A 71,857-nucleotide genomic window follows, 5' to 3' on the forward strand; every position below is an offset into this window, starting at 1 on the left:
TATCTTTATTTCTCAATGTTTTTATTTTCTTCTTAAAATGTGAACTTTTGGGGAGTGGAGGGCAGAAATGAGCACTGGTGTGTGAGAAGGGTGTTATACGGGTAGCAAAATAGGCTGAGTGATGGCGAATTCTCTTTTTGCTCTAAGGTGAGCTCTGAAATGGGGTAGTAGCTGGGTCTGATAAAATGATGGGTACCATCCAGGGCAGGTGAAAGAAAGTCCCTTTGTAAGCTGCAATCAGAAGCTAGACTTGTATTTTGCAAGAGGCAGAAAAGGGCAAAGTGGTGTCTTGATTAGACCTGCATTATGCCTGCTGCAGCAGGAGACAGAATGGAGCGAGTGGCTTGGCATTGGCTGGTCTGGCATGTCCTGCGGCTGTAAACACCCCAGTCTCTGTCTCATGCCTTTTGTGAAAGCCCACGAACGCCCAAGTTCTGTATAAAGGACGACTGCAGCTCATTCGGTACCCTGCTAAATGAGGGCAGGTCCTCCATGTCCAGCTCTTTGAGTGGCAAAATCCATAGCCTAAGACAAGTTGGCAGCTTTAGAATTCTCCTGAAGACCATATGTTGGAGGACGTATCAATCCAGCAACCGTCTCAGACCGAAGGAAGCATGGGAGGACATTATTTGCATGGGACAGCCCTCTTTTCAATCCCACTGTTATGCTGCAGTTGCCTTGTAGCATTACTAGAGGGCAGCAGCATGAACAAAAGAGCACAGAGAGGCTTTAAACCTGCTTTCTTACATGCCTCTTGTTCGTGTTGGTCTTTGCTAGGCCTGTGGAGTGGAGCACATATCAATATTTGACCCAAAATAAGTAAAACAAAAACCCACATACACCATCTCAGAGCTTCCAGGCGCAATATGATGCTTGCAGGTGGAAGGATTTGCCATGTTTGGTGCATAAATGTGCACAGTTAATGAGGCTCTTCCCACAATATCAGTAACACTCCCTTTGGTAGTATTCTTAGGCCAGAAATGTCAGGCACTCCTTCGGGGTATGAGGCCAAGCACCACTTTGTGAAGCCTGCTCCAATCATTTGCAGGATAGAAAGTAAGTGGAGAACAATTGCAGAGGGAGCCAGGCTGCAGAAAAGATGTTCAGGGTGGTAGAGTAAACTCTAGCAGGGACTTTTGATCAAAGCACCGTGGGATGAGGACCCCAGACCTCTGTGCTTCTGCCCTCTTCTCTGACTGCTCGATGCCCCCATCTCAGTTCTTCTCAAGCGTTACTTCCTAATACCCTACCTTTAGTAGTGTACCAACCCATTTTCAAACCTTTGAGCTTCCATAAAACACCCTTCCTGTGTGCCTTCCATTCGTATTCTCTCACTGACTCAGGTGCTTCAGCCACTTTTAAGTCTCGCGTGACCAGTTGAATACACATTGCTAGGAGCTCCTGGCACTTAGCAGTCTGTACAGCTGCTCTCAAAACACCCAGCCTACACTTCTTTAAATCAGATAGTCATGATGTGCCTCGCAATAAGCCCAGGCATTCCCTCTGTGGATCATATACCCAATCGAGAGAGGACAAATCAGTTGTTGGGCAGCACAAACTCCCTGCAGCCGCTGCCAGCTCACAAATTGTTGCCTATTTGCATGCCATGATCATTCTCTATGCCCCGTCCAACTAATTGCCACAGGTGCCCTCCTCCTACCTCATTGGTCTACTTCCTAAACTCCCCACCCCACTCCTCCCTTCGCGTTACTAAATTGTAGTGCTCCCAGTTGCCATAGTGGGCCACTCCGCATGCAGTTCACAGACCTTTCTCTGTCTCTGTGAGTAGCCCACCTGCGCACAGGTGGCCGCGCACCCGAGTGTTAGAAATCACTCCCATGCACCCAATCCTTCTACACTCCTTAAGAACTTTTCCAATACTGTCATTTGCAGGGCTCCTTTTTGACTGTCCCTCTGGGGGAGGGCAGTAATCAAAGCATGGGGGGCACACTTCACAGCATGCCCCCTTCTTTCAGTGCCTGTTACCTGTTTTCAATACAACCAACCCGAGACCCTATAACAAGCCCGTGGTAGTAGCAATAAACTCTTGGGGAGCCCCCCCCCAAGAGAAATACACCACATCCTTCTTCTTGTCCTTTTCAATACCAAGGCCGCAGTAAGCCTGTGTGAGGACCCCTTGTGGTAGGTGATGGAAACTGTCACAAGCAAGTTTCTCATATCTTCCCGGTTGCTCCTAACCTTTAGGGGTACCCCCCAGCCCCATGGAGGAAGGGGAGCAGTAAAAAGAGTCTACTGCCCCCCTCCCCAAAAAAGGCAGCACATGCCCCGCTGCCCCTCCTCAACACTTTCTCAGTGCCCCAGGCTCCTCTTGACCCTTTCTCTGAAATCCAGGCACTGCCTTTCCTGAGTGACACCAGCCTCCCTTTCTCTCCCTCTCTGGCCCCTCGTCTTCACTCTTCCCTACCTCGTCACTCCTCCCCCTCTCTCAGCCCACACTCACCCCCACCCTTTTCTCTCCGCCCCCTTACCTCACTCTCCACTACCTCGTCACTCCTCCCCCTCTCTCAGCCCACACTCACCCTTCTCTCTCCGCCTCCTTACCTCACTCTCCATTTCTGCCCCCTCGTCTTCACTCCTCCCCCTCTCTCAGCCCACACTCACCCCCACCCTTCTCTCTCCGCCCCCTTACCTCACTCTCCACTACCTCGTCACTCCTCCCCCTCTCTCAGCCCACACTCAACCCCACCCTTCTCTCTCCGCCCCCTTACCTCACTCTCCACTACCTCGTCACTCCTCCCCCTCTCTCAGCCCACACTCACCCCCACCCTTCTCTCTCCGCATCCTTACCTCCCTCTCCACCTTTGGCCCCTTCTCTCAAGTCACTCTTCCCATTCTCTCACTCTGCCAGCACCCAGACTCACTTCATGCACGCACCTCTCTGCACTTCACCATTGACACCCAAGTACGCACTTCACACACACACAGAGACAGAGGTACAGACACTTTACTTACCAATTTGCCAGGCAGACACGACTTACCTCTGCTTTTCTGCCATCAGTCTCTTGGTGCCAATTCCGGGAATCGAACCCTGGTCGTCTGGTTGGAAGGCAGGAACTTACCCACTGGACCACAGGGGCTTTCATGTCTAGAGCCTTACAATTGGTCCGTATATCATGGCAATCCATGAAATGTAGAATGTATTACACAGTCCATGGCAGCAGAGCCTGAGAGAAGGTGATAGGTTCCCCGGCAGGGTAGGTATAAGGGAGGGAGAAATAGCTCATAGGTAGTGTCGCCTGCCTCCGATGAAAGGAGCCCTCCACTGCCAAGGGTTCAAATCCCGCCAATGATACATTTTTTTTTTTTTTAAGTGTGAATGTAGCAAGCAGTATGTTTTTTGTCAATTACTAATACTATTTTTTGTTTGTAAATAGGAGTGAAAAATTGTGAGCTGTTTTTCATGCTCTTTTGGGAGCACAGTCTGTATGCTAGTGATAGAGGCCCACCGCCATCCACCTTCCCCTCAAAGAGCTGTAGCGTAGTGGCACTGTCACCTGCCTCCGGTGGTTGTGGTTCTTTCTGACAAGGGTTCAAGTCCCAGCATGGGTGGCAATTTTTTGGAAAGTCTTAATTTCTCAAGTGCTATGTTTATTTTCATTTACTAATACTATTTTTACTTTGGGAGTGGGAGTGAGAAGGTGAGAGAGTGGTTTTTCACGCTCTTTTGAGAGCATGGCCTGTATGCGGCTGATAGAGTCCACTTCCGTAGCTGTTTTCCAAGAAGAAGCCGTAGCTGAGTGGTACTGTCGCCTACCTCTGGGGGCTTGGGCTTCCCCTCTCAGGCAAGGGTTCAAATCTGGCCAAAGGTGCAACTTGTTTTTATAGTAAGAAGTCATGTTTTTTTTCCTTTACCTAATGCTGTTTTTCATTTGAAAACCAGAGAATTGGTGCCTGGAAATTTCAACTTTTCTCCCTCCTGACCTCCCTCCTCTTTTCCTGAGTGAAATATGGGCTACGCCTTATCTTTATTTCTCAATGTTTTTATTTTCTTCTTAAAATGTGAACTTTTGGGGAGTGGAGGGCAGAAATGAGCACTGGTGTGTGAGAAGGGTGTTATACGGGTAGCAAAATAGGCTGAGTGATGGCGAATTCTCTTTTTGCTCTAAGGTGAGCTCTGAAATGGGGTAGTAGCTGGGTCTGATAAAATGATGGGTACCATCCAGGGCAGGTGAAAGAAAGTCCCTTTGTAAGCTGCAATCAGAAGCTAGACTTGTATTTTGCAAGAGGCAGAAAAGGGCAAAGTGGTGTCTTGATTAGACCTGCATTATGCCTGCTGCAGCAGGAGACAGAATGGAGCGAGTGGCTTGGCATTGGCTGGTCTGGCATGTCCTGCGGCTGTAAACACCCCAGTCTCTGTCTCATGCCTTTTGTGAAAGCCCACGAACGCCCAAGTTCTGTATAAAGGATGACTGCAGCTCATTCGGTACCCTGCTAAATGAGGGCAGGTCCTCCATGTCCAGCTCTTTGAGTGGCAAAATCCATAGCCTAAGACAAGTTGGCAGCTTTAGAATTCTCCTGAAGACCATATGTTGGAGGACGTATCAATCCAGCAACCGTCTCAGACCGAAGGAAGCATGGGAGGACATTATTTGCATGGGACAGCCCTCTTTTCAATCCCACTGTTATGCTGCAGTTGCCTTGTAGCATTACTAGAGGGCAGCAGCATGAACAAAAGAGCACAGAGAGGCTTTAAACCTGCTTTCTTACATGCCTCTTGTTCGTGTTGGTCTTTGCTAGGCCTGTGGAGTGGAGCACATATCAATATTTGACCCAAAATAAGTAAAACAAAAACCCACATACACCATCTCAGAGCTTCCAGGCGCAATATGATGCTTGCAGGTGGAAGGATTTGCCATGTTTGGTGCATAAATGTGCACAGTTAATGAGGCTCTTCCCACAATATCAGTAACACTCCCTTTGGTAGTATTCTTAGGCCAGAAATGTCAGGCACTCCTTCGGGGTATGAGGCCAAGCACCACTTTGTGAAGCCTGCTCCAATCATTTGCAGGATAGAAAGTAAGTGGAGAACAATTGCAGAGGGAGCCAGGCTGCAGAAAAGATGTTCAGGGTGGTAGAGTAAACTCTAGCAGGGACTTTTGATCAAAGCACCGTGGGATGAGGACCCCAGACCTCTGTGCTTCTGACCTCTTCTCTGACTGCTCGATGCCCCCATCTCAGTTCTTCTCAAGCGTTACTTCCTAATACCCTACCTTTAGTAGTGTACCAACCCATTTTCAAACCTTTGAGCTTCCATAAAACACCCTTCCTGTGTGCCTTCCATTCGTATTCTCTCACTGACTCAGGTGCTTCAGCCACTTTTAAGTCTCGCGTGACCAGTTGAATACACATTGCTAGGAGCTCCTGGCACTTAGCAGTCTGTACAGCTGCTCTCAAAACACCCAGCCTACACTTCTTTAAATCAGATAGGCATGATGTGCCTCGCAATAAGCCCAGGCATTCCCTCTGTGGATCATATACCCAATCGAGAGAGGACAAATCAGTTGTTGGGCAGCACAAACTCCCTGCAGCCGCTGCCAGCTCACAAATTGTTGCCTATTTGCATGCCATGATCATTCTCTATGCCCCGTCCAACTAATTGCCACAGGTGCCCTCCTCCTACCTCATTGGTCTACTTCCTAAACTCCCCACCCCACTCCTCCCTTCGCGTTACTAAATTGTAGTGCTCCCAGTTGCCATAGTGGGCCACTCCGCATGCAGTTCACAGACCTTTCTCTGTCTCTGTGAGTAGCCCACCTGCGCGCAGGTGGCCGCGCACCCGAGTGTTAGAAATCACTCCCATGCACCCAATACTTCTACACTCCTTAAGAACTTTTCCAATACTGTCATTTGCAGGGCTCCTTTTTGACTGTCCCTCTGGGGGAGGGCAGTAATCAAAACATGGGGGGCACACTTCACAGCATGCCCCCTTCTTTCAGTGCCTGTTACCTGTTTTCAATACAACCAACCCGAGACCCTATAACAAGCCCGTGGTAGTAGCAATAAACTCTTGGGGAGCCCCCCCCCCAAGAGAAATACACCACATCCTTCTTCTTGTCCTTTTCAATACCAAGGCCGCAGTAAGCCTGTGTGATGACCCCTTGTGGTAGGTAATGGAAACTGTCACAAGCAAGTTTCTCATATCTTCCCGGTTGCTCCTAACCTTTAGGGGTACCCCCCAGCCCCATGGAGGAAGGGGAGCAGTAAAAAGAGTCTACTGCCCCCCTCCCCAAAAAAGGCAGCACATGCCCCGCTGCCCCTCCTCAACACTTTCTCAGTGCCCCAGGCTCCTCTTGACCCTTTCTCTGAAATCCAGGCACTGCCTTTCCTGAGTGACACCAGCCTCCCTTTCTCTCCCTCTCTGGCCCCTCGTCTTCACTCTTCCCTACCTCGTCACTCCTCCCCCTCTCTCAGCCCACACTCACCCCCACCCTTTTCTCTCCGCCCCCTTACCTCACTCTCCACTACCTCGTCACTCCTCCCCCTCTCTCAGCCCACACTCACCCTTCTCTCTCCGCCTCCTTACCTCACTCTCCATTTCTGCCCCCTCGTCTTCACTCCTCCCCCTCTCTCAGCCCACACTCACCCCCACCCTTCTCTCTCCGCCCCCTTACCTCACTCTCCACTACCTCGTCACTCCTCCCCCTCTCTTCTCTCTCCGCCTCCTTACCTCACTCTCCACCTCCTCGTCTTCACTCTTTCCTACCTCGTCACTCCTCCCCCTCATCCCCACCCTTCTCTCTCCGCCCCTTACCTCACTCTCTACCTCTGCCCCCTCATCTTCACTACCTCTTCACTCCTCCCCCTCTCTCAGCCCACACTCACCCCCACCCTTTTCTCTCCGCCCCCTTACCTCACTCTCCACTACCTCATCACTCCTCCCCCTCTCTCAGCCCACACTCACCCTTCTCTCTCCGCCTCCTTACCTCACTCTCCATTTCTGCCCCCTCGTCTTCACTCCTCCCCCTCTCTCAGCCCACACTCACCCCCACCCTTCTCTCTCCGCCCCCTTACCTCACTCTCCACTACCTCGTCACTCCTCCCCCTCTCTCAGCACACACTCAACCCCACCCTTCTCTCTCCGCCCCCTTACCTCACTCTCCACTACCTCGTCACTCCTCCCCCTCTCTCAGCCCACACTCACCCCCACCCTTCTCTCTCCGCATCCTTACCTCCCTCTCCACCTTTGGCCCCTTCTCTCAAGTCACTCTTCCCATTCTCTCACTCTGCCAGCACCCAGACTCACTTCATGCACGCTCCTCTCTGCACTTCACCATTGACACCCAAGTACGCACTTCACACACACACAGAGACAGAGGTACAGACACTTTACTTACCAATTTGCCAGGCAGACACGACTTACCTCTGCTTTTCTGCCATCAGTCTCTTGGTGCCAATTCCGGGAATCGAACCCTGGTCGTCTGGTTGGAAGGCAGGAACTTACCCACTGGACCACAGGGGCTTCCATGTCTAGAGCCTTACAATTAGTCCGTATATCATGGCAATCCATGAAATGTAGAATGTATTACACAGTCCATGGCAGCAGAGCCTGAGAGAAGGTGATAGGTTCCCCGGCAGGGTAGCTATAAGGGAGGAAGAAATAGCTCATGGGTAGTGTCGCCTGCCTCTGATGAAAGGAGCCCTCCACTGCCAAGGGTTCAAATCCCGCCAGTGATACTTTTTTTTTTTTTTTAAGTGTGAATGTAGCAAGCAGTATGTTTTTTTTCAATTACTAATACTATTTTTTGTTTGTAAATAGGAGTGAAAAATTGTGAGCTGTTTTTCATGCTCTTTTGGGAGCACAGTCTGTATGCTAGTGATAGAGGCCCACCGCCATCCACCTTCCCCTCAAAGAGCTGTAGCGTAGTGGCACTGTCACCTGCCTCCGGTGGTTGTGGTTCTTTCTGACAAGGGTTCAAGTCCCAGCATGGGTGGCAATTTTTTGGAAAGTCTTAATTTCTCAAGTGCTATGTTTATTTTCATTTACTAATACTATTTTTACTTTGGGAGTGGGAGTGGGAGTGAGAAGGTGAGAGAGTGGTTTTTCACGCTCTTTTGAGAGCATGGCCTGTATGCGGCTGATAGAGTCCACTTCCGTAGCTGTTTTCCAAGAAGAAGCCGTAGCTGAGTGGTACTGTCGCCTACCTCTGGGGGCTTGGGCTTCCCCTCTCAGGCAAGGGTTCAAATCTGGCCAAAGGTGCAACTTGTTTTTATAGTAAGAAGTCATGTTTTTTTTCCTTTACCTAATGCTGTTTTTCATTTGAAAACCAGAGAATTGGTGCCTGGAAATTTCAACTTTTCTCCCTCCTGACCTCCCTCCTCTTTTCCTGAGTGAAATATGGGCTACGCCTTATCTTTATTTCTCAATGTTTTTATTTTCTTCTTAAAATGTGAACTTTTGGGGAGTGGAGGGCAGAAATGAGCACTGGTGTGTGAGAAGGGTGTTATACGGGTAGCAAAATAGGCTGAGTGATGGCGAATTCTCTTTTTGCTCTAAGGTGAGCTCTGAAATGGGGTAGTAGCTGGGTCTGATAAAATGATGGGTACCATCCAGGGCAGGTGAAAGAAAGTACCTTTGTAAGCTGCAATCAGAAGCTAGACTTGTATTTTGCAAGAGGCAGAAAAGGGCAAAGTGGTGTCTTGATTAGACCTGCATTATGCCTGCTGCAGCAGGAGACAGAATGGAGCGAGTGGCTTGGCATTGGCTGGTCTGGCATGTCCTGCGGCTGTAAACACCCCAGTCTCTGTCTCATGCCTTTTGTGAAAGCTCACGAACGCCCAAGTTCTGTATAAAGGACGACTGCAGCTCATTCGGTACCCTGCTAAATGAGGGCAGGTCCTCCATGTCCAGCTCTTTGAGTGGCAAAATCCATAGCCTAAGACAACTTGGCAGCTTTAGAATTCTCCTGAAGACCATATGTTGGAGGACGTATCAATCCAGCAACCGTCTCAGACCGAAGGAAGCATGGGAGGACATTATTTGCATCGGACAGCCCTCTTTTCAATCCCACTGTTATGCTGCAGTTGCCTTGTAGCATTACTAGAGGGCAGCAGCATGAACAAAAGAGCACAGAGAGGCTTTAAACCTGCTTTCTTACATGCCTCTTGTTCGTGTTGGTCTTTGCTAGGCCTGTGGAGTGGAGCACATATCAATATTTGACCCAAAATAAGTAAAACAAAAACCCACATACACCATCTCAGAGCTTCCAGGCGCAATATGATGCTTGCAGGTGGAAGGATTTGCCATGTTTGGTGCATAAATGTGCACAGTTAATGAGGCTCTTCCCACAATATCAGTAACACTCCCTTTGGTAGTATTCTTAGGCCAGAAATGTCAGGCACTCCTTCGGGGTATGAGGCCAAGCACCACTTTGTGAAGCCTGCTCCAATCATTTGCAGGATAGAAAGTAAGTGGAGAACAATTGCAGAGGGAGCCAGGCTGCAGAAAAGATGTTCAGGGTGGTAGAGTAAACTCTAGCAGGGACTTTTGATCAAAGCACCGTGGGATGAGGACCCCAGACCTCTGTGCTTCTGCCCTCTTCTCTGACTGCTCGATGCCCCCATCTCAGTTCTTCTCAAGCGTTACTTCCTAATACCCTACCTTTAGTAGTGTACCAACCCATTTTCAAACCTTTGAGCTTCCATAAAACACCCTTCCTGTGTGCCTTCCATTCGTATTCTCTCACTGACTCAGGTGCTTCAGCCACTTTTAAGTCTCGCGTGACCAGTTGAATACACATTGCTAGGAGCTCCTGGCACTTAGCAGTCTGTACAGCTGCTCTCAAAACACCCAGCCTACACTTCTTTAAATCAGATAGGCATGATGTGCCTCGCAATAAGCCCAGGCATTCCCTCTGTGGATCATATACCCAATCGAGAGAGGACAAATCAGTTGTTGGGCAGCACAAACTCCCTGCAGCCGCTGCCAGCTCACAAATTGTTGCCTATTTGCATGCCATGATCATTCTCTATGCCCCGTCCAACTAATTGCCACAGGTGCCCTCCTCCTACCTCATTGGTCTACTTCCTAAACTCCCCACCCCACTCCTCCCTTCGCGTTACTAAATTGTAGTGCTCCCAGTTGCCATAGTGGGCCACTCCGCATGCAGTTCACAGACCTTTCTCTGTCTCTGTGAGTAGCCCACCTGCGCGCAGGTGGCCGCGCACCCGAGTGTTAGAAATCACTCCCATGCACCCAATCCTTCTACACTCCTTAAGAACTTTTCCAATACTGTCATTTGCAGGGCTCCTTTTTGACTGTCCCTCTGGGGGAGGGCAGTAATCAAAACATGGGGGGCACACTTCACAGCATGCCCCCTTCTTTCAGTGCCTGTTACCTGTTTTCAATACAACCAACCCGAGACCCTATAACAAGCCCGTGGTAGTAGCAATAAACTCTTGGGGAGCCCCCCCCCAAGAGAAATACACCACATCCTTCTTCTTGTCCTTTTCAATACCAAGGCCGCAGTAAGCCTGTGTGATGACCCCTTGTGGTAGGTAATGGAAACTGTCACAAGCAAGTTTCTCATATCTTCCCGGTTGCTCCTAACCTTTAGGGGTACCCCCCAGCCCCATGGAGGAAGGGGAGCAGTAAAAAGAGTCTACTGCCCCCCTCCCCAAAAAAGGCAGCACATGCCCCGCTGCCCCTCCTCAACACTTTCTCAGTGCCCCAGGCTCCTCTTGACCCTTTCTCTGAAATCCAGGCACTGCCTTTCCTGAGTGACACCAGCCTCCCTTTCTCTCCCTCTCTGGCCCCTCGTCTTCACTCTTCCCTACCTCGTCACTCCTCCCCCTCTCTCAGCCCACACTCACCCCCACCCTTTTCTCTCCGCCCCCTTACCTCACTCTCCACTACCTCGTCACTCCTCCCCCTCTCTCAGCCCACACTCACCCTTCTCTCTCCGCCTCCTTACCTCACTCTCCACCTCCTCGTCTTCACTCTTTCCTACCTCGTCACTCCTCCCCCTCATCCCCACCCTTCTCTCTCCGCCCCTTACCTCACTCTCCACCTCTGCCCCCTCATCTTCACTACCTCTTCACTCCTCCCCCTCTCTCAGCCCACACTCACCCCCACCCTTCTCTCTCCGCCCCTTACCTCACTCTCCACTACCTCGTCACTCCTCCCCCTCTCTCAGCACACACTCAACCCCACCCTTCTCTCTCCGCCCCCTTACCTCACTCTCCACTACCTCGTCACTCCTCCCCCTCTCTCAGCCCACACTCACCCCCACCCTTCTCTCTCCGCATCCTTACCTCCCTCTCCACCTTTGGCCCCTTCTCTCAAGTCACTCTTCCCATTCTCTCACTCTGCCAGCACCCAGACTCACTTCATGCACGCTCCTCTCTGCACTTCACCATTGACACCCAAGTACGCACTTCACACACACACAGAGACAGAGGTACAGACACTTTACTTACCAATTTGCCAGGCAGACACGACTTACCTCTGCTTTTCTGCCATCAGTCTCTTGGTGCCAATTCCGGGAATCGAACCCTGGTCGTCTGGTTGGAAGGCAGGAACTTACCCACTGGACCACAGGGGCTTCCATGTCTAGAGCCTTACAATTGGTCCGTATATCATGGCAATCCATGAAATGTAGAATGTATTACACAGTCCATGGCAGCAGAGCCTGAGAGAAGGTGATAGGTTCCCCGGCAGGGTACCTATAAGGGAGGGAGAAATAGCTCATGGGTAGTGTCGCCTGCCTCTGATGAAAGGAGCCCTCCACTGCCAAGGGTTCAAATCCCGCCAGTGATACTTTTTTTTTTTTTTTAAGTGTGAATGTAGCAAGCAGTATGTTTTTTTTCAATTACTAATACTATTTTTTGTTTGTAAATAGGAGTGAAAAATTGTGAGCTGTTTTTCATGCTCTTTTGGGAGCACAGTCTGTATGCTAGTGATAGAGGCCCACCGCCATCCACCTTCCCCTCAAAGAGCTGTAGCGTAGTGGCACTGTCACCTGCCTCCGGTGGTTGTGGTTCTTTCTGACAAGGGTTCAAGTCCCAGCATGGGTGGCAATTTTTTTGAAAGTCTTAATTTCTCAAGTGCTATGTTTATTTTCATTTACTAATACTATTTTTAGTTTGGGAGTGGGAGTGGGAGTGAGAAGGTGAGAGAGTGGTTTTTCACGCTCTTTTGAGAGCATGGCCTGTATGCGGCTGATAGAGTCCACTTCCGTAGCTGTTTTCCAAGAAGAAGCCGTAGCTGAGTGGTACTGTCGCCTACCTCTGGGGGCTTGGGCTTCCCCTCTCAGGCAAGGGTTCAAATCTGGCCAAAGGTGCAAATTGTTTTTATAGTAAGAAGTCATGTTTTTTTTCCTTTACCTAATGCTGTTTTTCATTTGAAAACCAGAGAATTGGTGCCTGGAAATTTCAACTTTTCTCCCTCCTGACCTCCCTCCTCTTTTCCTGAGTGAAATATGGGCTACGCCTTATCTTTATTTCTCAATGTTTTTATTTTCTTCTTAAAATGTGAACTTTTGGGGAGTGGAGGGCAGAAATGAGCACTGGTGTGTGAGAAGGGTGTTATACGGGTAGCAAAATAGGCTGAGTGATGGCGAATTCTCTTTTTGCTCTAAGGTGAGCTCTGAAATGGGGTAGTAGCTGGGTCTGATAAAATGATGGGTACCATCCAGGGCAGGTGAAAGAAAGTACCTTTGTAAGCTGCAATCAGAAGCTAGACTTGTATTTTGCAAGAGGCAGAAAAGGGCAAAGTGGTGTCTTGATTAGACCTGCATTATGCCTGCTGCAGCAGGAGACAGAATGGAGCGAGTGGCTTGGCATTGGCTGGTCTGGCATGTCCTGCGGCTGTAAACACCCCAGTCTCTGTCTCATGCCTTTTGTGAAAGCCCACGAACGCCCAAGTTCTGTATAAAGGACGACTGCAGCTCATTCGGTACCCTGCTAAATGAGGGCAGGTCCTCCATGTCCAGCTCTTTGAGTGGCAAAATCCATAGCCTAAGACAACTTGGCAGCTTTAGAATTCTCCTGAAGACCATATGTTGGAGGACGTATCAATCCAGCAACCGTCTCAGACCGAAGGAAGCATGGGAGGACATTATTTGCATGGGACAGCCCTCTTTTCAATCCCACTGTTATGCTGCAGTTGCCTTGTAGCATTACTAGAGGGCAGCAGCATGAACAAAAGAGCACAGAGAGGCTTTAAACCTGCTTTCTTACATGCCTCTTGTTCGTGTTGGTCTTTGCTAGGCCTGTGGAGTGGAGCACATATCAATATTTGACCCAAAATAAGTAAAACAAAAACCCACATACACCATCTCAGAGCTTCCAGGCGCAATATGATGCTTGCAGGTGGAAGGATTTGCCATGTTTGGTGCATAAATGTGCACAGTTAATGAGGCTCTTCCCACAATATCAGTAACACTCCCTTTGGTAGTATTCTTAGGCCAGAAATGTCAGGCACTCCTTCGGGGTATGAGGCCAAGCACCACTTTGTGAAGCCTGCTCCAATCATTTGCAGGATAGAAAGTAAGTGGAGAACAATTGCAGAGGGAGCCAGGCTGCAGAAAAGATGTTCAGGGTGGTAGAGTAAACTCTAGCAGGGACTTTTGATCAAAGCACCGTGGGATGAGGACCCCAGACCTCTGTGCTTCTGACCTCTTCTCTGACTGCTCGATGCCCCCATCTCAGTTCTTCTCAAGCGTTACTTACTAATACCCTACCTTTAGTAGTGTACCAACCCATTTTCAAACCTTTGAGCTTCCATAAAAGACCCTTCCTGTGTGCCTTCCATTCGTATTCTCTCACTGACTCAGGTGCTTCAGCCACTTTTAAGTCTCGCGTGACCAGTTGAATACACATTGCTAGGAGCTCCTGGCACTTAGCAGTCTGTACAGCTGCTCTCAAAACACCCAGCCTACACTTCTTTAAATCAGATAGGCATGATGTGCCTCGCAATAAGCCCAGGCATTCCCTCTGTGGATCATATACCCAATCGAGAGAGGACAAATCAGTTGTTGGGCAGCACAAACTCCCTGCAGCCGCTGCCAGCTCACAAATTGTTGCCTATTTGCATGCCATGATCATTCTCTATGCCCCGTCCAACTAATTGCCACAGGTGCCCTCCTCCTACCTCATTGGTCTACTTCCTAAACTCCCCACTGCACTCCTCCCTTCGCGTTACTAAATTGTAGTGCTCCCAGTTGCCATAGTGGGCCACTCCGCATGCAGTTCACAGACCTTTCTCTGTCTCTGTGAGTAGCCCACCTGCGCGCAGGTGGCCGCGCACCCGAGTGTTAGAAATCACTCCCATGCACCCAATCCTTCTACACTCCTTAAGAACTTTTCCAATACTGTCATTTGCAGGGCTCCTTTTTGACTGTCCCTCTGGGGGAGGGCAGTAATCAAAACATGGGGGGCACACTTCACAGCATGCCCCCTTCTTTCAGTGCCTGTTACCTGTTTTCAATACAACCAACCCGAGACCCTATAACAAGCCCGTGGTAGTAGCAATAAACTCTTGGGGAGCCCCCCCCCCAAGAGAAATACACCACATCCTTCTTCTTGTCCTTTTCAATACCAAGGCCGCAGTAAGGCTGTGTGATGACCCCTTGTGGTAGGTAATGGAAACTGTCACAAGCAAGTTTCTCATATCTTCCCGGTTGCTCCTAACCTTTAGGGGTACCCCCCAGCCCCATGGAGGAAGGGGAGCAGTAAAAAGAGTCTACTGCCCCCCTCCCCAAAAAAGGCAGCACATGCCCCGCTGCCCCTCCTCAACACTTTCTCAGTGCCCCAGGCTCCTCTTGACCCTTTCTCTGAAATCCAGGCACTGCCTTTCCTGAGTGACACCAGCCTCCCTTTCTCTCCCTCTCTGGCCCCTCGTCTTCACTCTTCCCTACCTCGTCACTCCTCCCCCTCTCTCAGCCCACACTCACCCCCACCCTTTTCTCTCCGCCCCCTTACCTCACTCTCCACTACCTCGTCACTCCTCCCCCTCTCTCAGCCCACACTCACCCTTCTCTCTCCGCCTCCTTACCTCACTCTCCATTTCTGCCCCCTCGTCTTCACTCCTCCCCCTCTCTCAGCCCACACTCACCCCCACCCTTCTCTCTCCGCCCCCTTACCTCACTCTCCACTACCTCGTCACTCCTCCCCCAGCCCACCCTTCTCTCTCCGCCTCCTTACCTCACTCTCCACCTCCTCGTCTTCACTCTTTCCTACCTCGTCACTCCTCCCCCTCATCCCCACCCTTCTCTCTCCGCCCCTTACCTCACTCTCCACCTCTGCCCCCTCATCTTCACTACCTCTTCACTCCTCCCCCTCTCTCAGCCCACACTCACCCCCACCCTTTTCTCTCCGCCCCCTTACCTCACTCTCCACTACCTCATCACTCCTCCCCCTCTCTCAGCCCACACTCACCCTTCTCTCTCCGCCTCCTTACCTCACTCTCCATTTCTGCCCCCTCGTCTTCACTCCTCCCCCTCTCTCAGCCCACACTCACCCCCACCCTTCTCTCTCCGCCCCCTTACCTCACTCTCCACTACCTCGTCACTCCTCCCCCTCTCTCAGCACACACTCAACCCCACCCTTCTCTCTCCGCCCCCTTACCTCACTCTCCACTACCTCGTCACTCCTCCCCCTCTCTCAGCCCACACTCACCCCCACCCTTCTCTCTCCGCATCCTTACCTCCCTCTCCACCTTTGGCCCCTTCTCTCAAGTCACTCTTCCCATTCTCTCACTCTGCCAGCACCCAGACTCACTTCATGCACGCTCCTCTCTGCACTTCACCATTGACACCCAAGTACGCACTTCACACACACACAGAGACAGAGGTACAGACACTTTACTTACCAATTTGCCAGGCAGACACGACTTACCTCTGCTTTTCTGCCATCAGTCTCTTGGTGCCAATTCCGGGAATCGAACCCTGGTCGTCTGGTTGGAAGGCAGGAACTTACCCACTGGACCACAGGGGCTTCCATGTCTAGAGCCTTACAATTGGTCCGTATATCATGGCAATCCATGAAATGTAGAATGTATTACACAGTCCATGGCAGCAGAGCCTGAGAGAAGGTGATAGGTTCCCCGGCAGGGTAGCTATAAGGGAGGGAGAAATAGCTCATGGGTAGTGTCGCCTGCCTCTGATGAAAGGAGCCCTCCACTGCCAAGGGTTCAAATCCCGCCAGTGATACTTTTTTTTTTTTTTTAAGTGTGAATGTAGCAAGCAGTATGTTTTTTTTCAATTACTAATACTATTTTTTGTTTGTAAATAGGAGTGAAAAATTGTGAGCTGTTTTTCATGCTCTTTTGGGAGCACAGTCTGTATGCTAGTGATAGAGGCCCACCGCCATCCACCTTCCCCTCAAAGAGCTGTAGCGTAGTGGCACTGTCACCTGCCTCCGGTGGTTGTGGTTCTTTCTGACAAGGGTTCAAGTCCCAGCATGGGTGGCAATTTTTTGGAAAGTCTTAATTTCTCAAGTGCTATGTTTATTTTCATTTACTAATACTATTTTTAGTTTGGGAGTGGGAGTGGGAGTGAGAAGGTGAGAGAGTGGTTTTTCACGCTCTTTTGAGAGCATGGCCTGTATGCGGCTGATAGAGTCCACTTCCGTAGCTGTTTTCCAAGAAGAAGCCGTAGCTGAGTGGTACTGTCGCCTACCTCTGGGGGCTTGGGCTTCCCCTCTCAGGCAAGGGTTCAAATCTGGCCAAAGGTGCAACTTGTTTTTATAGTAAGAAGTCATGTTTTTTTTCCTTTACCTAATGCTGTTTTTCATTTGAAAACCAGAGAATTGGTGCCTGGAAATTTCAACTTTTCTCCCTCCTGACCTCCCTCCTCTTTTCCTGAGTGAAATATGGGCTACGCCTTATCTTTATTTCTCAATGTTTTTATTTTCTTCTTAAAATGTGAACTTTTGGGGAGTGGAGGGCAGAAATGAGCACTGGTGTGTGAGAAGGGTGTTATACGGGTAGCAAAATAGGCTGAGTGATGGCGAATTCTCTTTTTGCTCTAAGGTGAGCTCTGAAATGGGGTAGTAGCTGGGTCTGATAAAATGATGGGTACCATCCAGGGCAGGTGAAAGAAAGTACCTTTGTAAGCTGCAATCAGAAGCTAGACTTGTATTTTGCAAGAGGCAGAAAAGGGCAAAGTGGTGTCTTGATTAGACCTGCATTATGCCTGCTGCAGCAGGAGACAGAATGGAGCGAGTGGCTTGGCATTGGCTGGTCTGGCATGTCCTGCGGCTGTAAACACCCCAGTCTCTGTCTCATGCCTTTTGTGAAAGCCCACGAACGCCCAAGTTCTGTATAAAGGACGACTGCAGCTCATTCGGTACCCTGCTAAATGAGGGCATGTCCTCCATGTCCAGCTCTTTGAGTGGCAAAATCCATAGCCTAAAACAACTTGGCAGCTTTAGAATTCTCCTGAAGACCATATGTTGGAGGACGTATCAATCCAGCAACCGTCTCAGACCGAAGGAAGCATGGGAGGACATTATTTGCATGGGACAGCCCTCTTTTCAATCCCACTGTTATGCTGCAGTTGCCTTGTAGCATTACTAGAGGGCAGCAGCATGAACAAAAGAGCACAGAGAGGCTTTAAACCTGCTTTCTTACATGCCTCTTGTTCGTGTTGGTCTTTGCTAGGCCTGTGGAGTGGAGCACATATCAATATTTGACCCAAAATAAGTAAAACAAAAACCCACATACACCATCTCAGAGCTTCCAGGCGCAATATGATGCTTGCAGGTGGAAGGATTTGCCATGTTTGGTGCATAAATGTGCACAGTTAATGAGGCTCTTCCCACAATATCAGTAACACTCCCTTTGGTAGTATTCTTAGGCCAGAAATGTCAGGCACTCCTTCGGGGTATGAGGCCAAGCACCACTTTGTGAAGCCTGCTCCAATCATTTGCAGGATAGAAAGTAAGTGGAGAACAATTGCAGAGGGAGCCAGGCTGCAGAAAAGATGTTCAGGGTGGTAGAGTAAACTCTAGCAGGGACTTTTGATCAAAGCACCGTGGGATGAGGACCCCAGACCTCTGTGCTTCTGACCTCTTCTCTGACTGCTCGATGCCCCCATCTCAGTTCTTCTCAAGCGTTACTTCCTAATACCCTACCTTTAGTAGTGTACCAACCCATTTTCAAACCTTTGAGCTTCCATAAAACACCCTTCCTGTGTGCCTTCCATTCGTATTCTCTCACTGACTCAGGTGCTTCAGCCACTTTTAAGTCTCGCGTGACCAGTTGAATACACATTGCTAGGAGCTCCTGGCACTTAGCAGTCTGTACAGCTGCTCTCAAAACACCCAGCCTACACTTCTTTAAATCAGATAGGCATGATGTGCCTCGCAATAAGCCCAGGCATTCCCTCTGTGGATCATATACCCAATCGAGAGAGGACAAATCAGTTGTTGGGCAGCACAAACTCCCTGCAGCCGCTGCCAGCTCACAAATTGTTGCCTATTTGCATGCCATGATCATTCTCTATGCCCCGTCCAACTAATTGCCACAGGTGCCCTCCTCCTACCTCATTGGTCTACTTCCTAAACTCCCCACCCCACTCCTCCCTTCGCGTTACTAAATTGTAGTGCTCCCAGTTGCCATAGTGGGCCACTCCGCATGCAGTTCACAGACCTTTCTCTGTCTCTGTGAGTAGCCCATCTGCGCACAGGTGGCCGCGCACCCGAGTGTTAGAAATCACTCCCATGCACCCAATCCTTCTACACTCCTTAAGAACTTTTCCAATACTGTCATTTGCAGGGCTCCTTTTTGACTGTCCCTCTGGGGGAGGGCAGTAATCAAAGCATGGGGGGCACACTTCACAGCATGCCCCCTTCTTTCAGTGCCTGTTACCTGTTTTCAATACAACCAACCCGAGACCCTATAACAAGCCCGTGGTAGTAGCAATAAACTCTTGGGGAGCCCCCCCCCAAGAGAAATACACCACATCCTTCTTCTTGTCCTTTTCAATACCAAGGCCGCAGTAAGCCTGTGTGATGACCCCTTGTGGTAGGTGATGGAAACTGTCACAAGCAAGTTTCTCATATCTTCCCGGTTGCTCCTAACCTTTAGGGGTACCCCCCAGCCCCATGGAGGAAGGGGAGCAGTAAAAAGAGTCTACTGCCCCCCTCCCCAAAAAAGGCAGCACATGCCCCGCTGCCCCTCCTCAACACTTTCTCAGTGCCCCAGGCTCCTCTTGACCCTTTCTCTGAAATCCAGGCACTGCCTTTCCTGAGTGACACCAGCCTCCCTTTCTCTCCCTCTCTGGCCCCTCGTCTTCACTCTTCCCTACCTCGTCACTCCTCCCCCTCTCTCAGCCCACACTCACCCTTCTCTCTCCGCCTCCTTACCTCACTCTCCATTTCTGCCCCCTCGTCTTCACTCCTCCCCCTCTCTCAGCCCACACTCACCCCCACCCTTCTCTCTCCGCCCCCTTACCTCACTCTCCACTACCTCGTCACTCCTCCCCCTCTCTCAGCCCACACTCAACCCCACCCTTCTCTCTCCGCCCCCTTACCTCACTCTCCACTACCTCGTCACTCCTCCCCCTCTCTCAGCCCACACTCACCCCCACCCTTCTCTCTCCGCATCCTTACCTCCCTCTCCACCTTTGGCCCCTTCTCTCAAGTCACTCTTCCCATTCTCTCACTCTGCCAGCACCCAGACTCACTTCATGCACGCACCTCTCTGCACTTCACCATTGACACCCAAGTACGCACTTCACACACACACAGAGACAGAGGTACAGACACTTTACTTACCAATTTGCCAGGCAGACACGACTTACCTCTGCTTTTCTGCCATCAGTCTCTTGGTGCCAATTCCGGGAATCGAACCCTGGTCGTCTGGTTGGAAGGCAGGAACTTACCCACTGGACCACAGGGGCTTTCATGTCTAGAGCCTTACAATTGGTCCGTATATCATGGCAATCCATGAAATGTAGAATGTATTACACAGTCCATGGCAGCAGAGCCTGAGAGAAGGTGATAGGTTCCCCGGCAGGGTAGGTACAAGGGAGGGAGAAATAGCTCATAGGTAGTGTCGCCTGCCTCCGATGAAAGGAGACCTCCACTGCCAAGGGTTCAAATCCCGCCAGTGATACATTTTTTTTTTTTTTAAGTGTGAATGTAGCAAGCAGTATGTTTTTTGTCAATTACTAATACTATTTTTTGTTTGTAAATAGGAGTGAAAAATTGTGAGCTGTTTTTCATGCTCTTTTGGGAGCACAGTCTGTATGCTAGTGATAGAGGCCCACCGCCATCCACCTTCCCCTCAAAGAGCTGTAGCGTAGTGGCACTGTCACCTGCCTCCGGTGGTTGTGGTTCTTTCTGACAAGGGTTCAAGTCCCAGCATGGGTGGCAATTTTTTGGAAAGTCTTAATTTCTCAAGTGCTATGTTTATTTTCATTTACTAATACTATTTTTACTTTGGGAGTGGGAGTGAGAAGGTGAGAGAGTGGTTTTTCACGCTCTTTTGAGAGCATGGCCTGTATGCGGCTGATAGAGTCCACTTCCGTAGCTGTTTTCCAAGAAGAAGCCGTAGCTGAGTGGTACTGTCGCCTACCTCTGGGGGCTTGGGCTGCCCCTCTCAGGCAAGGGTTCAAATCTGGCCAAAGGTGCAACTTGTTTTTATAGTAAGAAGTCATGTTTTTTTTCCTTTACCTAATGCTGTTTTTCATTTGAAAACCAGAGAATTGGTGCCTGGAAATTTCAACTTTTCTCCCTCCTGACCTCCCTCCTCTTTTCCTGAGTGAAATATGGGCTACGCCTTATCTTTATTTCTCAATGTTTTTATTTTCTTCTTAAAATGTGAACTTTTGGGGAGTGGAGGGCAGAAATGAGCACTGGTGTGTGAGAAGGGTGTTATACGGGTAGCAAAATAGGCTGAGTGATGGCGAATTCTCTTTTTGCTCTAAGGTGAGCTCTGAAATGGGGTAGTAGCTGGGTCTGATAAAATGATGGGTACCATCCAGGGCAGGTGAAAGAAAGTACCTTTGTAAGCTGCGATCAGAAGCTAGACTTGTATTTTGCAAGAGGCAGAAAAGGGCAAAGTGGTGTCTTGATTAGACCTGCATTATGCCTGCTGCAGCAGGAGACAGAATGGAGCGAGTGGCTTGGCATTGGCTGGTCTGGCATGTCCTGCGGCTGTAAACACCCCAGTCTCTGTCTCATGCCTTTTGTGAAAGCCCACGAACGCCCAAGTTCTGTATAAAGGACGACTGCAGCTCATTCGGTACCCTGCTAAATGAGGGCAGGTCCTCCATGTCCAGCTCTTTGAGTGGCAAAATCCATAGCCTAAGACAACTTGGCAGCTTTAGAATTCTCCTGAAGACCATATGTTGGAGGACGTATCAATCCAGCAACCGTCTCAGACCGAAGGAAGCATGGGAGGACATTATTTGCATGGGACAGCCCTCTTTTCAATCCCACTGTTATGCTGCAGTTGCCTTGTAGCATTACTAGAGGGCAGCAGCATGAACAAAAGAGCACAGAGAGGCTTTAAACCTGCTTTCTTACATGCCTCTTGTTCGTGTTGGTCTTTGCTAGGCCTGTGGAGTGGAGCACATATCAATATTTGACCCAAAATAAGTAAAACAAAAACCCACATACACCATCTCAGAGCTTCCAGGCGCAATATGATGCTTGCAGGTGGAAGGATTTGCCATGTTTGGTGCATAAATGTGCACAGTTAATGAGGCTCTTCCCACAATATCAGTAACACTCCCTTTGGTAGTATTCTTAGGCCAGAAATGTCAGGCACTCCTTCGGGGTATGAGGCCAAGCACCACTTTGTGAAGCCTGCTCCAATCATTTGCAGGATAGAAAGTAAGTGGAGAACAATTGCAGAGGGAGCCAGGCTGCAGAAAAGATGTTCAGGGTGGTAGAGTAAACTCTAGCAGGGACTTTTGATCAAAGCACCGTGGGATGAGGACCCCAGACCTCTGTGCTTCTGACCTCTTCTCTGACTGCTCGATGCCCCCATCTCAGTTCTTCTCAAGCGTTACTTCCTAATACCCTACCTTTAGTAGTGTACCAACCCATTTTCAAACCTTTGAGCTTCCATAAAACACCCTTCCTGTGTGCCTTCCATTCGTATTCTCTCACTGACTCAGGTGCTTCAGCCACTTTTAAGTCTCGCGTGACCAGTTGAATACACATTGCTAGGAGCTCCTGGCACTTAGCAGTCTGTACAGCTGCTCTCAAAACACCCAGCCTACACTTCTTTAAATCAGATAGGCATGATGTGCCTCGCAATAAGCCCAGGCATTCCCTCTGTGGATCATATACCCAATCGAGAGAGGACAAATCAGTTGTTGGGCAGCACAAACTCCCTGCAGCCGCTGCCAGCTCACAAATTGTTGCCTATTTGCATGCCATGATCATTCTCTATGCCCCGTCCAACTAATTGCCACAGGTGCCCTCCTCCTACCTCATTGGTCTACTTCCTAAACTCCCCACCCCACTCCTCCCTTCGCGTTACTAAATTGTAGTGCTCCCAGTTGCCATAGTGGGCCACTCCGCATGCAGTTCACAGACCTTTCTCTGTCTCTGTGAGTAGCCCATCTGCGCACAGGTGGCCGCGCACCCGAGTGTTAGAAATCACTCCCATGCACCCAATCCTTCTACACTCCTTAAGAACTTTTCCAATACTGTCATTTGCAGGGCTCCTTTTTGACTGTCCCTCTGGGGGAGGGCAGTAATCAAAGCATGGGGGGCACACTTCACAGCATGCCCCCTTCTTTCAGTGCCTGTTACCTGTTTTCAATACAACCAACCCGAGACCCTATAACAAGCCCGTGGTAGTAGCAATAAACTCTTGGGGAGCCCCCCCCCAAGAGAAATACACCACATCCTTCTTCTTGTCCTTTTCAATACCAAGGCCGCAGTAAGCCTGTGTGATGACCCCTTGTGGTAGGTGATGGAAACTGTCACAAGCAAGTTTCTCATATCTTCCCGGTTGCTCCTAACCTTTAGGGGTACCCCCCAGCCCCATGGAGGAAGGGGAGCAGTAAAAAGAGTCTACTGCCCCCCTCCCCAAAAAAGGCAGCACATGCCCCGCTGCCCCTCCTCAACACTTTCTCAGTGCCCCAGGCTCCTCTTGACCCTTTCTCTGAAATCCAGGCACTGCCTTTCCTGAGTGACACCAGCCTCCCTTTCTCTCCCTCTCTGGCCCCTCGTCTTCACTCTTCCCTACCTCGTCACTCCTCCCCCTCTCTCAGCCCACACTCACCCCCACCCTTTTCTCTCCGCCCCCTTACCTCACTCTCCACTACCTCGTCACTCCTCCCCCTCTCTCAGCCCACACTCACCCTTCTCTCTCCGCCTCCTTACCTCACTCTCCATTTCTGCCCCCTCGTCTTCACTCCTCCCCCTCTCTCAGCCCACACTCACCCCCACCCTTCTCTCTCCGCCCCCTTACCTCACTCTCCACTACCTCGTCACTCCTCCCCCTCTCTGAGCCCACACTCAACCCCACCCTTCTCTCTCCGCCCCCTTACCTCACTCTCCACTACCTCGTCACTCCTCCCCCTCTCTCAGCCCACACTCACCCCCACCCTTCTCTCTCCGCATCCTTACCTCCCTCTCCACCTTTGGCCCCTTCTCTCAAGTCACTCTTCCCATTCTCTCACTCTGCCAGCACCCAGACTCACTTCATGCACGCACCTCTCTGCACTTCACCATTGACACCCAAGTACGCACTTCACACACACACAGAGACAGAGGTACAGACACTTTACTTACCAATTTGCCAGGCAGACACGACTTACCTCTGCTTTTCTGCCATCAGTCTCTTGGTGCCAATTCCGGGAATCGAACCCTGGTCGTCTGGTTGGAAGGCAGGAACTTACCCACTGGACCACAGGGGCTTCCATGTCTAGAGCCTTACAATTGGTCCGTATATCATGGCAATCCATGAAATGTAGAATGTATTACACAGTCCATGGCAGCAGAGCCTGAGAGAAGGTGATAGGTTCCCCGGCAGGGTAGGTATAAGGGAGGGAGAAATAGCTCATAGGTAGTGTCGCCTGCCTCCGATGAAAGGAGCCCTCCACTGCCAAGGGTTCAAATCCCGCCAGTGATACATTTTTTTTTTTTTTAAGTGTGAATGTAGCAAGCAGTATGTTTTTTGTCAATTACTAATACTATTTTTTGTTTGTAAATAGGAGTGAAAAATTGTGAGCTGTTTTTCATGCTCTTTTGGGAGCACAGTCTGTATGCTAGTGATAGAGGCCCACCGCCATCCACCTTCCCCTCAAAGAGCTGTAGCGTAGTGGCACTGTCACCTGCCTCCGGTGGTTGTGGTTCTTTCTGACAAGGGTTCAAGTCCCAGCATGGGTGGCAATTTTTTGGAAAGTCTTAATTTCTCAAGTGCTATGTTTATTTTCATTTACTAATACTATTTTTACTTTGGGAGTGGGAGTGAGAAGGTGAGAGAGTGGTTTTTCACGCTCTTTTGAGAGCATGGCCTGTATGCGGCTGATAGAGTCCACTTCCGTAGCTGTTTTCCAAGAAGAAGCCGTAGCTGAGTGGTACTGTCGCCTACCTCTGGGGGCTTGGGCTGCCCCTCTCAGGCAAGGGTTCAAATCTGGCCAAAGGTGCAACTTGTTTTTATAGTAAGAAGTCATGTTTTTTTTCCTTTACCTAATGCTGTTTTTCATTTGAAAACCAGAGAATTGGTGCCTGGAAATTTCAACTTTTCTCCCTCCTGACCTCCCTCCTCTTTTCCTGAGTGAAATATGGGCTACGCCTTATCTTTATTTCTCAATGTTTTTATTTTCTTCTTAAAATGTGAACTTTTGGGGAGTGGAGGGCAGAAATGAGCACTGGTGTGTGAGAAGGGTGTTATACGGGTAGCAAAATAGGCTGAGTGATGGCGAATTCTCTTTTTGCTCTAAGGTGAGCTCTGAAATGGGGTAGTAGCTGGGTCTGATAAAATGATGGGTACCATCCAGGGCAGGTGAAAGAAAGTACCTTTGTAAGCTGCGATCAGAAGCTAGACTTGTATTTTGCAAGAGGCAGAAAAGGGCAAAGTGGTGTCTTGATTAGACCTGCATTATGCCTGCTGCAGCAGGAGACAGAATGGAGCGAGTGGCTTGGCATTGGCTGGTCTGGCATGTCCTGCGGCTGTAAACACCCCAGTCTCTGTCTCATGCCTTTTGTGAAAGCCCACGAACGCCCAAGTTCTGTATAAAGGACGACTGCAGCTCATTCGGTACCCTGCTAAATGAGGGCAGGTCCTCCATGTCCAGCTCTTTGAGTGGCAAAATCCATAGCCTAAGACAACTTGGCAGCTTTAGAATTCTCCTGAAGACCATATGTTGGAGGACGTATCAATCCAGCAACCGTCTCAGACCGAAGGAAGCATGGGAGGACATTATTTGCATGGGACAGCCCTCTTTTCAATCCCACTGTTATGCTGCAGTTGCCTTGTAGCATTACTAGAGGGCAGCAGCATGAACAAAAGAGCACAGAGAGGCTTTAAACCTGCTTTCTTACATGCCTCTTGTTCGTGTTGGTCTTTGCTAGGCCTGTGGAGTGGAGCACATATCAATATTTGACCCAAAATAAGTAAAACAAAAACCCACATACACCATCTCAGAGCTTCCAGGCGCAATATGATGCTTGCAGGTGGAAGGATTTGCCATGTTTGGTGCATAAATGTGCACAGTTAATGAGGCTCTTCCCACAATATCAGTAACACTCCCTTTGGTAGTATTCTTAGGCCAGAAATGTCAGGCACTCCTTCGGGGTATGAGGCCAAGCACCACTTTGTGAAGCCTGCTCCAATCATTTGCAGGATAGAAAGTAAGTGGAGAACAATTGCAGAGGGAGCCAGGCTGCAGAAAAGATGTTCAGGGTGGTAGAGTAAACTCTAGCAGGGACTTTTGATCAAAGCACCGTGGGATGAGGACCCCAGACCTCTGTGCTTCTGACCTCTTCTCTGACTGCTCGATGCCCCCATCTCAGTTCTTCTCAAGCGTTACTTCCTAATACCCTACCTTTAGTAGTGTACCAACCCATTTTCAAACCTTTGAGCTTCCATAAAACACCCTTCCTGTGTGCCTTCCATTCGTATTCTCTCACTGACTCAGGTGCTTCAGCCACTTTTAAGTCTCGCGTGACCAGTTGAATACACATTGCTAGGAGCTCCTGGCACTTAGCAGTCTGTACAGCTGCTCTCAAAACACCCAGCCTACACTTCTTTAAATCAGATAGGCATGATGTGCCTCGCAATAAGCCCAGGCATTCCCTCTGTGGATCATATACCCAATCGAGAGAGGACAAATCAGTTGTTGGGCAGCACAAACTCCCTGCAGCCGCTGCCAGCTCACAAATTGTTGCCTATTTGCATGCCATGATCATTCTCTATGCCCCGTCCAACTAATTGCCACAGGTGCCCTCCTCCTACCTCATTGGTCTACTTCCTAAACTCCCCACCCCACTCCTCCCTTCGCGTTACTAAATTGTAGTGCTCCCAGTTGCCATAGTGGGCCACTCCGCATGCAGTTCACAGACCTTTCTCTGTCTCTGTGAGTAGCCCATCTGCGCACAGGTGGCCGCGCACCCGAGTGTTAGAAATCACTCCCATGCACCCAATCCTTCTACACTCCTTAAGAACTTTTCCAATACTGTCATTTGCAGGGCTCCTTTTTGACTGTCCCTCTGGGGGAGGGCAGTAATCAAAGCATGGGGGGCACACTTCACAGCATGCCCCCTTCTTTCAGTGCCTGTTACCTGTTTTCAATACAACCAACCCGAGACCCTATAACAAGCCCGTGGTAGTAGCAATAAACTCTTGGGGAGCCCCCCCCCAAGAGAAATACACCACATCCTTCTTCTTGTCCTTTTCAATACCAAGGCCGCAGTAAGCCTGTGTGATGACCCCTTGTGGTAGGTGATGGAAACTGTCACAAGCAAGTTTCTCATATCTTCCCGGTTGCTCCTAACCTTTAGGGGTACCCCCCAGCCCCATGGAGGAAGGGGAGCAGTAAAAAGAGTCTACTGCCCCCCTCCCCAAAAAAGGCAGCACATGCCCCGCTGCCCCTCCTCAACACTTTCTCAGTGCCCCAGGCTCCTCTTGACCCTTTCTCTGAAATCCAGGCACTGCCTTTCCTGAGTGACACCAGCCTCCCTTTCTCTCCCTCTCTGGCCCCTCGTCTTCACTCTTCCCTACCTCGTCACTCCTCCCCCTCTCTCAGCCCACACTCACCCCCACCCTTTTCTCTCCGCCCCCTTACCTCACTCTCCACTACCTCGTCACTCCTCCCCCTCTCTCAGCCCACACTCACCCTTCTCTCTCCGCCTCCTTACCTCACTCTCCATTTCTGCCCCCTCGTCTTCACTCCTCCCCCTCTCTCAGCCCACACTCACCCCCACCCTTCTCTCTCCGCCCCCTTACCTCACTCTCCACTACCTCGTCACTCCTCCCCCTCTCTCAGCCCACACTCAACCCCACCCTTCTCTCTCCGCCCCCTTACCTCACTCTCCACTACCTCGTCACTCCTCCCCCTCTCTCAGCCCACACTCACCCCCACCCTTCTCTCTCCGCATCCTTACCTCCCTCTCCACCTTTGGCCCCTTCTCTCAAGTCACTCTTCCCATTCTCTCACTCTGCCAGCACCCAGACTCACTTCATGCACGCACCTCTCTGCACTTCACCATTGACACCCAAGTACGCACTTCACACACACACAGAGACAGAGGTACAGACACTTTACTTACCAATTTGCCAGGCAGACACGACTTACCTCTGCTTTTCTGCCATCAGTCTCTTGGTGCCAATTCCGGGAATCGAACCCTGGTCGTCTGGTTGGAAGGCAGGAACTTACCCACTGGACCACAGGGGCTTCCATGTCTAGAGCCTTACAATTGGTCCGTATATCATGGCAATCCATGAAATGTAGAATGTATTACACAGTCCATGGCAGCAGAGCCTGAAAGAAGGTGATAGGTTCCCCGGCAGGGTAGGTATAAGGGAGGGAGAAATAGCTCATAGGTAGTGTCGCCTGCCTCCGATGAAAGGAGCCCTCCACTGCCAAGGGTTCAAATCCCGCCAGTGATACATTTTTTTTTTTTTTAAGTGTGAATGTAGCAAGCAGTATGTTTTTTGTCAATTACTAATACTATTTTTTGTTTGTAAATAGGAGTGAAAAATTGTGAGCTGTTTTTCATGCTCTTTTGGGAGCACAGTCTGTATGCTAGTGATAGAGGCCCACCGCCATCCACCTTCCCCTCAAAGAGCTGTAGCGTAGTGGCACTGTCACCTGCCTCCGGTGGTTGTGGTTCTTTCTGACAAGGGTTCAAGTCCCAGCATGGGTGGCAATTTTTTGGAAAGTCTTAATTTCTCAAGTGCTATGTTTATTTTCATTTACTAATACTATTTTTACTTTGGGAGTGGGAGTGAGAAGGTGAGAGTGGTTTTTCACGCTCTTTTGAGAGCATGGCCTGTATGCGGCTGATAGAGTCCACTTCCGTAGCTGTTTTCCAAGAAGAAGCCGTAGCTGAGTGGTACTGTCGCCTACCTCTGGGGGCTTGGGCTTCCCCTCTCAGGCAAGGGTTCAAATCTGGCCAAAGGTGCAACTTGTTTTTATAGTAAGAAGTCATGTTTTTTTTCCTTTACCTAATGCTGTTTTTCATTTGAAAACCAGAGAATTGGTGCCTGGAAATTTCAACTTTTCTCCCTCCTGACCTCCCTCCTCTTTTCCTGAGTGAAATATGGGCTACGCCTTATCTTTATTTCTCAATGTTTTTATTTTCTTCTTAAAATGTGAACTTTTGGGGAGTGGAGGGCAGAAATGAGCACTGGTGTGTGAGAAGGGTGTTATACGGGTAGCAAAATAGGCTGAGTGATGGATGGCGAATTCTCTTTTTGCTCTAAGGTGAGCTCTGAAATGGGGTAGTAGCTGGGTCTGATAAAATGATGGGTACCATCCAGGGCAGGTGAAAGAAAGTACCTTTGTAAGCTGCAATCAGAAGCTAGACTTGTATTTTGCAAGAGGCAGAAAAGGGCAAAGTGGTGTCTTGATTAGACCTGCATTATGCCTGCTGCAGCAGGAGACAGAATGGAGAGAGTGGCTTGGCATTGGCTGGTCTGGCATGTCCTGCGGCTGTAAACACCCCAGTCTCTGTCTCATGCCTTTTGTGAAAGCCCACGAACGCCCAAGTTCTGTATAAAGGACGACTGCAGCTCATTCGGTACCCTGCTAAATGAGGGCAGGTCCTCCATGTCCAGCTCTTTGAGTGGCAAAATCCATAGCCTAAGACAACTTGGCAGCTTTAGAATTCTCCTGAAGACCATATGTTGGAGGACGTATCAATCCAGCAACCGTCTCAGACCGAAGGAAGCATGGGAGGACATTATTTGCATGGGACAGCCCTCTTTTCAATCCCACTGTTATGCTGCAGTTGCCTTGTAGCATTACTAGAGGGCAGCAGCATGAACAAAAGAGCACAGAGAGGCTTTAAACCTGCTTTCTTACATGCCTCTTGTTCGTGTTGGTCTTTGCTAGGCCTGTGGAGTGGAGCACATATCAATATTTGACCCAAAATAAGTAAAACAAAAACCCACATACACCATCTCAGAGCTTCCAGGCGCAATATGATGCTTGCAGGTGGAAGGATTTGCCATGTTTGGTGCATAAATGTGCACAGTTAATGAGGCTCTTCCCACAATATCAGTAACACTCCCTTTGGTAGTATTCTTAGGCCAGAAATGTCAGGCACTCCTTCGGGGTATGAGGCCAAGCACCACTTTGTGAAGCCTGCTCCAATCATTTGCAGGATAGAAAGTAAGTGGAGAACAATTGCAGAGGGAGCCAGGCTGCAGAAAAGATGTTCAGGGTGGTAGAGTAAACTCTAGCAGGGACTTTTGATCAAAGCACCGTGGGATGAGGACCCCAGACCTCTGTGCTTCTGCCCTCTTCTCTGACTGCTCGATGCCCCCATCTCAGTTCTTCTCAAGCGTTACTTCCTAATACCCTACCTTTAGTAGTGTACCAACCCATTTTCAAACCTTTGAGCTTCCATAAAACACCCTTCCTGTGTGCCTTCCATTCGTATTCTCTCACTGACTCAGGTGCTTCAGCCACTTTTAAGTCTCGCGTGACCAGTTGAATACACATTGCTAGGAGCTCCTGGCACTTAGCAGTCTGTACAGCTGCTCTCAAAACACCCAGCCTACACTTCTTTAAATCAGATAGGCATGATGTGCCTCGCAATAAGCCCAGGCATTCCCTCTGTGGATCATATACCCAATCGAGAGAGGACAAATCAGTTGTTGGGCAGCACAAACTCCCTGCAGCCGCTGCCAGCTCACAAATTGTTGCCTATTTGCATGCCATGATCATTCTCTATGCCCCGTCCAACAAATTGCCACAGGTGCCCTCCTCCTACCTCATTGGTCTACTTCCTAAACTCCCCACCCCACTCCTCCCTTCGCGTTACTAAATTGTAGTGCTCCCAGTTGCCATAGTGGGCCACTCCGCATGCAGTTCACAGACCTTTCTCTGTCTCTGTGAGTAGCCCACCTGCGCGCAGGTGGCCGCGCACCCGAGTGTTAGAAATCACTCCCATGCACCCAATCCTTCTACACTCCTTAAGAACTTTTCCAATACTGTCATTTGCAGGGCTCCTTTTTGACTGTCCCTCTGGGGGAGGGCAGTAATCAAAACATGGGGGGCACACTTCACAGCATGCCCCCTTCTTTCAGTGCCTGTTACCTGTTTTCAATACAACCAACCCGAGACCCTATAACAAGCCCGTGGTAGTAGCAATAAACTCTTGGGGAGCCCCCCCCCCAAGAGAAATACACCACATCCTTCTTCTTGTCCTTTTCAATACCAAGGCCGCAGTAAGCCTGTGTGATGACCCCTTGTGGTAGGTAATGGAAACTGTCACAAGCAAGTTTCTCATATCTTCCCGGTTGCTCCTAACCTTTAGGGGTACCCCCCAGCCCCATGGAGGAAGGGGAGCAGTAAAAAGAGTCTACTGCCCCCCTCCCCAAAAAAGGCAGCACATGCCCCGCTGCCCCTCCTCAACACTTTCTCAGTGCCCCAGGCTCCTCTTGACCCTTTCTCTGAAATCCAGGCACTGCCTTTCCTGAGTGACACCAGCCTCCCTTTCTCTCCCTCTCTGGCCCCTCGTCTTCACTCTTCCCTACCTCGTCACTCCTCCCCCTCTCTCAGCCCACACTCACCCCCACCCTTTTCTCTCCGCCCCCTTACCTCCCTCTCCACTACCTCGTCACTCCTCCCCCTCTCACCCTTCTCTCTCCGCCTCCTTACCTCACTCTCCATTTCTGCCCCCTCGTCTTCACTCCTCCCCCTCTCTCAGCCCACACTCACCCCCACCCTTCTCTCTCCGCCCCCTTACCTCACTCTCCACTACCTCGTCACTCCTCCCCCTCTCTCAGCCCACCCTTCTCTCTCCGCCTCCTTACCTCACTCTCCACTCTTTCCTACCTCGTCACTCCTCATCCCCACCCTTCTCTCTCCGCCCCTTACCTCACTCTCCACCTCTGCCCCCTCATCTTCACTACCTCTTCACTCCTCCCCCTCTCTCAGCCCACACTCACCCCCACCCTTTTCTCTCCGCCCCCTTACCTCACTCTCCACTACCTCATCACTCCTCCCCCAGCACACACTCAACCCCACCCTTCTCTCTCCGCCCCCTTACCTCACTCTCCACTACCTCGTCACTCCTCCCCCTCTCTCAGCCCACACTCACCCCCACCCTTCTCTCTCCGCATCCTTACCTCCCTCTCCACCTTTGGCCCCTTCTCTCAAGTCACTCTTCCCATTCTCTCACTCTGCCAGCACCCAGACTCACTTCATGCACGCTCCTCTCTGCACTTCACCATTGACACCCAAGTACGCACTTCACACACACACAGAGACAGAGGTACAGACACTTTACTTACCAATTTGCCAGGCAGACACGACTTACCTCTGCTTTTCTGCCATCAGTCTCTTGGTGCCAATTCCGGGAATCGAACCCTGGTCGTCTGGTTGGAAGGCAGGAACTTACCCACTGGACCACAGGGGCTTCCATGTCTAGAGCCTTACAATTGGTCCGTATATCATGGCAATCCATGAAATGTAGAATGTATTACACAGTCCATGGCAGCAGAGCCTGAGAGAAGGTGATAGGTTCCCCGGCAGGGTAGCTATAAGGGAGGGAGAAATAGCTCATGGGGAGTGTCGCCTGCCTCTGATGAAAGGAGCCCTCCACTGCCAAGGGTTCAAATCCCGCCAGTGATACTTTTTTTTTTTTTTTAAGTGTGAATGTAGCAAGCAGTATGTTTTTTTTCAATTACTAATACTATTTTTTGTTTGTAAATAGGAGTGAAAAATTGTGAGCTGTTTTTCATGCTCTTTTGGGAGCACAGTCTGTATGCTAGTGATAGAGGCCCACCGCCATCCACCTTCCCCTCAAAGAGCTGTAGCGTAGTGGCACTGTCACCTGCCTCCGGTGGTTGTGGTTCTTTCTGACAAGGGTTCAAGTCCCAGCATGGGTGGCAATTTTTTGGAAAGTCTTAATTTCTCAAGTGCTATGTTTATTTTCATTTACTAATACTATTTTTAGTTTGGGAGTGGGAGTGGGAGTGAGAAGGTGAGAGAGTGGTTTTTCACGCTCTTTTGAGAGCATGGCCTGTATGCGGCTGATAGAGTCCACTTCCGTAGCTGTTTTCCAAGAAGAAGCCGTAGCTGAGTGGTACTGTTGCCTACCTCTGGGGGCTTGGGCTTCCCCTCTCAGGCAAGGGTTCAAATCTGGCCAAAGGTGCAACTTGTTTTTATAGTAAGAAGTCATGTTTTTTTTCCTTTACCTAATACTGTTTTTCATTTGAAAACCAGAGAATTGGTGCCTGGAAATTTCAACTTTTCTCCCTCCTGACCTTCCTCCTCTTTTCCTGAGTGAAATATGGGCTACGCCTTATCTTTATTTCTCAATGTTTTTATTTTCTTCTTAAAATGTGAACTTTTGGGGAGTGGAGGGCAGAAATGAGCACTGGTGTGTGAGAAGGGTGTTATACGGGTAGCAAAATAGGCTGAGTGATGGCGAATTCTCTTTTTGCTCTAAGGTGAGCTCTGAAATGGGGTAGTAGCTGGGTCTGATAAAATGATGGGTACCATCCAGGGCAGGTGAAAGAAAGTCCCTTTGTAAGCTGCAATCAGAAGCTAGACTTGTATTTTGCAAGAGGCAGAAAAGGGCAAAGTGGTGTCTTGATTAGACCTGCATTATGCCTGCTGCAGCAGGAGACAGAATGGAGCGAGTGGCTTGGCATTGGCTGGTCTGGCATGTCCTGCGGCTGTAAACACCCCAGTCTCTGTCTCATGCCTTTTGTGAAAGCCCACGAACGCCCAAGTTCTGTATAAAGGACGACTGCAGCTCATTCGGTACCCTGCTAAATGAGGGCAGGTCCTCCATGTCCAGCTCTTTGAGTGGCAAAATCCATAGCCTAAGACAACTTGGCAGCTTTAGAATTCTCCTGAAGACCATATGTTGGAGGACGTATCAATCCAGCAACCGTCTCAGACCGAAGGAAGCATGGGAGGACATTATTTGCATGGGACAGCCCTCTTTTCAATCCCACTGTTATGCTGCAGTTGCCTTGTAGCATTACTAGAGGGCAGCAGCATGAACAAAAGAGCACAGAGAGGCTTTAAACCTGCTTTCTTACATGCCTCTTGTTCGTGTTGGTCTTTGCTAGGCCTGTGGAGTGGAGCACATATCAATATTTGACCCAAAATAAGTAAAACAAAAACCCACATACACCATCTCAGAGCTTCCAGGCGCAATATGATGCTTGCAGGTGGAAGGATTTGCCATGTTTGGTGCATAAATGTGCACAGTTAATGAGGCTCTTCCCACAATATCAGTAACACTCCCTTTGGTAGTATTCTTAGGCCAGAAATGTCAGGCACTCCTTCGGGGTATGAGGCCAAGCACCACTTTGTGAAGCCTGCTCCAATCATTTGCAGGATAGAAAGTAAGTGGAGAACAATTGCAGAGGGAGCCAGGCTGCAGAAAAGATGTTCAGGGTGGTAGAGTAAACTCTAGCAGGGACTTTTGATCAAAGCACCGTGGGATGAGGACCCCAGACCTCTGTGCTTCTGACCTCTTCTCTGACTGCTCGATGCCCCCATCTCAGTTCTTCTCAAGCGTTACTTCCTAATACCCTACCTTTAGTAGTGTACCAACCCATTTTCAAACCTTTGAGCTTCCATAAAACACCCTTCCTGTGTGCCTTCCATTCGTATTCTCTCACTGACTCAGGTGCTTCAGCCACTTTTAAGTCTCGCGTGACCAGTTGAATACACATTGCTAGGAGCTCCTGGCACTTAGCAGTCTGTACAGCTGCTCTCAAAACACCCAGCCTACACTTCTTTAAATCAGATAGGCATGATGTGCCTCGCAATAAGCCCAGGCATTCCCTCTGTGGATCATATACCCAATCGAGAGAGGACAAATCAGTTGTTGGGCAGCACAAACTCCCTGCAGCCGCTGCCAGCTCACAAATTGTTGCCTATTTGCATGCCATGATCATTCTCTATGCCCCGTCCAACTAATTGCCACAGGTGCCCTCCTCCTACCTCATTGGTCTACTTCCTAAACTCCCCACCCCACTCCTCCCTTCGCGTTACTAAATTGTAGTGCTCCCAGTTGCCATAGTGGGCCACTCCGCATGCAGTTCACAGACCTTTCTCTGTCTCTGTGAGTAGCCCACCTGCGCGCAGGTGGCCGCGCACCCGAGTGTTAGAAATCACTCCCATGCACCCAATCCTTCTACACTCCTTAAGAACTTTTCCAATACTGTCATTTGCAGGGCTCCTTTTTGACTGTCCCTCTGGGGGAGGGCAGTAATCAAAACATGGGGGGCACACTTCACAGCATGCCCCCTTCTTTCAGTGCCTGTTACCTGTTTTCAATACAACCAACCCGAGACCCTATAACAAGCCCGTGGTAGTAGCAATAAACTCTTGGGGAGCCCCCCCCCAAGAGAAATACACCACATCCTTCTTCTTGTCCTTTTCAATACCAAGGCCGCAGTAAGCCTGTGTGATGACCCCTTGTGGTAGGTGATGGAAACTGTCACAAGCAAGTTTCTCATATCTTCCCGGTTGCTCCTAACCTTTAGGGGTACCCCCCAGCCCCATGGAGGAAGGGGAGCAGTAAAAAGAGTCTACTGCCCCCCTCCCCAAAAAAGGCAGCACATGCCCCGCTGCCCCTCCTCAACACTTTCTCAGTGCCCCAGGCTCCTCTTGACCCTTTCTCTGAAATCCAGGCACTGCCTTTCCTGAGTGACACCAGCCTCCCTTTCTCTCCCTCTCTGGCCCCTCGTCTTCACTCTTCCCTACCTCGTCACTCCTCCCCCTCTCTCAGCCCACACTCACCCCCACCCTTTTCTCTCCGCCCCCTTACCTCACTCTCCACTACCTCGTCACTCCTCCCCCTCTCTCAGCCCACACTCACCCTTCTCTCTCCGCCTCCTTACCTCACTCTCCATTTCTGCCCCCTCGTCTTCACTCCTCCCCCTCTCTCAGCCCACACTCACCCCCACCCTTCTCTCTCCGCCCCCTTACCTCACTCTCCACTACCTCGTCACTCCTCCCCCTCTCTCAGCCCACACTCAACCCCACCCTTCTCTCTCCGCCCCCTTACCTCACTCTCCACTACCTCGTCACTCCTCCCCCTCTCTCAGCCCACACTCACCCCCACCCTTCTCTCTCCGCATCCTTACCTCCCTCTCCACCTTTGGCCCCTTCTCTCAAGTCACTCTTCCCATTCTCTCACTCTGCCAGCACCCAGACTCACTTCATGCACGCTCCTCTCTGCACTTCACCATTGACACCCAAGTACGCACTTCACACACACACAGAGACAGAGGTACAGACACTTTACTTACCAATTTGCCAGGCAGACACGACTTACCTCTGCTTTTCTGCCATCAGTCTCTTGGTGCCAATTCCGGGAATCGAACCCTGGTCGTCTGGTTGGAAGGCAGGAACTTACCCACTGGACCACAGGGGCTTCCATGTCTAGAGCCTTACAATTGGTCCGTATATCATGGCAATCCATGAAATGTAGAATGTATTACACAGTCCATGGCAGCAGAGCCTGAGAGAAGGTGATAGGTTCCCCGGCAGGGTAGCTATAAGGGAGGGAGAAATAGCTCATGGGTAGTGTCGCCTGCCTCTGATGAAAGGAGCCCTCCACTGCCAAGGGTTCAAATCCCGCCAGTGATACTTTTTTTTTTTTTTTAAGTGTGAATGTAGCAAGCAGTATGTTTTTTTTCAATTACTAATACTATTTTTTGTTTGTAAATAGGAGTGAAAAATTGTGAGCTGTTTTTCATGCTCTTTTGGGAGCACAGTCTGTATGCTAGTGATAGAGGCCCACCGCCATCCACCTTCCCCTCAAAGAGCTGTAGCGTAGTGGCACTGTCACCTGCCTCCGGTGGTTGTGGTTCTTTCTGACAAGGGTTCAAGTCCCAGCATGGGTGGCAATTTTTTTGAAAGTCTTAATTTCTCAAGTGCTATGTTTATTTTCATTTACTAATACTATTTTTAGTTTGGGAGTGGGAGTGGGAGTGAGAAGGTGAGAGAGTGGTTTTTCACGCTCTTTTGAGAGCATGGCCTGTATGCGGCTGATAGAGTCCACTTCCGTAGCTGTTTTCCAAGAAGAAGCCGTAGCTGAGTGGTACTGTTGCCTACCTCTGGGGGCTTGGGCTTCCCCTCTCAGGCAAGGGTTCAAATCTGGCCAAAGGTGCAACTTGTTTTTATAGTAAGAAGTCATGTTTTTTTTCCTTTACCTAATACTGTTTTTCATTTGAAAACCAGAGAATTGGTGCCTGGAAATTTCAACTTTTCTCCCTCCTGACCTTCCTCCTCTTTTCCTGAGTGAAATATGGGCTACGCCTTATCTTTATTTCTCAATGTTTTTATTTTCTTCTTAAAATGTGAACTTTTGGGGAGTGGAGGGCAGAAATGAGCACTGGTGTGTGAGAAGGGTGTTATACGGGTAGCAAAATAGGCTGAGTGATGGCGAATTCTCTTTTTGCTCTAAGGTGAGCTCTGAAATGGGGTAGTAGCTGGGTCTGATAAAATGATGGGTACCATCCAGGGCAGGTGAAAGAAAGTACCTTTGTAAGCTGCAATCAGAAGCTAGACTTGTATTTTGCAAGAGGCAGAAAAGGGCAAAGTGGTGTCTTGATTAGACCTGCATTATGCCTGCTGCAGCAGGAGACAGAATGGAGCGAGTGGCTTGGCATTGGCTGGTCTGGCATGTCCTGCGGCTGTAAACACCCCAGTCTCTGTCTCATGCCTTTTGTGAAAGCCCACGAACGCCCAAGTTCTGTATAAAGGACGACTGCAGCTCATTCGGTACCCTGCTAAATGAGGGCAGGTCCTCCATGTCCAGCTCTTTGAGTGGCAAAATCCATAGCCTAAGACAAGTTGGCAGCTTTAGAATTCTCCTGAAGACCATATGTTGGAGGACGTATCAATCCAGCAACCGTCTCAGACCGAAGGAAGCATGGGAGGACATTATTTGCATGGGACAGCCCTCTTTTCAATCCCACTGTTATGCTGCAGTTGCCTTGTAGCATTACTAGAGGGCAGCAGCATGAACAAAAGAGCACAGAGAGGCTTTAAACCTGCTTTCTTACATGCCTCTTGTTCGTGTTGGTCTTTGCTAGGCCTGTGGAGTGGAGCACATATCAATATTTGACCCAAAATAAGTAAAACAAAAACCCACATACACCATCTCAGAGCTTCCAGGCGCAATATGATGCTTGCAGGTGGAAGGATTTGCCATGTTTGGTGCATAAATGTGCACAGTTAATGAGGCTCTTCCCACAATATCAGTAACACTCCCTTTGGTAGTATTCTTAGGCCAGAAATGTCAGGCACTCCTTCGGGGTATGAGGCCAAGCACCACTTTGTGAAGCCTGCTCCAATCATTTGCAGGATAGAAAGTAAGTGGAGAACAATTGCAGAGGGAGCCAGGCTGCAGAAAAGATGTTCAGGGTGGTAGAGTAAACTCTAGCAGGGACTTTTGATCAAAGCACCGTGGGATGAGGACCCCAGACCTCTGTGCTTCTGACCTCTTCTCTGACTGCTCGATGCCCCCATCTCAGTTCTTCTCAAGCGTTACTTCCTAATACCCTACCTTTAGTAGTGTACCAACCCATTTTCAAACCTTTGAGCTTCCATAAAACACCCTTCCTGTGTGCCTTCCATTCGTATTCTCTCACTGACTCAGGTGCTTCAGCCACTTTTAAGTCTCGCGTGACCAGTTGAATACACATTGCTAGGAGCTCCTGGCACTTAGCAGTCTGTACAGCTGCTCTCAAAACACCCAGCCTACACTTCTTTAAATCAGATAGGCATGATGTGCCTCGCAATAAGCCCAGGCATTCCCTCTGTGGATCATATACCCAATCGAGAGAGGACAAATCAGTTGTTGGGCAGCACAAACTCCCTGCAGCCGCTGCCAGCTCACAAATTGTTGCCTATTTGCATGCCATGATCATTCTCTATGCCCCGTCCAACTAATTGCCACAGGTGCCCTCCTCCTACCTCATTGGTCTACTTCCTAAACTCCCCACCCCACTCCTCCCTTCGCGTTACTAAATTGTAGTGCTCCCAGTTGCCATAGTGGGCCACTCCGCATGCAGTTCACAGACCTTTCTCTGTCTCTGTGAGTAGCCCACCTGCGCGCAGGTGGCCGCGCACCCGAGTGTTAGAAATCACTCCCATGCACCCAATCCTTCTACACTCCTTAAGAACTTTTCCAATACTGTCATTTGCAGGGCTCCTTTTTGACTGTCCCTCTGGGGGAGGGCAGTAATCAAAACATGGGGGGCACACTTCACAGCATGCCCCCTTCTTTCAGTGCCTGTTACCTGTTTTCAATACAACCAACCCGAGACCCTATAACAAGCCCGTGGTAGTAGCAATAAACTCTTGGGGAGCCCCCCCCCAAGAGAAATACACCACATCCTTCTTCTTGTCCTTTTCAATACCAAGGCCGCAGTAAGCCTGTGTGATGACCCCTTGTGGTAGGTGATGGAAACTGTCACAAGCAAGTTTCTCATATCTTCCCGGTTGCTCCTAACCTTTAGGGGTACCCCCCAGCCCCATGGAGGAAGGGGAGCAGTAAAAAGAGTCTACTGCCCCCCTCCCCAAAAAAGGCAGCACATGCCCCGCTGCCCCTCCTCAACACTTTCTCAGTGCCCCAGGCTCCTCTTGACCCTTTCTCTGAAATCCAGGCACTGCCTTTCCTGAGTGACACCAGCCTCCCTTTCTCTCCCTCTCTGGCCCCTCGTCTTCACTCTTCCCTACCTCGTCACTCCTCCCCCTCTCTCAGCCCACACTCACCCCCACCCTTTTCTCTCCGCCCCCTTACCTCACTCTCCACTACCTCGTCACTCCTCCCCCTCTCTCAGCCCACACTCACCCTTCTCTCTCCGCCTCCTTACCTCACTCTCCATTTCTGCCCCCTCGTCTTCACTCCTCCCCCTCTCTCAGCCCACACTCACCCCCACCCTTCTCTCTCCGCCCCCTTACCTCACTCTCCACTACCTCGTCACTCCTCCCCCTCTCTCAGCCCACACTCAACCCCACCCTTCTCTCTCCGCCCCCTTACCTCACTCTCCACTACCTCGTCACTCCTCCCCCTCTCTCAGCCCACACTCACCCCCACCCTTCTCTCTCCGCATCCTTACCTCCCTCTCCACCTTTGGCCCCTTCTCTCAAGTCACTCTTCCCATTCTCTCACTCTGCCAGCACCCAGACTCACTTCATGCACGCTCCTCTCTGCACTTCACCATTGACACCCAAGTACGCACTTCACACACACACAGAGACAGAGGTACAGACACTTTACTTACCAATTTGCCAGGCAGACACGACTTACCTCTGCTTTTCTGCCATCAGTCTCTTGGTGCCAATTCCGGGAATCGAACCCTGGTCGTCTGGTTGGAAGGCAGGAACTTACCCACTGGACCACAGGGGCTTCCATGTCTAGAGCCTTACAATTGGTCCGTATATCATGGCAATCCATGAAATGTAGAATGTATTACACAGTCCATGGCAGCAGAGCCTGAGAGAAGGTGATAGGTTCCCCGGCAGGGTAGCTATAAGGGAGGGAGAAATAGCTCATGGGTAGTGTCGCCTGCCTCTGAAGAAAGGAGCCCTCCACTGCCAAGGGTTCAAATCCCGCCAGTGATACTTTTTTTTTTTTTTTAAGTGTGAATGTAGCAAGCAGTATGTTTTTTTTCAATTACTAATACTATTTTTTGTTTGTAAATAGGAGTGAAAAATTGTGAGCTGTTTTTCATGCTCTTTTGGGAGCACAGTCTGTATGCTAGTGATAGAGGCCCACCGCCATCCACCTTCCCCTCAAAGAGCTGTAGCGTAGTGGCACTGTCACCTGCCTCCGGTGGTTGTGGTTCTTTCTGACAAGGGTTCAAGTCCCAGCATGGGTGGCAATTTTTTTGAAAGTCTTAATTTCTCAAGTGCTATGTTTATTTTCATTTACTAATACTATTTTTAGTTTGGGAGTGGGAGTGGGAGTGAGAAGGTGAGAGAGTGGTTTTTCACGCTCTTTTGAGAGCATGGCCTGTATGCGGCTGATAGAGTCCACTTCCGTAGCTGTTTTCCAAGAAGAAGCCGTAGCTGAGTGGTACTGTCGCCTACCTCTGGGGGCTTGGGCTTCCCCTCTCAGGCAAGGGTTCAAATCTGGCCAAAGGTGCAACTTGTTTTTATAGTAAGAAGTCATGTTTTTTTTCCTTTACCTAATACTGTTTTTCATTTGAAAACCAGAGAATTGGTGCCTGGAAATTTCAACTTTTCTCCCTCCTGACCTTCCTCCTCTTTTCCTGAGTGAAATATGGGCTACGCCTTATCTTTATTTCTCAATGTTTTTATTTTCTTCTTAAAATGTGAACTTTTGGGGAGTGGAGGGCAGAAATGAGCACTGGTGTGTGAGAAGGGTGTTATACGGGTAGCAAAATAGGCTGAGTGATGGCGAATTCTCTTTTTGCTCTAAGGTGAGCTCTGAAATGGGGTAGTAGCTGGGTCTGATAAAATGATGGGTACCATCCAGGGCAGGTGAAAGAAAGTCCCTTTGTAAGCTGCAATCAGAAGCTAGACTTGTATTTTGCAAGAGGCAGAAAAGGGCAAAGTGGTGTCTTGATTAGACCTGCATTATGCCTGCTGCAGCAGGAGACAGAATGGGGCGAGTGGCTTGGCATTGGCTGGTCTGGCATGTCCTGCGGCTGTAAACACCCCAGTCTCTGTCTCATGCCTTTTGTGAAAGCCCACGAACGCCCAAGTTCTGTATAAAGGACGACTGCAGCTCATTCGGTACCCTGCTAAATGAGGGCAGGTCCTCCATGTCCAGCTCTTTGAGTGGCAAAATCCATAGCCTAAGACAAGTTGGCAGCTTTAGAATTCTCCTGAAGACCATATGTTGGAGGACGTATCAATCCAGCAACCGTCTCAGACCGAAGGAAGCATGGGAGGACATTATTTGCATGGGACAGCCCTCTTTTCAATCCCACTGTTATGCTGCAGTTGCCTTGTAGCATTACTAGAGGGCAGCAGCATGAACAAAAGAGCACAGAGAGGCTTTAAACCTGCTTTCTTACATGCCTCTTGTTCGTGTTGGTCTTTGCTAGGCCTGTGGAGTGGAGCACATATCAATATTTGACCCAAAATAAGTAAAACAAAAACCCACATACACCATCTCAGAGCTTCCAGGCGCAATATGATGCTTGCAGGTGGAAGGATTTGCCATGTTTGGTGCATAAATGTGCACAGTTAATGAGGCTCTTCCCACAATATCAGTAACACTCCCTTTGGTAGTATTCTTAGGCCAGAAATGTCAGGCACTCCTTCGGGGTATGAGGCCAAGCACCACTTTGTGAAGCCTGCTCCAATCATTTGCAGGATAGAAAGTAAGTGGAGAACAATTGCAGAGGGAGCCAGGCTGCAGAAAAGATGTTCAGGGTGGTAGAGTAAACTCTAGCAGGGACTTTTGATCAAAGCACCGTGGGATGAGGACCCCAGACCTCTGTGCTTCTGCCCTCTTCTCTGACTGCTCGATGCCCCCATCTCAGTTCTTCTCAAGCGTTACTTCCTAATACCCTACCTTTAGTAGTGTACCAACCCATTTTCAAACCTTTGAGCTTCCATAAAACACCCTTCCTGTGTGCCTTCCATTCGTATTCTCTCACTGACTCAGGTGCTTCAGCCACTTTTAAGTCTCGCGTGACCAGTTGAATACACATTGCTAGGAGCTCCTGGCACTTAGCAGTCTGTACAGCTGCTCTCAAAACACCCAGCCTACACTTCTTTAAATCAGATAGTCATGATGTGCCTCGCAATAAGCCCAGGCATTCCCTCTGTGGATCATACACCCAATCGAGAGAGGACAAATCAGTTGTTGGGCAGCACAAACTCCCTGCAGCCGCTGCCAGCTCACAAATTGTTGCCTATTTGCATGCCATGATCATTCTCTATGCCCCGTCCAACTAATTGCCACAGGTGCCCTCCTCCTACCTCATTGGTCTACTTCCTAAACTCCCCACCCCACTCCTCCCTTCGCGTTACTAAATTGTAGTGCTCCCAGTTGCCATAGTGGGCCACTCCGCATGCAGTTCACAGACCTTTCTCTGTCTCTGTGAGTAGCCCACCTGCGCACAGGTGGCCGCGCACCCGAGTGTTAGAAATCACTCCCATGCACCCAATCCTTCTACACTCCTTAAGAACTTTTCCAATACTGTCATTTGCAGGGCTCCTTTTTGACTGTCCCTCTGGGGGAGGGCAGTAATCAAAGCATGGGGGGCACACTTCACAGCATGCCCCCTTCTTTCAGTGCCTGTTACCTGTTTTCAATACAACCAACCCGAGACCCTATAACAAGCCCGTGGTAGTAGCAATAAACTCTTGGGGAGCCCCCCCCCAAGAGAAATACACCACATCCTTCTTCTTGTCCTTTTCAATACCAAGGCCGCAGTAAGCCTGTGTGATGACCCCTTGTGGTAGGTGATGGAAACTGTCACAAGCAAGTTTCTCATATCTTCCCGGTTGCTCCTAACCTTTAGGGGTACCCCCCAGCCCCATGGAGGAAGGGGAGCAGTAAAAAGAGTCTACTGCCCCCCTCCCCAAAAAAGGCAGCACATGCCCCGCTGCCCCTCCTCAACACTTTCTCAGTGCCCCAGGCTCCTCTTGACCCTTTCTCTGAAATCCAGGCACTGCCTTTCCTGAGTGACACCAGCCTCCCTTTCTCTCCCTCTCTGGCCCCTCGTCTTCACTCTTCCCTACCTCGTCACTCCTCCCCCTCTCTCAGCCCACACTCACCCCCACCCTTTTCTCTCCGCCCCCTTACCTCACTCTCCACTACCTCGTCACTCCTCCCCCTCTCTCAGCCCACACTCACCCTTCTCTCTCCGCCTCCTTACCTCACTCTCCATTTCTGCCCCCTCGTCTTCACTCCTCCCCCTCTCTCAGCCCACACTCACCCCCACCCTTCTCTCTCCGCCCCCTTACCTCACTCTCCACTACCTCGTCACTCCTCCCCCTCTCTCAGCCCACACTCAACCCCACCCTTCTCTCTCCGCCCCCTTACCTCACTCTCCACTACCTCGTCACTCCTCCCCCTCTCTCAGCCCACACTCACCCCCACCCTTCTCTCTCCGCATCCTTACCTCCCTCTCCACCTTTGGCCCCTTCTCTCAAGTCACTCTTCCCATTCTCTCACTCTGCCAGCACCCAGACTCACTTCATGCACGCACCTCTCTGCACTTCACCATTGACACCCAAGTACGCACTTCACACAAACACAGAGACAGAGGTACAGACACTTTACTTACCAATTTGCCAGGCAGACACGACTTACCTCTGCTTTTCTGCCATCAGTCTCTTGGTGCCAATTCCGGGAATCGAACCCTGGTCGTCTGGTTGGAAGGCAGGAACTTACCCACTGGACCACAGGGGCTTTCATGTCTAGAGCCTTACAATTGGTCCGTATATCATGGCAATCCATGAAATGTAGAATGTATTACACAGTCCATGGCAGCAGAGCCTGAGAGAAGGTGATAGGTTCCCCGGCAGGGTAGGTATAAGGGAGGGAGAAATAGCTCATAGGTAGTGTCGCCTGCCTCCGATGAAAGGAGCCCTCCACTGCCAAGGGTTCAAATCCCGCCAATGATACATTTTTTTTTTTTTTAAGTGTGAATGTAGCAAGCAGTATGTTTTTTGTCAATTACTAATACTATTTTTTGTTTGTAAATAGGAGTGAAAAATTGTGAGCTGTTTTTCATGCTCTTTTGGGAGCACAGTCTGTATGCTAGTGATAGAGGCCCACCGCCATCCACCTTCCCCTCAAAGAGCTGTAGCGTAGTGGCACTGTCACCTGCCTCCGGTGGTTGTGGTTCTTTCTGACAAGGGTTCAAGTCCCAGCATGGGTGGCAATTTTTTGGAAAGTCTTAATTTCTCAAGTGCTATGTTTATTTTCATTTACTAATACTATTTTTACTTTGGGAGTGGGAGTGAGAAGGTGAGAGAGTGGTTTTTCACGCTCTTTTGAGAGCATGGCCTGTATGCGGCTGATAGAGTCCACTTCCGTAGCTGTTTTCCAAGAAGAAGCCGTAGCTGAGTGGTACTGTCGCCTACCTCTGGGGGCTTGGGCTTCCCCTCTCAGGCAAGGGTTCAAATCTGGCCAAAGGTGCAACTTGTTTTTATAGTAAGAAGTCATGTTTTTTTTCCTTTACCTAATGCTGTTTTTCATTTGAAAACCAGAGAATTGGTGCCTGGAAATTTCAACTTTTCTCCCTCCTGACCTCCCTCCTCTTTTCCTGAGTGAAATATGGGCTACGCCTTATCTTTATTTCTCAATGTTTTTATTTTCTTCTTAAAATGTGAACTTTTGGGGAGTGGAGGGCAGAAATGAGCACTGGTGTGTGAGAAGGGTGTTATACGGGTAGCAAAATAGGCTGAGTGATGGCGAATTCTCTTTTTGCTCTAAGGTGAGCTCTGAAATGGGGTAGTAGCTGGGTCTGATAAAATGATGGGTACCATCCAGGGCAGGTGAAAGAAAGTCCCTTTGTAAGCTGCAATCAGAAGCTAGACTTGTATTTTGCAAGAGGCAGAAAAGGGCAAAGTGGTGTCTTGATTAGACCTGCATTATGCCTGCTGCAGCAGGAGACAGAATGGAGCGAGTGGCTTGGCATTGGCTGGTCTGGCATGTCCTGCGGCTGTAAACACCCCAGTCTCTGTCTCATGCCTTTTGTGAAAGCCCACGAACGCCCAAGTTCTGTATAAAGGACGACTGCAGCTCATTCGGTACCCTGCTAAATGAGGGCAGGTCCTCCATGTCCAGCTCTTTGAGTGGCAAAATCCATAGCCTAAGACAAGTTGGCAGCTTTAGAATTCTCCTGAAGACCATATGTTGGAGGACGTATCAATCCAGCAACCGTCTCAGACCGAAGGAAGCATGGGAGGACATTATTTGCATGGGACAGCCCTCTTTTCAATCCCACTGTTATGCTGCAGTTGCCTTGTAGCATTACTAGAGGGCAGCAGCATGAACAAAAGAGCACAGAGAGGCTTTAAACCTGCTTTCTTACATGCCTCTTGTTCGTGTTGGTCTTTGCTAGGCCTGTGGAGTGGAGCACATATCAATATTTGACCCAAAATAAGTAAAACAAAAACCCACATACACCATCTCAGAGCTTCCAGGCGCAATATGATGCTTGCAGGTGGAAGGATTTGCCATGTTTGGTGCATACATGTGCACAGTTAATGAGGCTCTTCCCACAATATCAGTAACACTCCCTTTGGTAGTATTCTTAGGCCAGAAATGTCAGGCACTCCTTCGGGGTATGAGGCCAAGCACCACTTTGTGAAGCCTGCTCCAATCATTTGCAGGATAGAAAGTAAGTGGAGAACAATTGCAGAGGGAGCCAGGCTGCAGAAAAGATGTTCAGGGTGGTAGAGTAAACTCTAGCAGGGACTTTTGATCAAAGCACCGTGGGATGAGGACCCCAGACCTCTGTGCTTCTGACCTCTTCTCTGACTGCTCGATGCCCCCATCTCAGTTCTTCTCAAGCGTTACTTCCTAATACCCTACCTTTAGTAGTGTACCAACCCATTTTCAAACCTTTGAGCTTCCATAAAACACCCTTCCTGTGTGCCTTCCATTCGTATTCTCTCACTGACTCAGGTGCTTCAGCCACTTTTAAGTCTCGCGTGACCAGTTGAATACACATTGCTAGGAGCTCCTGGCACTTAGCAGTCTGTACAGCTGCTCTCAAAACACCCAGCCTACACTTCTTTAAATCAGATAGGCATGATGTGCCTCGCAATAAGCCCAGGCATTCCCTCTGTGGATCATATACCCAATCGAGAGAGGACAAATCAGTTGTTGGGCAGCACAAACTCCCTGCAGCCGCTGCCAGCTCACAAATTGTTGCCTATTTGCATGCCATGATCATTCTCTATGCCCCGTCCAACTAATTGCCACAGGTGCCCTCCTCCTACCTCATTGGTCTACTTCCTAAACTCCCCACCCCACTCCTCCCTTCGCGTTACTAAATTGTAGTGCTCCCAGTTGCCATAGTGGGCCACTCCGCATGCAGTTCACAGACCTTTCTCTGTCTCTGTGAGTAGCCCATCTGCGCGCAGGTGGCCGCGCACCCGAGTGTTAGAAATCACTCCCATGCACCCAATCCTTCTACACTCCTTAAGAACTTTTCCAATACTGTCATTTGCAGGGCTCCTTTTTGACTGTCCCTCTGGGGGAGGGCAGTAATCAAAACATGGGGGGCACACTTCACAGCATGCCCCCTTCTTTCAGTGCCTGTTACCTGTTTTCAATACAACCAACCCGAGACCCTATAACAAGCCCGTGGTAGTAGCAATAAACTCTTGGGGAGCCCCCCCCCAAGAGAAATACACCACATCCTTCTTCTTGTCCTTTTCAATACCAAGGCCGCAGTAAGCCTGTGTGATGACCCCTTGTGGTAGGTAATGGAAACTGTCACAAGCAAGTTTCTCATATCTTCCCGGTTGCTCCTAACCTTTAGGGGTACCCCCCAGCCCCATGGAGGAAGGGGAGCAGTAAAAAGAGTCTACTGCCCCCCTCCCCAAAAAAGGCAGCACATGCCCCGCTGCCCCTCCTCAACACTTTCTCAGTGCCCCAGGCTCCTCTTGACCCTTTCTCTGAAATCCAGGCACTGCCTTTCCTGAGTGACACCAGCCTCCCTTTCTCTCCCTCTCTGGCCCCTCGTCTTCACTCTTCCCTACCTCGTCACTCCTCCCCCTCTCTCAGCCCACACTCACCCCCACCCTTTTCTCTCCGCCCCCTTACCTCACTCTCCACTACCTCGTCACTCCTCCCCCTCTCTCAGCCCACACTCACCCTTCTCTCTCCGCCTCCTTACCTCACTCTCCATTTCTGCCCCCTCGTCTTCACTCCTCCCCCTCTCTCAGCCCACACTCACCCCCACCCTTCTCTCTCCGCCCCCTTACCTCACTCTCCACTACCTCGTCACTCCTCCCCCTCTCTTCTCTCTCCGCCTCCTTACCTCACTCTCCACCTCCTCGTCTTCACTCTTTCCTACCTCGTCACTCCTCCCCCTCATCCCCACCCTTCTCTCTCCGCCCCTTACCTCACTCTCTACCTCTGCCCCCTCATCTTCACTACCTCTTCACTCCTCCCCCTCTCTCAGCCCACACTCACCCCCACCCTTTTCTCTCCGCCCCCTTACCTCACTCTCCACTACCTCATCACTCCTCCCCCTCTCTCAGCCCACACTCACCCTTCTCTCTCCGCCTCCTTACCTCACTCTCCATTTCTGCCCCCTCGTCTTCACTCCTCCCCCTCTCTCAGCCCACACTCACCCCCACCCTTCTCTCTCCGCCCCCTTACCTCACTCTCCACTACCTCGTCACTCCTCCCCCTCTCTCAGCACACACTCAACCCCACCCTTCTCTCTCCGCCCCCTTACCTCACTCTCCACTACCTCGTCACTCCTCCCCCTCTCTCAGCCCACACTCACCCCCACCCTTCTCTCTCCGCATCCTTACCTCCCTCTCCACCTTTGGCCCCTTCTCTCAAGTCACTCTTCCCATTCTCTCACTCTGCCAGCACCCAGACTCACTTCATGCACGCTCCTCTCTGCACTTCACCATTGACACCCAAGTACGCACTTCACACACACACAGAGACAGAGGTACAGACACTTTACTTACCAATTTGCCAGGCAGACACGACTTACCTCTGCTTTTCTGCCATCAGTCTCTTGGTGCCAATTCCGGGAATCGAACCCTGGTCGTCTGGTTGGAAGGCAGGAACTTACCCACTGGACCACAGGGGCTTCCATGTCTAGAGCCTTACAATTGGTCCGTATATCATGGCAATCCATGAAATGTAGAATGTATTACACAGTCCATGGCAGCAGAGCCTGAGAGAAGGTGATAGGTTCCCCGGCAGGGTAGCTATAAGGGAGGGAGAAATAGCTCATGGGTAGTGTCGCCTGCCTCTGATGAAAGGAGCCCTCCACTGCCAAGGGTTCAAATCCCGCCAGTGATACTTTTTTTTTTTTTTTAAGTGTGAATGTAGCAAGCAGTATGTTTTTTTTCAATTACTAATACTATTTTTTGTTTGTAAATAGGAGTGAAAAATTGTGAGCTGTTTTTCATGCTCTTTTGGGAACACAGTCTGTATGCTAGTGATAGAGGCCCACCGCCATCCACCTTCCCCTCAAAGAGCTGTAGCGTAGTGGCACTGTCACCTGCCTCCGGTGGTTGTGGTTCTTTCTGACAAGGGTTCAAGTCCCAGCATGGGTGGCAATTTTTTGGAAAGTCTTAATTTCTCAAGTGCTATGTTTATTTTCATTTACTAATACTATTTTTACTTTGGGAGTGGGAGTGGGAGTGAGAAGGTGAGAGAGTGGTTTTTCACGCTCTTTTGAGAGCATGGCCTGTATGCGGCTGATAGAGTCCACTTCCGTAGCTGTTTTCCAAGAAGAAGCCGTAGCTGAGTGGTACTGTCGCCTACCTCTGGGGGCTTGGGCTTCCCCTCTCAGGCAAGGGTTCAAATCTGGCCAAAGGTGCAACTTGTTTTTATAGTAAGAAGTCATGTTTTTTTTCCTTTACCTAATGCTGTTTTTCATTTGAAAACCAGAGAATTGGTGCCTGGAAATTTCAACTTTTCTCCCTCCTGACCTCCCTCCTCTTTTCCTGAGTGAAATATGGGCTACGCCTTATCTTTATTTCTCAATGTTTTTATTTTCTTCTTAAAATGTGAACTTTTGGGGAGTGGAGGGCAGAAATGAGCACTGGTGTGTGAGAAGGGTGTTATACGGGTAGCAAAATAGGCTGAGTGATGGCGAATTCTCTTTTTGCTCTAAGGTGAGCTCTGAAATGGGGTAGTAGCTGGGTCTGATAAAATGATGGGTACCATCCAGGGCAGGTGAAAGAAAGTACCTTTGTAAGCTGCAATCAGAAGCTAGACTTGTATTTTGCAAGAGGCAGAAAAGGGCAAAGTGGTGTCTTGATTAGACCTGCATTATGCCTGCTGCAGCAGGAGACAGAATGGAGCGAGTGGCTTGGCATTGGCTGGTCTGGCATGTCCTGCGGCTGTAAACACCCCAGTCTCTGTCTCATGCCTTTTGTGAAAGCTCACGAACGCCCAAGTTCTGTATAAAGGACGACTGCAGCTCATTCGGTACCCTGCTAAATGAGGGCAGGTCCTCCATGTCCAGCTCTTTGAGTGGCAAAATCCATAGCCTAAGACAACTTGGCAGCTTTAGAATTCTCCTGAAGACCATATGTTGGAGGACGTATCAATCCAGCAACCGTCTCAGACCGAAGGAAGCATGGGAGGACATTATTTGCATGGGACAGCCCTCTTTTCAATCCCACTGTTATGCTGCAGTTGCCTTGTAGCATTACTAGAGGGCAGCAGCATGAACAAAAGAGCACAGAGAGGCTTTAAACCTGCTTTCTTACATGCCTCTTGTTCGTGTTGGTCTTTGCTAGGCCTGTGGAGTGGAGCACATATCAATATTTGACCCAAAATAAGTAAAACAAAAACCCACATACACCATCTCAGAGCTTCCAGGCGCAATATGATGCTTGCAGGTGGAAGGATTTGCCATGTTTGGTGCATAAATGTGCACAGTTAATGAGGCTCTTCCCACAATATCAGTAACACTCCCTTTGGTAGTATTCTTAGGCCAGAAATGTCAGGCACTCCTTCGGGGTATGAGGCCAAGCACCACTTTGTGAAGCCTGCTCCAATCATTTGCAGGATAGAAAGTAAGTGGAGAACAATTGCAGAGGGAGCCAGGCTGCAGAAAAGATGTTCAGGGTGGTAGAGTAAACTCTAGCAGGGACTTTTGATCAAAGCACCGTGGGATGAGGACCCCAGACCTCTGTGCTTCTGCCCTCTTCTCTGACTGCTCGATGCCCCCATCTCAGTTCTTCTCAAGCGTTACTTCCTAATACCCTACCTTTAGTAGTGTACCAACCCATTTTCAAACCTTTGAGCTTCCATAAAACACCCTTCCTGTGTGCCTTCCATTCGTATTCTCTCACTGACTCAGGTGCTTCAGCCACTTTTAAGTCTCGCGTGACCAGTTGAATACACATTGCTAGGAGCTCCTGGCACTTAGCAGTCTGTACAGCTGCTCTCAAAACACCCAGCCTACACTTCTTTAAATCAGATAGGCATGATGTGCCTCGCAATAAGCCCAGGCATTCCCTCTGTGGATCATATACCCAATCGAGAGAGGACAAATCAGTTGTTGGGCAGCACAAACTCCCTGCAGCCGCTGCCAGCTCACAAATTGTTGCCTATTTGCATGCCATGATCATTCTCTATGCCCCGTCCAACTAATTGCCACAGGTGCCCTCCTCCTACCTCATTGGTCTACTTCCTAAACTCCCCACCCCACTCCTCCCTTCGCGTTACTAAATTGTAGTGCTCCCAGTTGCCATAGTGGGCCACTCCGCATGCAGTTCACAGACCTTTCTCTGTCTCTGTGAGTAGCCCATCTGCGCACAGGTGGCCGCGCACCCGAGTGTTAGAAATCACTCCCATGCACCCAATCCTTCTACACTCCTTAAGAACTTTTCCAATACTGTCATTTGCAGGGCTCCTTTTTGACTGTCCCTCTGGGGGAGGGCAGTAATCAAAGCATGGGGGGCACACTTCACAGCATGCCCCCTTCTTTCAGTGCCTGTTACCTGTTTTCAATACAACCAACCCGAGACCCTATAACAAGCCCGTGGTAGTAGCAATAAACTCTTGGGGAGCCCCCCCCCAAGAGAAATACACCACATCCTTCTTCTTGTCCTTTTCAATACCAAGGCCGCAGTAAGCCTGTGTGATGACCCCTTGTGGTAGGTGATGGAAACTGTCACAAGCAAGTTTCTCATATCTTCCCGGTTGCTCCTAACCTTTAGGGGTACCCCCCAGCCCCATGGAGGAAGGGGAGCAGTAAAAAGAGTCTACTGCCCCCCTCCCCAAAAAAGGCAGCACATGCCCCGCTGCCCCTCCTCAACACTTTCTCAGTGCCCCAGGCTCCTCTTGACCCTTTCTCTGAAATCCAGGCACTGCCTTTCCTGAGTGACACCAGCCTCCCTTTCTCTCCCTCTCTGGCCCCTCGTCTTCACTCTTCCCTACCTCGTCACTCCTCCCCCTCTCTCAGCCCACACTCACCCCCACCCTTTTCTCTCCGCCCCCTTACCTCACTCTCCACTACCTCGTCACTCCTCCCCCTCTCTCAGCCCACACTCACCCTTCTCTCTCCGCCTCCTTACCTCACTCTCCATTTCTGCCCCCTCGTCTTCACTCCTCCCCCTCTCTCAGCCCACACTCACCCCCACCCTTCTCTCTCCGCCCCCTTACCTCACTCTCCACTACCTCGTCACTCCTCCCCCTCTCTCAGCCCACACTCAACCCCACCCTTCTCTCTCCGCCCCCTTACCTCACTCTCCACTACCTCGTCACTCCTCCCCCTCTCTCAGCCCACACTCACCCCCACCCTTCTCTCTCCGCATCCTTACCTCCCTCTCCACCTTTGGCCCCTTCTCTCAAGTCACTCTTCCCATTCTCTCACTCTGCCAGCACCCAGACTCACTTCATGCACGCACCTCTCTGCACTTCACCATTGACACCCAAGTACGCACTTCACACACACACAGAGACAGAGGTACAGACACTTTACTTACCAATTTGCCAGGCAGACACGACTTACCTCTGCTTTTCTGCCATCAGTCTCTTGGTGCCAATTCCGGGAATCGAACCCTGGTCGTCTGGTTGGAAGGCAGGAACTTACCCACTGGACCACAGGGGCTTCCATGTCTAGAGCCTTACAATTGGTCCGTATATCATGGCAATCCATGAAATGTAGAATGTATTACACAGTCCATGGCAGCAGAGCCTGAGAGAAGGTGATAGGTTCCCCGGCAGGGTAGGTATAAGGGAGGGAGAAATAGCTCATAGGTAGTGTCGCCTGCCTCCGATGAAAGGAGCCCTCCACTGCCAAGGGTTCAAATCCCGCCAGTGATACATTTTTTTTTTTTTTAAGTGTGAATGTAGCAAGCAGTATGTTTTTTGTCAATTACTAATACTATTTTTTGTTTGTAAATAGGAGTGAAAAATTGTGAGCTGTTTTTCATGCTCTTTTGGGAGCACAGTCTGTATGCTAGTGATAGAGGCCCACCGCCATCCACCTTCCCCTCAAAGAGCTGTAGCGTAGTGGCACTGTCACCTGCCTCCGGTGGTTGTGGTTCTTTCTGACAAGGGTTCAAGTCCCAGCATGGGTGGCAATTTTTTGGAAAGTCTTAATTTCTCAAGTGCTATGTTTATTTTCATTTACTAATACTATTTTTACTTTGGGAGTGGGAGTGAGAAGGTGAGAGTGGTTTTTCACGCTCTTTTGAGAGCATGGCCTGTATGCGGCTGATAGAGTCCACTTCCGTAGCTGTTTTCCAAGAAGAAGCCGTAGCTGAGTGGTACTGTCGCCTACCTCTGGGGGCTTGGGCTTCCCCTCTCAGGCAAGGGTTCAAATCTGGCCAAAGGTGCAACTTGTTTTTATAGTAAGAAGTCATGTTTTTTTTCCTTTACCTAATGCTGTTTTTCATTTGAAAACCAGAGAATTGGTGCCTGGAAATTTCAACTTTTCTCCCTCCTGACCTCCCTCCTCTTTTCCTGAGTGAAATATGGGCTACGCCTTATCTTTATTTCTCAATGTTTTTATTTTCTTCTTAAAATGTGAACTTTTGGGGAGTGGAGGGCAGAAATGAGCACTGGTGTGTGAGAAGGGTGTTATACGGGTAGCAAAATAGGCTGAGTGATGGATGGCGAATTCTCTTTTTGCTCTAAGGTGAGCTCTGAAATGGGGTAGTAGCTGGGTCTGATAAAATGATGGGTACCATCCAGGGCAGGTGAAAGAAAGTACCTTTGTAAGCTGCAATCAGAAGCTAGACTTGTATTTTGCAAGAGGCAGAAAAGGGCAAAGTGGTGTCTTGATTAGACCTGCATTATGCCTGCTGCAGCAGGAGACAGAATGGAGAGAGTGGCTTGGCATTGGCTGGTCTGGCATGTCCTGCGGCTGTAAACACCCCAGTCTCTGTCTCATGCCTTTTGTGAAAGCCCACGAACGCCCAAGTTCTGTATAAAGGACGACTGCAGCTCATTCGGTACCCTGCTAAATGAGGGCAGGTCCTCCATGTCCAGCTCTTTGAGTGGCAAAATCCATAGCCTAAGACAACTTGGCAGCTTTAGAATTCTCCTGAAGACCATATGTTGGAGGACGTATCAATCCAGCAACCGTCTCAGACCGAAGGAAGCATGGGAGGACATTATTTGCATGGGACAGCCCTCTTTTCAATCCCACTGTTATGCTGCAGTTGCCTTGTAGCATTACTAGAGGGCAGCAGCATGAACAAAAGAGCACAGAGAGGCTTTAAACCTGCTTTCTTACATGCCTCTTGTTCGTGTTGGTCTTTGCTAGGCCTGTGGAGTGGAGCACATATCAATATTTGACCCAAAATAAGTAAAACAAAAACCCACATACACCATCTCAGAGCTTCCAGGCGCAATATGATGCTTGCAGGTGGAAGGATTTGCCATGTTTGGTGCATAAATGTGCACAGTTAATGAGGCTCTTCCCACAATATCAGTAACACTCCCTTTGGTAGTATTCTTAGGCCAGAAATGTCAGGCACTCCTTCGGGGTATGAGGCCAAGCACCACTTTGTGAAGCCTGCTCCAATCATTTGCAGGATAGAAAGTAAGTGGAGAACAATTGCAGAGGGAGCCAGGCTGCAGAAAAGATGTTCAGGGTGGTAGAGTAAACTCTAGCAGGGACTTTTGATCAAAGCACCGTGGGATGAGGACCCCAGACCTCTGTGCTTCTGCCCTCTTCTCTGACTGCTCGATGCCCCCATCTCAGTTCTTCTCAAGCGTTACTTCCTAATACCCTACCTTTAGTAGTGTACCAACCCATTTTCAAACCTTTGAGCTTCCATAAAACACCCTTCCTGTGTGCCTTCCATTCGTATTCTCTCACTGACTCAGGTGCTTCAGCCACTTTTAAGTCTCGCGTGACCAGTTGAATACACATTGCTAGGAGCTCCTGGCACTTAGCAGTCTGTACAGCTGCTCTCAAAACACCCAGCCTACACTTCTTTAAATCAGATAGGCATGATGTGCCTCGCAATAAGCCCAGGCATTCCCTCTGTGGATCATATACCCAATCGAGAGAGGACAAATCAGTTGTTGGGCAGCACAAACTCCCTGCAGCCGCTGCCAGCTCACAAATTGTTGCCTATTTGCATGCCATGATCATTCTCTATGCCCCGTCCAACAAATTGCCACAGGTGCCCTCCTCCTACCTCATTGGTCTACTTCCTAAACTCCCCACCCCACTCCTCCCTTCGCGTTACTAAATTGTAGTGCTCCCAGTTGCCATAGTGGGCCACTCCGCATGCAGTTCACAGACCTTTCTCTGTCTCTGTGAGTAGCCCACCTGCGCGCAGGTGGCCGCGCACCCGAGTGTTAGAAATCACTCCCATGCACCCAATCCTTCTACACTCCTTAAGAACTTTTCCAATACTGTCATTTGCAGGGCTCCTTTTTGACTGTCCCTCTGGGGGAGGGCAGTAATCAAAACATGGGGGGCACACTTCACAGCATGCCCCCTTCTTTCAGTGCCTGTTACCTGTTTTCAATACAACCAACCCGAGACCCTATAACAAGCCCGTGGTAGTAGCAATAAACTCTTGGGGAGCCCCCCCCCCAAGAGAAATACACCACATCCTTCTTCTTGTCCTTTTCAATACCAAGGCCGCAGTAAGCCTGTGTGATGACCCCTTGTGGTAGGTAATGGAAACTGTCACAAGCAAGTTTCTCATATCTTCCCGGTTGCTCCTAACCTTTAGGGGTACCCCCCAGCCCCATGGAGGAAGGGGAGCAGTAAAAAGAGTCTACTGCCCCCCTCCCCAAAAAAGGCAGCACATGCCCCGCTGCCCCTCCTCAACACTTTCTCAGTGCCCCAGGCTCCTCTTGACCCTTTCTCTGAAATCCAGGCACTGCCTTTCCTGAGTGACACCAGCCTCCCTTTCTCTCCCTCTCTGGCCCCTCGTCTTCACTCTTCCCTACCTCGTCACTCCTCCCCCTCTCTCAGCCCACACTCACCCCCACCCTTTTCTCTCCGCCCCCTTACCTCCCTCTCCACTACCTCGTCACTCCTCCCCCTCTCACCCTTCTCTCTCCGCCTCCTTACCTCACTCTCCATTTCTGCCCCCTCGTCTTCACTCCTCCCCCTCTCTCAGCCCACACTCACCCCCACCCTTCTCTCTCCGCCCCCTTACCTCACTCTCCACTACCTCGTCACTCCTCCCCCTCTCTCAGCCCACCCTTCTCTCTCCGCCTCCTTACCTCACTCTCCACTCTTTCCTACCTCGTCACTCCTCATCCCCACCCTTCTCTCTCCGCCCCTTACCTCACTCTCCACCTCTGCCCCCTCATCTTCACTACCTCTTCACTCCTCCCCCTCTCTCAGCCCACACTCACCCCCACCCTTTTCTCTCCGCCCCCTTACCTCACTCTCCACTACCTCATCACTCCTCCCCCAGCACACACTCAACCCCACCCTTCTCTCTCCGCCCCCTTACCTCACTCTCCACTACCTCGTCACTCCTCCCCCTCTCTCAGCCCACACTCACCCCCACCCTTCTCTCTCCGCATCCTTACCTCCCTCTCCACCTTTGGCCCCTTCTCTCAAGTCACTCTTCCCATTCTCTCACTCTGCCAGCACCCAGACTCACTTCATGCACGCTCCTCTCTGCACTTCACCATTGACACCCAAGTACGCACTTCACACACACACAGAGACAGAGGTACAGACACTTTACTTACCAATTTGCCAGGCAGACACGACTTACCTCTGCTTTTCTGCCATCAGTCTCTTGGTGCCAATTCCGGGAATCGAACCCTGGTCGTCTGGTTGGAAGGCAGGAACTTACCCACTGGACCACAGGGGCTTCCATGTCTAGAGCCTTACAATTGGTCCGTATATCATGGCAATCCATGAAATGTAGAATGTATTACACAGTCCATGGCAGCAGAGCCTGAGAGAAGGTGATAGGTTCCCCGGCAGGGTAGCTATAAGGGAGGGAGAAATAGCTCATGGGTAGTGTCGCCTGCCTCTGATGAAAGGAGCCCTCCACTGCCAAGGGTTCAAATCCCGCCAGTGATACTTTTTTTTTTTTTTTAAGTGTGAATGTAGCAAGCAGTATGTTTTTTTTCAATTACTAATACTATTTTTTGTTTGTAAATAGGAGTGAAAAATTGTGAGCTGTTTTTCATGCTCTTTTGGGAGCACAGTCTGTATGCTAGTGATAGAGGCCCACCGCCATCCACCTTCCCCTCAAAGAGCTGTAGCGTAGTGGCACTGTCACCTGCCTCCGGTGGTTGTGGTTCTTTCTGACAAGGGTTCAAGTCCCAGCATGGGTGGCAATTTTTTGGAAAGTCTTAATTTCTCAAGTGCTATGTTTATTTTCATTTACTAATACTATTTTTAGTTTGGGAGTGGGAGTGGGAGTGAGAAGGTGAGAGAGTGGTTTTTCACGCTCTTTTGAGAGCATGGCCTGTATGCGGCTGATAGAGTCCACTTCCGTAGCTGTTTTCCAAGAAGAAGCCGTAGCTGAGTGGTACTGTTGCCTACCTCTGGGGGCTTGGGCTTCCCCTCTCAGGCAAGGGTTCAAATCTGGCCAAAGGTGCAACTTGTTTTTATAGTAAGAAGTCATGTTTTTTTTCCTTTACCTAATACTGTTTTTCATTTGAAAACCAGAGAATTGGTGCCTGGAAATTTCAACTTTTCTCCCTCCTGACCTTCCTCCTCTTTTCCTGAGTGAAATATGGGCTACGCCTTATCTTTATTTCTCAATGTTTTTATTTTCTTCTTAAAATGTGAACTTTTGGGGAGTGGAGGGCAGAAATGAGCACTGGTGTGTGAGAAGGGTGTTATACGGGTAGCAAAATAGGCTGAGTGATGGCGAATTCTCTTTTTGCTCTAAGGTGAGCTCTGAAATGGGGTAGTAGCTGGGTCTGATAAAATGATGGGTACCATCCAGGGCAGGTGAAAGAAAGTCCCTTTGTAAGCTGCAATCAGAAGCTAGACTTGTATTTTGCAAGAGGCAGAAAAGGGCAAAGTGGTGTCTTGATTAGACCTGCATTATGCCTGCTGCAGCAGGAGACAGAATGGAGCGAGTGGCTTGGCATTGGCTGGTCTGGCATGTCCTGCGGCTGTAAACACCCCAGTCTCTGTCTCATGCCTTTTGTGAAAGCCCACGAACGCCCAAGTTCTGTATAAAGGACGACTGCAGCTCATTCGGTACCCTGCTAAATGAGGGCAGGTCCTCCATGTCCAGCTCTTTGAGTGGCAAAATCCATAGCCTAAGACAACTTGGCAGCTTTAGAATTCTCCTGAAGACCATATGTTGGAGGACGTATCAATCCAGCAACCGTCTCAGACCGAAGGAAGCATGGGAGGACATTATTTGCATGGGACAGCCCTCTTTTCAATCCCACTGTTATGCTGCAGTTGCCTTGTAGCATTACTAGAGGGCAGCAGCATGAACAAAAGAGCACAGAGAGGCTTTAAACCTGCTTTCTTACATGCCTCTTGTTCGTGTTGGTCTTTGCTAGGCCTGTGGAGTGGAGCACATATCAATATTTGACCCAAAATAAGTAAAACAAAAACCCACATACACCATCTCAGAGCTTCCAGGCGCAATATGATGCTTGCAGGTGGAAGGATTTGCCATGTTTGGTGCATAAATGTGCACAGTTAATGAGGCTCTTCCCACAATATCAGTAACACTCCCTTTGGTAGTATTCTTAGGCCAGAAATGTCAGGCACTCCTTCGGGGTATGAGGCCAAGCACCACTTTGTGAAGCCTGCTCCAATCATTTGCAGGATAGAAAGTAAGTGGAGAACAATTGCAGAGGGAGCCAGGCTGCAGAAAAGATGTTCAGGGTGGTAGAGTAAACTCTAGCAGGGACTTTTGATCAAAGCACCGTGGGATGAGGACCCCAGACCTCTGTGCTTCTGACCTCTTCTCTGACTGCTCGATGCCCCCATCTCAGTTCTTCTCAAGCGTTACTTCCTAATACCCTACCTTTAGTAGTGTACCAACCCATTTTCAAACCTTTGAGCTTCCATAAAACACCCTTCCTGTGTGCCTTCCATTCGTATTCTCTCACTGACTCAGGTGCTTCAGCCACTTTTAAGTCTCGCGTGACCAGTTGAATACACATTGCTAGGAGCTCCTGGCACTTAGCAGTCTGTACAGCTGCTCTCAAAACACCCAGCCTACACTTCTTTAAATCAGATAGGCATGATGTGCCTCGCAATAAGCCCAGGCATTCCCTCTGTGGATCATATACCCAATCGAGAGAGGACAAATCAGTTGTTGGGCAGCACAAACTCCCTGCAGCCGCTGCCAGCTCACAAATTGTTGCCTATTTGCATGCCATGATCATTCTCTATGCCCCGTCCAACTAATTGCCACAGGTGCCCTCCTCCTACCTCATTGGTCTACTTCCTAAACTCCCCACCCCACTCCTCCCTTCGCGTTACTAAATTGTAGTGCTCCCAGTTGCCATAGTGGGCCACTCCGCATGCAGTTCACAGACCTTTCTCTGTCTCTGTGAGTAGCCCACCTGCGCGCAGGTGGCCGCGCACCCGAGTGTTAGAAATCACTCCCATGCACCCAATCCTTCTACACTCCTTAAGAACTTTTCCAATACTGTCATTTGCAGGGCTCCTTTTTGACTGTCCCTCTGGGGGAGGGCAGTAATCAAAACATGGGGGGCACACTTCACAGCATGCCCCCTTCTTTCAGTGCCTGTTACCTGTTTTCAATACAACCAACCCGAGACCCTATAACAAGCCCGTGGTAGTAGCAATAAACTCTTGGGGAGCCCCCCCCCAAGAGAAATACACCACATCCTTCTTCTTGTCCTTTTCAATACCAAGGCCGCAGTAAGCCTGTGTGATGACCCCTTGTGGTAGGTGATGGAAACTGTCACAAGCAAGTTTCTCATATCTTCCCGGTTGCTCCTAACCTTTAGGGGTACCCCCCAGCCCCATGGAGGAAGGGGAGCAGTAAAAAGAGTCTACTGCCCCCCTCCCCAAAAAAGGCAGCACATGCCCCGCTGCCCCTCCTCAACACTTTCTCAGTGCCCCAGGCTCCTCTTGACCCTTTCTCTGAAATCCAGGCACTGCCTTTCCTGAGTGACACCAGCCTCCCTTTCTCTCCCTCTCTGGCCCCTCGTCTTCACTCTTCCCTACCTCGTCACTCCTCCCCCTCTCTCAGCCCACACTCACCCCCACCCTTTTCTCTCCGCCCCCTTACCTCACTCTCCACTACCTCGTCACTCCTCCCCCTCTCTCAGCCCACACTCACCCTTCTCTCTCCGCCTCCTTACCTCACTCTCCATTTCTGCCCCCTCGTCTTCACTCCTCCCCCTCTCTCAGCCCACACTCACCCCCACCCTTCTCTCTCCGCCCCCTTACCTCACTCTCCACTACCTCGTCACTCCTCCCCCTCTCTCAGCCCACACTCAACCCCACCCTTCTCTCTCCGCCCCCTTACCTCACTCTCCACTACCTCGTCACTCCTCCCCCTCTCTCAGCCCACACTCACCCCCACCCTTCTCTCTCCGCATCCTTACCTCCCTCTCCACCTTTGGCCCCTTCTCTCAAGTCACTCTTCCCATTCTCTCACTCTGCCAGCACCCAGACTCACTTCATGCACGCTCCTCTCTGCACTTCACCATTGACACCCAAGTACGCACTTCACACACACACAGAGACAGAGGTACAGACACTTTACTTACCAATTTGCCAGGCAGACACGACTTACCTCTGCTTTTCTGCCATCAGTCTCTTGGTGCCAATTCCGGGAATCGAACCCTGGTCGTCTGGTTGGAAGGCAGGAACTTACCCACTGGACCACAGGGGCTTCCATGTCTAGAGCCTTACAATTGGTCCGTATATCATGGCAATCCATGAAATGTAGAATGTATTACACAGTCCATGGCAGCAGAGCCTGAGAGAAGGTGATAGGTTCCCCGGCAGGGTAGCTATAAGGGAGGGAGAAATAGCTCATGGGTAGTGTCGCCTGCCTCTGATGAAAGGAGCCCTCCACTGCCAAGGGTTCAAATCCCGCCAGTGATACTTTTTTTTTTTTTTTAAGTGTGAATGTAGCAAGCAGTATGTTTTTTTTCAATTACTAATACTATTTTTTGTTTGTAAATAGGAGTGAAAAATTGTGAGCTGTTTTTCATGCTCTTTTGGGAGCACAGTCTGTATGCTAGTGATAGAGGCCCACCGCCATCCACCTTCCCCTCAAAGAGCTGTAGCGTAGTGGCACTGTCACCTGCCTCCGGTGGTTGTGGTTCTTTCTGACAAGGGTTCAAGTCCCAGCATGGGTGGCAATTTTTTTGAAAGTCTTAATTTCTCAAGTGCTATGTTTATTTTCATTTACTAATACTATTTTTAGTTTGGGAGTGGGAGTGGGAGTGAGAAGGTGAGAGAGTGGTTTTTCACGCTCTTTTGAGAGCATGGCCTGTATGCGGCTGATAGAGTCCACTTCCGTAGCTGTTTTCCAAGAAGAAGCCGTAGCTGAGTGGTACTGTTGCCTACCTCTGGGGGCTTGGGCTTCCCCTCTCAGGCAAGGGTTCAAATCTGGCCAAAGGTGCAACTTGTTTTTATAGTAAGAAGTCATGTTTTTTTTCCTTTACCTAATACTGTTTTTCATTTGAAAACCAGAGAATTGGTGCCTGGAAATTTCAACTTTTCTCCCTCCTGACCTTCCTCCTCTTTTCCTGAGTGAAATATGGGCTACGCCTTATCTTTATTTCTCAATGTTTTTATTTTCTTCTTAAAATGTGAACTTTTGGGGAGTGGAGGGCAGAAATGAGCACTGGTGTGTGAGAAGGGTGTTATACGGGTAGCAAAATAGGCTGAGTGATGGCGAATTCTCTTTTTGCTCTAAGGTGAGCTCTGAAATGGGGTAGTAGCTGGGTCTGATAAAATGATGGGTACCATCCAGGGCAGGTGAAAGAAAGTACCTTTGTAAGCTGCAATCAGAAGCTAGACTTGTATTTTGCAAGAGGCAGAAAAGGGCAAAGTGGTGTCTTGATTAGACCTGCATTATGCCTGCTGCAGCAGGAGACAGAATGGAGCGAGTGGCTTGGCATTGGCTGGTCTGGCATGTCCTGCGGCTGTAAACACCCCAGTCTCTGTCTCATGCCTTTTGTGAAAGCCCACGAACGCCCAAGTTCTGTATAAAGGACGACTGCAGCTCATTCGGTACCCTGCTAAATGAGGGCAGGTCCTCCATGTCCAGCTCTTTGAGTGGCAAAATCCATAGCCTAAGACAAGTTGGCAGCTTTAGAATTCTCCTGAAGACCATATGTTGGAGGACGTATCAATCCAGCAACCGTCTCAGACCGAAGGAAGCATGGGAGGACATTATTTGCATGGGACAGCCCTCTTTTCAATCCCACTGTTATGCTGCAGTTGCCTTGTAGCATTACTAGAGGGCAGCAGCATGAACAAAAGAGCACAGAGAGGCTTTAAACCTGCTTTCTTACATGCCTCTTGTTCGTGTTGGTCTTTGCTAGGCCTGTGGAGTGGAGCACATATCAATATTTGACCCAAAATAAGTAAAACAAAAACCCACATACACCATCTCAGAGCTTCCAGGCGCAATATGATGCTTGCAGGTGGAAGGATTTGCCATGTTTGGTGCATAAATGTGCACAGTTAATGAGGCTCTTCCCACAATATCAGTAACACTCCCTTTGGTAGTATTCTTAGGCCAGAAATGTCAGGCACTCCTTCGGGGTATGAGGCCAAGCACCACTTTGTGAAGCCTGCTCCAATCATTTGCAGGATAGAAAGTAAGTGGAGAACAATTGCAGAGGGAGCCAGGCTGCAGAAAAGATGTTCAGGGTGGTAGAGTAAACTCTAGCAGGGACTTTTGATCAAAGCACCGTGGGATGAGGACCCCAGACCTCTGTGCTTCTGACCTCTTCTCTGACTGCTCGATGCCCCCATCTCAGTTCTTCTCAAGCGTTACTTCCTAATACCCTACCTTTAGTAGTGTACCAACCCATTTTCAAACCTTTGAGCTTCCATAAAACACCCTTCCTGTGTGCCTTCCATTCGTATTCTCTCACTGACTCAGGTGCTTCAGCCACTTTTAAGTCTCGCGTGACCAGTTGAATACACATTGCTAGGAGCTCCTGGCACTTAGCAGTCTGTACAGCTGCTCTCAAAACACCCAGCCTACACTTCTTTAAATCAGATAGGCATGATGTGCCTCGCAATAAGCCCAGGCATTCCCTCTGTGGATCATATACCCAATCGAGAGAGGACAAATCAGTTGTTGGGCAGCACAAACTCCCTGCAGCCGCTGCCAGCTCACAAATTGTTGCCTATTTGCATGCCATGATCATTCTCTATGCCCCGTCCAACTAATTGCCACAGGTGCCCTCCTCCTACCTCATTGGTCTACTTCCTAAACTCCCCACCCCACTCCTCCCTTCGCGTTACTAAATTGTAGTGCTCCCAGTTGCCATAGTGGGCCACTCCGCATGCAGTTCACAGACCTTTCTCTGTCTCTGTGAGTAGCCCACCTGCGCGCAGGTGGCCGCGCACCCGAGTGTTAGAAATCACTCCCATGCACCCAATCCTTCTACACTCCTTAAGAACTTTTCCAATACTGTCATTTGCAGGGCTCCTTTTTGACTGTCCCTCTGGGGGAGGGCAGTAATCAAAACATGGGGGGCACACTTCACAGCATGCCCCCTTCTTTCAGTGCCTGTTACCTGTTTTCAATACAACCAACCCGAGACCCTATAACAAGCCCGTGGTAGTAGCAATAAACTCTTGGGGAGCCCCCCCCCAAGAGAAATACACCACATCCTTCTTCTTGTCCTTTTCAATACCAAGGCCGCAGTAAGCCTGTGTGATGACCCCTTGTGGTAGGTGATGGAAACTGTCACAAGCAAGTTTCTCATATCTTCCCGGTTGCTCCTAACCTTTAGGGGTACCCCCCAGCCCCATGGAGGAAGGGGAGCAGTAAAAAGAGTCTACTGCCCCCCTCCCCAAAAAAGGCAGCACATGCCCCGCTGCCCCTCCTCAACACTTTCTCAGTGCCCCAGGCTCCTCTTGACCCTTTCTCTGAAATCCAGGCACTGCCTTTCCTGAGTGACACCAGCCTCCCTTTCTCTCCCTCTCTGGCCCCTCGTCTTCACTCTTCCCTACCTCGTCACTCCTCCCCCTCTCTCAGCCCACACTCACCCCCACCCTTTTCTCTCCGCCCCCTTACCTCACTCTCCACTACCTCGTCACTCCTCCCCCTCTCTCAGCCCACACTCACCCTTCTCTCTCCGCCTCCTTACCTCACTCTCCATTTCTGCCCCCTCGTCTTCACTCCTCCCCCTCTCTCAGCCCACACTCACCCCCACCCTTCTCTCTCCGCCCCCTTACCTCACTCTCCACTACCTCGTCACTCCTCCCCCTCTCTCAGCCCACACTCAACCCCACCCTTCTCTCTCCGCCCCCTTACCTCACTCTCCACTACCTCGTCACTCCTCCCCCTCTCTCAGCCCACACTCACCCCCACCCTTCTCTCTCCGCATCCTTACCTCCCTCTCCACCTTTGGCCCCTTCTCTCAAGTCACTCTTCCCATTCTCTCACTCTGCCAGCACCCAGACTCACTTCATGCACGCTCCTCTCTGCACTTCACCATTGACACCCAAGTACGCACTTCACACACACACAGAGACAGAGGTACAGACACTTTACTTACCAATTTGCCAGGCAGACACGACTTACCTCTGCTTTTCTGCCATCAGTCTCTTGGTGCCAATTCCGGGAATCGAACCCTGGTCGTCTGGTTGGAAGGCAGGAACTTACCCACTGGACCACAGGGGCTTCCATGTCTAGAGCCTTACAATTGGTCCGTATATCATGGCAATCCATGAAATGTAGAATGTATTACACAGTCCATGGCAGCAGAGCCTGAGAGAAGGTGATAGGTTCCCCGGCAGGGTAGCTATAAGGGAGGGAGAAATAGCTCATGGGTAGTGTCGCCTGCCTCTGAAGAAAGGAGCCCTCCACTGCCAAGGGTTCAAATCCCGCCAGTGATACTTTTTTTTTTTTTTTAAGTGTGAATGTAGCAAGCAGTATGTTTTTTTTCAATTACTAATACTATTTTTTGTTTGTAAATAGGAGTGAAAAATTGTGAGCTGTTTTTCATGCTCTTTTGGGAGCACAGTCTGTATGCTAGTGATAGAGGCCCACCGCCATCCACCTTCCCCTCAAAGAGCTGTAGCGTAGTGGCACTGTCACCTGCCTCCGGTGGTTGTGGTTCTTTCTGACAAGGGTTCAAGTCCCAGCATGGGTGGCAATTTTTTTGAAAGTCTTAATTTCTCAAGTGCTATGTTTATTTTCATTTACTAATACTATTTTTAGTTTGGGAGTGGGAGTGGGAGTGAGAAGGTGAGAGAGTGGTTTTTCACGCTCTTTTGAGAGCATGGCCTGTATGCGGCTGATAGAGTCCACTTCCGTAGCTGTTTTCCAAGAAGAAGCCGTAGCTGAGTGGTACTGTCGCCTACCTCTGGGGGCTTGGGCTTCCCCTCTCAGGCAAGGGTTCAAATCTGGCCAAAGGTGCAACTTGTTTTTATAGTAAGAAGTCATGTTTTTTTTCCTTTACCTAATACTGTTTTTCATTTGAAAACCAGAGAATTGGTGCCTGGAAATTTCAACTTTTCTCCCTCCTGACCTTCCTCCTCTTTTCCTGAGTGAAATATGGGCTACGCCTTATCTTTATTTCTCAATGTTTTTATTTTCTTCTTAAAATGTGAACTTTTGGGGAGTGGAGGGCAGAAATGAGCACTGGTGTGTGAGAAGGGTGTTATACGGGTAGCAAAATAGGCTGAGTGATGGCGAATTCTCTTTTTGCTCTAAGGTGAGCTCTGAAATGGGGTAGTAGCTGGGTCTGATAAAATGATGGGTACCATCCAGGGCAGGTGAAAGAAAGTCCCTTTGTAAGCTGCAATCAGAAGCTAGACTTGTATTTTGCAAGAGGCAGAAAAGGGCAAAGTGGTGTCTTGATTAGACCTGCATTATGCCTGCTGCAGCAGGAGACAGAATGGAGCGAGTGGCTTGGCATTGGCTGGTCTGGCATGTCCTGCGGCTGTAAACACCCCAGTCTCTGTCTCATGCCTTTTGTGAAAGCCCACGAACGCCCAAGTTCTGTATAAAGGACGACTGCAGCTCATTCGGTACCCTGCTAAATGAGGGCAGGTCCTCCATGTCCAGCTCTTTGAGTGGCAAAATCCATAGCCTAAGACAAGTTGGCAGCTTTAGAATTCTCCTGAAGACCATATGTTGGAGGACGTATCAATCCAGCAACCGTCTCAGACCGAAGGAAGCATGGGAGGACATTATTTGCATGGGACAGCCCTCTTTTCAATCCCACTGTTATGCTGCAGTTGCCTTGTAGCATTACTAGAGGGCAGCAGCATGAACAAAAGAGCACAGAGAGGCTTTAAACCTGCTTTCTTACATGCCTCTTGTTCGTGTTGGTCTTTGCTAGGCCTGTGGAGTGGAGCACATATCAATATTTGACCCAAAATAAGTAAAACAAAAACCCACATACACCATCTCAGAGCTTCCAGGCGCAATATGATGCTTGCAGGTGGAAGGATTTGCCATGTTTGGTGCATAAATGTGCACAGTTAATGAGGCTCTTCCCACAATATCAGTAACACTCCCTTTGGTAGTATTCTTAGGCCAGAAATGTCAGGCACTCCTTCGGGGTATGAGGCCAAGCACCACTTTGTGAAGCCTGCTCCAATCATTTGCAGGATAGAAAGTAAGTGGAGAACAATTGCAGAGGGAGCCAGGCTGCAGAAAAGATGTTCAGGGTGGTAGAGTAAACTCTAGCAGGGACTTTTGATCAAAGCACCGTGGGATGAGGACCCCAGACCTCTGTGCTTCTGCCCTCTTCTCTGACTGCTCGATGCCCCCATCTCAGTTCTTCTCAAGCGTTACTTCCTAATACCCTACCTTTAGTAGTGTACCAACCCATTTTCAAACCTTTGAGCTTCCATAAAACACCCTTCCTGTGTGCCTTCCATTCGTATTCTCTCACTGACTCAGGTGCTTCAGCCACTTTTAAGTCTCGCGTGACCAGTTGAATACACATTGCTAGGAGCTCCTGGCACTTAGCAGTCTGTACAGCTGCTCTCAAAACACCCAGCCTACACTTCTTTAAATCAGATAGTCATGATGTGCCTCGCAATAAGCCCAGGCATTCCCTCTGTGGATCATACACCCAATCGAGAGAGGACAAATCAGTTGTTGGGCAGCACAAACTCCCTGCAGCCGCTGCCAGCTCACAAATTGTTGCCTATTTGCATGCCATGATCATTCTCTATGCCCCGTCCAACTAATTGCCACAGGTGCCCTCCTCCTACCTCATTGGTCTACTTCCTAAACTCCCCACCCCACTCCTCCCTTCGCGTTACTAAATTGTAGTGCTCCCAGTTGCCATAGTGGGCCACTCCGCATGCAGTTCACAGACCTTTCTCTGTCTCTGTGAGTAGCCCACCTGCGCACAGGTGGCCGCGCACCCGAGTGTTAGAAATCACTCCCATGCACCCAATCCTTCTACACTCCTTAAGAACTTTTCCAATACTGTCATTTGCAGGGCTCCTTTTTGACTGTCCCTCTGGGGGAGGGCAGTAATCAAAGCATGGGGGGCACACTTCACAGCATGCCCCCTTCTTTCAGTGCCTGTTACCTGTTTTCAATACAACCAACCCGAGACCCTATAACAAGCCCGTGGTAGTAGCAATAAACTCTTGGGGAGCCCCCCCCCAAGAGAAATACACCACATCCTTCTTCTTGTCCTTTTCAATACCAAGGCCGCAGTAAGCCTGTGTGATGACCCCTTGTGGTAGGTGATGGAAACTGTCACAAGCAAGTTTCTCATATCTTCCCGGTTGCTCCTAACCTTTAGGGGTACCCCCCAGCCCCATGGAGGAAGGGGAGCAGTAAAAAGAGTCTACTGCCCCCCTCCCCAAAAAAGGCAGCACATGCCCCGCTGCCCCTCCTCAACACTTTCTCAGTGCCCCAGGCTCCTCTTGACCCTTTCTCTGAAATCCAGGCACTGCCTTTCCTGAGTGACACCAGCCTCCCTTTCTCTCCCTCTCTGGCCCCTCGTCTTCACTCTTCCCTACCTCGTCACTCCTCCCCCTCTCTCAGCCCACACTCACCCCCACCCTTTTCTCTCCGCCCCCTTACCTCACTCTCCACTACCTCGTCACTCCTCCCCCTCTCTCAGCCCACACTCACCCTTCTCTCTCCGCCTCCTTACCTCACTCTCCATTTCTGCCCCCTCGTCTTCACTCCTCCCCCTCTCTCAGCCCACACTCACCCCCACCCTTCTCTCTCCGCCCCCTTACCTCACTCTCCACTACCTCGTCACTCCTCCCCCTCTCTCAGCCCACACTCAACCCCACCCTTCTCTCTCCGCCCCCTTACCTCACTCTCCACTACCTCGTCACTCCTCCCCCTCTCTCAGCCCACACTCACCCCCACCCTTCTCTCTCCGCATCCTTACCTCCCTCTCCACCTTTGGCCCCTTCTCTCAAGTCACTCTTCCCATTCTCTCACTCTGCCAGCACCCAGACTCACTTCATGCACGCACCTCTCTGCACTTCACCATTGACACCCAAGTACGCACTTCACACAAACACAGAGACAGAGGTACAGACACTTTACTTACCAATTTGCCAGGCAGACACGACTTACCTCTGCTTTTCTGCCATCAGTCTCTTGGTGCCAATTCCGGGAATCGAACCCTGGTCGTCTGGTTGGAAGGCAGGAACTTACCCACTGGACCACAGGGGCTTTCATGTCTAGAGCCTTACAATTGGTCCGTATATCATGGCAATCCATGAAATGTAGAATGTATTACACAGTCCATGGCAGCAGAGCCTGAGAGAAGGTGATAGGTTCCCCGGCAGGGTAGGTATAAGGGAGGGAGAAATAGCTCATAGGTAGTGTCGCCTGCCTCCGATGAAAGGAGCCCTCCACTGCCAAGGGTTCAAATCCCGCCAATGATACATTTTTTTTTTTTTTAAGTGTGAATGTAGCAAGCAGTATGTTTTTTGTCAATTACTAATACTATTTTTTGTTTGTAAATAGGAGTGAAAAATTGTGAGCTGTTTTTCATGCTCTTTTGGGAGCACAGTCTGTATGCTAGTGATAGAGGCCCACCGCCATCCACCTTCCCCTCAAAGAGCTGTAGCGTAGTGGCACTGTCACCTGCCTCCGGTGGTTGTGGTTCTTTCTGACAAGGGTTCAAGTCCCAGCATGGGTGGCAATTTTTTGGAAAGTCTTAATTTCTCAAGTGCTATGTTTATTTTCATTTACTAATACTATTTTTACTTTGGGAGTGGGAGTGAGAAGGTGAGAGAGTGGTTTTTCACGCTCTTTTGAGAGCATGGCCTGTATGCGGCTGATAGAGTCCACTTCCGTAGCTGTTTTCCAAGAAGAAGCCGTAGCTGAGTGGTACTGTCGCCTACCTCTGGGGGCTTGGGCTTCCCCTCTCAGGCAAGGGTTCAAATCTGGCCAAAGGTGCAACTTGTTTTTATAGTAAGAAGTCATGTTTTTTTTCCTTTACCTAATGCTGTTTTTCATTTGAAAACCAGAGAATTGGTGCCTGGAAATTTCAACTTTTCTCCCTCCTGACCTCCCTCCTCTTTTCCTGAGTGAAATATGGGCTACGCCTTATCTTTATTTCTCAATGTTTTTATTTTCTTCTTAAAATGTGAACTTTTGGGGAGTGGAGGGCAGAAATGAGCACTGGTGTGTGAGAAGGGTGTTATACGGGTAGCAAAATAGGCTGAGTGATGGCGAATTCTCTTTTTGCTCTAAGGTGAGCTCTGAAATGGGGTAGTAGCTGGGTCTGATAAAATGATGGGTACCATCCAGGGCAGGTGAAAGAAAGTCCCTTTGTAAGCTGCAATCAGAAGCTAGACTTGTATTTTGCAAGAGGCAGAAAAGGGCAAAGTGGTGTCTTGATTAGACCTGCATTATGCCTGCTGCAGCAGGAGACAGAATGGAGCGAGTGGCTTGGCATTGGCTGGTCTGGCATGTCCTGCGGCTGTAAACACCCCAGTCTCTGTCTCATGCCTTTTGTGAAAGCCCACGAACGCCCAAGTTCTGTATAAAGGACGACTGCAGCTCATTCGGTACCCTGCTAAATGAGGGCAGGTCCTCCATGTCCAGCTCTTTGAGTGGCAAAATCCATAGCCTAAGACAAGTTGGCAGCTTTAGAATTCTCCTGAAGACCATATGTTGGAGGACGTATCAATCCAGCAACCGTCTCAGACCGAAGGAAGCATGGGAGGACATTATTTGCATGGGACAGCCCTCTTTTCAATCCCACTGTTATGCTGCAGTTGCCTTGTAGCATTACTAGAGGGCAGCAGCATGAACAAAAGAGCACAGAGAGGCTTTAAACCTGCTTTCTTACATGCCTCTTGTTCGTGTTGGTCTTTGCTAGGCCTGTGGAGTGGAGCACATATCAATATTTGACCCAAAATAAGTAAAACAAAAACCCACATACACCATCTCAGAGCTTCCAGGCGCAATATGATGCTTGCAGGTGGAAGGATTTGCCATGTTTGGTGCATACATGTGCACAGTTAATGAGGCTCTTCCCACAATATCAGTAACACTCCCTTTGGTAGTATTCTTAGGCCAGAAATGTCAGGCACTCCTTCGGGGTATGAGGCCAAGCACCACTTTGTGAAGCCTGCTCCAATCATTTGCAGGATAGAAAGTAAGTGGAGAACAATTGCAGAGGGAGCCAGGCTGCAGAAAAGATGTTCAGGGTGGTAGAGTAAACTCTAGCAGGGACTTTTGATCAAAGCACCGTGGGATGAGGACCCCAGACCTCTGTGCTTCTGACCTCTTCTCTGACTGCTCGATGCCCCCATCTCAGTTCTTCTCAAGCGTTACTTCCTAATACCCTACCTTTAGTAGTGTACCAACCCATTTTCAAACCTTTGAGCTTCCATAAAACACCCTTCCTGTGTGCCTTCCATTCGTATTCTCTCACTGACTCAGGTGCTTCAGCCACTTTTAAGTCTCGCGTGACCAGTTGAATACACATTGCTAGGAGCTCCTGGCACTTAGCAGTCTGTACAGCTGCTCTCAAAACACCCAGCCTACACTTCTTTAAATCAGATAGGCATGATGTGCCTCGCAATAAGCCCAGGCATTCCCTCTGTGGATCATATACCCAATCGAGAGAGGACAAATCAGTTGTTGGGCAGCACAAACTCCCTGCAGCCGCTGCCAGCTCACAAATTGTTGCCTATTTGCATGCCATGATCATTCTCTATGCCCCGTCCAACTAATTGCCACAGGTGCCCTCCTCCTACCTCATTGGTCTACTTCCTAAACTCCCCACCCCACTCCTCCCTTCGCGTTACTAAATTGTAGTGCTCCCAGTTGCCATAGTGGGCCACTCCGCATGCAGTTCACAGACCTTTCTCTGTCTCTGTGAGTAGCCCATCTGCGCGCAGGTGGCCGCGCACCCGAGTGTTAGAAATCACTCCCATGCACCCAATCCTTCTACACTCCTTAAGAACTTTTCCAATACTGTCATTTGCAGGGCTCCTTTTTGACTGTCCCTCTGGGGGAGGGCAGTAATCAAAACATGGGGGGCACACTTCACAGCATGCCCCCTTCTTTCAGTGCCTGTTACCTGTTTTCAATACAACCAACCCGAGACCCTATAACAAGCCCGTGGTAGTAGCAATAAACTCTTGGGGAGCCCCCCCCCCAAGAGAAATACACCACATCCTTCTTCTTGTCCTTTTCAATACCAAGGCCGCAGTAAGCCTGTGTGATGACCCCTTGTGGTAGGTAATGGAAACTGTCACAAGCAAGTTTCTCATATCTTCCCGGTTGCTCCTAACCTTTAGGGGTACCCCCCAGCCCCATGGAGGAAGGGGAGCAGTAAAAAGAGTCTACTGCCCCCCTCCCCAAAAAAGGCAGCACATGCCCCGCTGCCCCTCCTCAACACTTTCTCAGTGCCCCAGGCTCCTCTTGACCCTTTCTCTGAAATCCAGGCACTGCCTTTCCTGAGTGACACCAGCCTCCCTTTCTCTCCCTCTCTGGCCCCTCGTCTTCACTCTTCCCTACCTCGTCACTCCTCCCCCTCTCTCAGCCCACACTCACCCCCACCC

Source organism: Pleurodeles waltl, chromosome 6 (genome assembly GCF_031143425.1).
Source record: "Pleurodeles waltl isolate 20211129_DDA chromosome 6, aPleWal1.hap1.20221129, whole genome shotgun sequence".
NCBI classification, from domain to species: domain Eukaryota; kingdom Metazoa; phylum Chordata; class Amphibia; order Caudata; family Salamandridae; genus Pleurodeles; species Pleurodeles waltl.